Source organism: Sus scrofa, chromosome 17, assembly GCF_000003025.6.
Source record: "Sus scrofa isolate TJ Tabasco breed Duroc chromosome 17, Sscrofa11.1, whole genome shotgun sequence".
Lineage (NCBI taxonomy): Eukaryota > Metazoa > Chordata > Mammalia > Artiodactyla > Suidae > Sus > Sus scrofa.
The window spans coordinates 61,842,431-61,910,590 of NC_010459.5; the positions used below are offsets into that span (position 1 = coordinate 61,842,431).

The 68,160-nt window shown below is 63.3% G+C and overlaps 1 protein-coding gene and 2 non-coding genes across 6 annotated transcripts; 2 read left to right on the plus strand and 1 right to left on the minus strand.

Annotated features, from left to right (window-relative positions):
- Window positions 43,050-49,419, minus strand: LOC110257484 (translation initiation factor IF-2-like). 4 transcript variants are annotated; one of them, XM_021078222.1, is made up of 3 exons: window positions 47,183-49,419; window positions 46,348-46,403; window positions 43,050-44,095 (listed from the first exon to the last, which is right to left on the minus strand). In XM_021078222.1, the coding sequence occupies exon 1, from the start codon at window positions 48,534-48,536 to the stop codon at window positions 47,469-47,471; it is 1,068 nt and encodes a 355-aa protein (XP_020933881.1). In that variant the 5' UTR covers window positions 48,537-49,419; the 3' UTR covers window positions 43,050-44,095; window positions 46,348-46,403; window positions 47,183-47,468. The 4 variants fall into 4 exon arrangements, 2 of the variants coding, with proteins under 2 accessions (XP_020933881.1, XP_020933880.1); XM_021078221.1 differs by having other exon boundaries at window positions 43,051-44,069; XR_002340121.1 differs by having other exon boundaries at window positions 43,066-44,069; window positions 48,164-49,418.
- On the plus strand, window positions 51,606-51,713 carry MIR1 (microRNA 1). The gene has a single exon (NR_035375.1). It is a non-coding gene; the product is annotated as a microRNA 1 (primary transcript).
- Window positions 62,351-62,453, plus strand: MIR133A-1 (microRNA 133a-1). The gene has a single exon (NR_035374.1). It is a non-coding gene; the product is annotated as a microRNA 133a-1 (primary transcript).

Below are 68,160 nucleotides of genomic sequence, written 5' to 3' on the forward strand. Positions count from 1 at the left end.
ATGCACACGTGGGACCCCACCTGTGGGCGAGAAAGCCGATTGCCCTCCTTTCCCACTGAGTTGTCGTCTGGATGGCCCGTGGGACACTGGCGGAGGTGGCCTTGGCCCTAAAGCTTGTGAATGACCCCTCTCCCTCCTGCTGCCTCGGGTGGAAGGCCCACTTGGGGGGGGCAGAGTGAGCCAGAACCCCCCCACCCGGGGAAGAGTTCAGGTTGAATGTCAGATAAACCACAGTCGCGTTTCATGTTTGGGTGTCACATGCAACAGCCAGGACGTGCATGTACTAGGGGGGTGTTCGCGGCTCCCCCGACGCTCCCCTTTAACTGGGTGGCCCCCGCACTGCCGGTCCTGGGAGTTCAGGGTCCGTGTCTCTGAGGCCAGGAGGCGTGGGCCCTTGCCTACAGGGTGGAGGCTACTGCCTTCCTCGCTGGCCGGGGGTCGAGAGGGCTGCGCAGTCCATCCGCCCCCCGCGGCTGGGAGGTGCATGGGGGGCGGCCAGGGTGGTGCCTGCGCCCCCGTAAGTTACCTCCTCTGGACAGGGATCAAAGCAGCTCGGGCTCCCGGGCAGGACCAGCACCGAGTGATTGCTCTGTGCCCCGTTAGGGGGGCTTCCAACCCCAGACACCCCTGGGAGGCCAGTCCCGGGCCTGCATTTGGAGCACGGGTGGATGGGTCAGTGAGAAGCCCACCTGCTCTATTTTGCTAGTTTGCTGTTTGCAACTGCCTCTCTGAACGCGGTGTCCGGAACACCCCTTCTCGGCAAATGGGAGTGGGTTCGGGGCCATGGGGGGGCCTCCATCGGGAGCTGCCTCAGCCCCACCCTCACTGTCAGCCTCCGCACCCACCCACCCACCAGTGTCCCAGGGCAGTGTCGCTGGGGACACAGAGTGGCTGCGGGATGACCTCGGCCCCCACCAGCAACCCGCTGCTGGGGGTTTATTGTGGGAGGAGGGCATTTTCTCGCTTTTGAGTCCAGCCGCCGGCCTCGTCGGATGTTGGGGTGGCGCTGACACCCCATTTCTCTCCGTTCGCTGTCATTCTCAAAACGCTTTCCCTGCTTTCCCCTCTTCCCTCTCGGTCCTGGATGTGCACCCCCCCAGCCCCCCGGTTTCTCTCTGCTTCTGCCCTGCCCTCGCCCCCGCCCTTTCTCCACCGTCTTTCTGAGGATGCTGTGAGCCAGGTGTCTGTCGGGGCTGGGCAGCTCCTGGGTCCTTGGAGGAGGAGCCGGAGCCCCAGGCCTGCCCCCGGGCTCTTCCCGCCAGGCCCCGCGGGGTAGGGGGCCCAGGAGCCACCTCCCGCCCGCCTCTGTTGGCAGGACGGTGGGGTCTCCCGGCCAAGAGCAGGCGTTTATGGCATCCCAACTGTCTCTGCTCAGTGTACAGCCTTCGGGGAGTGTCAGCGCCATCGGCCCCACTCCTGCTGGCGGGAGGGGACGGAGATGAGAAGCCAGGGACCTCAAAGGGCTTCGAACGCGTCCGAGAGTCTGGACAGCAGAGGGCGATTGCTGGCTGGAACCATGTGTGCCTAATCTGTTCCTTTTTTTTTTTTTTTTTTTGCATTTCCCATATTTTCCACAGTGAACAGATAGATATAAATGCAACGGGAAATAAATAACATTTTATAGCGTTTGGCTAAAGCCACCCCAGTGGCGGCAGGAACACACATTTGGGGAGTGAGTGCGAGGGTGCCCTTGGGCCACGCGTGGGTCCAGCCTCTCTTTCTTGTTTTTGCAGAAAGACAGACCCGCTTTGCCTGCGCAGAGTGGGAGCTGTGGCGAGAAAAGAGTGCCAAGGTGCCCTGGGCCCTCACTCCAGCGCCCTTGCTTGGAGGCCGGCCCACGGGCTGCATTTCTGAGGGTCTGGGCTGTTCTCCCTGGGAGCAAGGGTGCAAAGGGCCGAGCTCATGTGTGCCCACCCACGGGCGCATGTGCCCACTTACCTGCACCTCGTGCAGTGCCCCCGGCCATGTCCGCAATCAGACAGATTCCCGGGTCCTTCACAGGCAGCGGGGAAGGCCCAGGTCCTGTGGGGAGGGCAGCGGGGCCCAGCCAGGAGCTGCTGCCCACAAGCACCCCAGGAACCTCGCCTGTGTGAGGCCGTGGTCGGGGCCCCTGCTGGGTGTCGCTTTGGAGGTGTCAGGCCCAAGCCCTGTCCCTTGTGCCCTTCACCTTGGGTCCTGCTCCTGGGAACGAGGGCGGTGGGGGGTGCGGGGCCCGGGCCCGCCTCCCCGCCAGCACTAGGCAGTGAGCAGCCGGGTCAGGGGTAGCGCTGGGTCCATCCTGGCTTATGGGGTCATGACCCCTTGTCAGGTCATGTCACTCCCCTGAGCTGTGCATGGGGGGAGGCGTTTGTGGGGAGGGTGGGATTGGAAGGGGGAGGTTTTCAGGGGAGGGAAAATACCCGCCAGGCACCCTGGCCGGCTCGAGGGAGCTGGGAAGTGACGCCACTGCTGGAAAAATCCCCAGGCTGGACGGCAAGGTGGGAGGGCCCCTCACTGCTATTTCTGTCCTGGCCACCAGCGCCCAGAGGGAGGCCTCGTGGTCAGGGGGTCCCCACAGCCCCTCAGGTGAGATGCTGTGCAGAGCTCACCTTGAGCTGCCTCAGTCGGGGGGGGGGTGGTCAGCAGGTCAGCGGGCACCCCTCCAGGCAGACCCCAGGGCGGCTGCCTGGCTCCAGCCCGACTCTAACCGTCCCAGGCTGCGCCTGCCTCCGAGCCCCCGCCCAGAGCGGGCCAGCCCCATTCCTCATGTGCAAAGAATTTCCCGAGCAGCTGCCGCCGCCGCAGCTGGAACCTTTCTGCCGCTGGATCGTGCCAGGGGAGATGTGGACGTGGGCTGGTGTCCCGGGTCCCGGGTCCCGGGTCCCAGGTCCCCCTGCCCGGGCTGGGCTTCCTTTGCAGAGAAGATAAGGGGCTGCGGGCATCTCCTGGGCTGGAGACCCCACCCAGGGTGCTGATAGGCAGAACCAGGGGCACCAGGACAGGGGGCAGCTCCCTCCCCCCGCCCCCTGCTTCCTTTGGCGCTGCAGAAAGGGGCCCCCTGGGGCCCAAGGCCCGCCTCCTCCTGAGCCTGGGGGTGTCTGCCGGGTGGGCCACTCTGCCAGCCCGGGGGCAAAGGGCTGGAGGCCACCCTCTTCTGGGGCTGTGTCGTCCAGTCAGAGCCCCCTGGAGCCGGGCTTGGCCAAAGAGGGGCATGTGTTTCCTCGCCTGACGCTCCCGCCCGGTTTGCAACAGGCCAGGCTCGGGAACCCCAGGGTGAGCCTGGTAGCCAGGGGCAGGCGCAGGAGACCAGCATAGTGCAGGAGCTCACGCCAGGGGTGGGGTGTGCAGAGGGGTCCAGGGAATCATGACGGGGGCTGAGGAGCAACCCCCCTGCGTCCCTGGCACCTCCATCCGGTCTGAGAAACGTTGAGATCAGAGGCTGCAAACAGGCAGTTGCACTCTCTTGCCCCATCATGCTTTGAAAATGGAAAAAGTTCTGGAAAGATCCTGCTGTGGCTTAGCGCGTTACAAACCCGACTGGTATCCACAGGGATGTGGGTTCAATCCCCGGCCTTGCTCAGTGAGTTAGGGATCTGGCCTTGCTGAGAGCTGTGGTGCAGGTCGCAGACACACCTTGGATCGGGCGTTGCTGTGGCTGTGGCGTAGGCCAGCAGCTGCAGCTCTGATTCGACCCCTAGCCTGGAAACTTCCATGTGACCCGGGTGCAGCCATAAACATAAATAAATAAATAAAAATGGGAAAAGTTTAAACAAAAATCCAGATATCTTTTCTCTTGAAAACAATGGTAGTTAGCTGTGGCACCACTGGGCACATATCCCCAGGTGAGAGTTCCACCTTCAGAAAAGGCGGGGGTGCTCAGCTGCCGCAGACCGCACCCCTCCCTCCTGTCTCACCCCTTCCCTGCACGGTCCCTTTGTGGCTGCCCCTGATGCAGACACTATTTCCTTGAAAGACCAGACCTTCCGCAGGGCTCGCAGGAAGGTCCCTTCACCTGGACTCTGGAGATCGATTTGAGCAGGACCCTCAGTGTCTTAACCCCTAGGAGGGGCTGGCCGGGGGGTGTTCGAAAGCTCTCAGAACACGGCAGGCTTGCCAGGGCGTAGTCACAGAGGCTCGCAGCCTGTCCCGGGCCCCACAGGTCCCTCTGTGCATACGGTTGGTGGGAGAGCACAAGCCCACGTGCCCCCTGTGTCTGTGCCACTGAAGCCACACATAAAGCCACACCCCATTGTAAGTGGCTCGATTAGCTGCAATTTTGGGTCTTTAAGTGTGTTCTCAACCAGCATATGCTAAAAGCATGGTCCCTCGCTTGGTGGGGAGGGGTCTCCATGGCTTTGCCCTCAAGAGGCGACCCTGAAGTTGGAAGGTTTCGGGGTGACCTGGAGGAACCCCAGGGCTAGCTGTGGCTCCTCTGTCCCGGGGACAGACCTCAGGGTCTCCCTGTCTGGGCCTTACACCGTTTGAATGAGGGAAAGACAAGGAGCAGACTTCCAAAGGCAAGACGATGGGGCTCCGTAGGCATTCCTTGTCTGGGTTAAGAGTGAGGATGGGGAGTTCCCGTCATGGCACAGCGGTTGACGAATCCGACCAGGAACTGTGAGGTTGTGGGTTCGACCCCTGGCCTTGCTCAGTGGGTGAAGGATCCGGTGTTGCCATGAGCTGTGGTGTAGGTCGCAGACGCGGCTCGGATCCCGCGTTGCTATGGCTGTGGTGTAGGCCAGTGGCTACAGCTCCGATTCGACCCCTAGCCTGGGAAACTCCATGTGTCGCAGGAGCGGCCCTAGAAAAGGCAAACAAACAAACAAACCCAAAAAATAAATAAATAAAAAAGAGTGAGGATGAAACAAAGTGAAATTGGCTTACAAAGACCATATTTGAGAGGACCTTTGAGCCTTTCCCACGCTGATGAGCACTGGGCTGGGGCTGGGAGAGGGGCATCCAGCCCTGTTCAAAGGCACTGGCCAGCAAGCCCTCTTTGGTGGTTCGTTTCACAGGACTGATAGTCCCCAAACACACATCAGCAATGCTGGACTAAGCAATATGACACGTACAACACGCCTGTTATGCATTTATCACGTGCATGTCTGTCACACCCTCGGGCTCTGCTCCCCCTGCAAGGAGGCACCATCACTTGTTTTTGACCCTTTTCTCTGTGGGTCTGCCAGGTAAAAAGGTGCTTGTTTACAGCTTATGGAGTAAGGAGCAGCCCCACAGAGGCCTTTCCTGGCCAAGGAGGTCAGGTCTCAGTGGGAGGGTGGAAGAAGGTGTCGGGGCGTCCCTGCTGCTGGCATCTTTTCTGTGCACAGGTGGAAGGATGTACCCAGCCTGCCAAGTTTGTCCAGCGAGCAACCTCCTTTGAGCTCACAGTCTGTTCACACTTTCCTCACTTGTGGGGCTGATAAGGCACGTAGCCAACAGCGGGCAGCGTTTGCTCCATTGATTCAAGGAGGTGAATATTTTTTATGCAGATAAGCCTATGAAGTCAGGGCTGGTGCCCTTGTGAGGACGAGGCTTAGCAAAGGCACTGCAGAGGCCGCGGAGTGAGGGGTGGGGTGGGTGTTTGCCCAGCCCTGCCGTGGCATTTTCCTCTGTTGGTTTTGCTCAGGTCTGATAAACGTGCCTGCTTTGGCCAGAGCCTTCTCGGGACTTATCCGGCTGAGTAATCTGGCCTTGGATGGGGAACACCTCCCTCCCCGCCCCATCCTGGCCCCTGTGGGCAGTTGCAGATGGAACTGGACGAGATGCAGTGAAATAACTTCTCCCTCCCGTCATCTTTCTCAAATTGGGGCCACGTGGTGGTAAGGAGGCTCCTCTGGGGAGGGTCATCCCGCCTGGGGGCAAGAGTCCTATCCACGTGGGTCCCTCAGCTCCCGGATCCCCCCTCACTGCAACCTCATTGCTGAATACACCCCTCTGTGTATCCCATCATTTCCAGGGGTCCCCAAGATCCAGACCCAGACCTGGAGTGATTTTGCTTCAGGGAAGGATCTGCCCACCTGGATGCACAGAAAAACAAGCCGGAAGAGTTTGTGGTGTTACAGAGAGGGAAACTGAGTCCAGAGAAATGAACCGGCCCGAACTGGCTCAAGGCACAAGGAGACATGGCCCTCTCCAGCCTCCTGATCCCAGGGCACCCCAGGGTTGGCGCCGGCTTGGCCTCCCTCCTGAGGACGGACCACTGCAGGTTGAGGCGTCTGCCCTGGAAGAAAGTGAAGCTCGACCTTTGACCTTTGGCTGGCACAGCTCTGCTTGACCCTGTGGGGCACGGGAGACATCTTTCCACCGTCCCCTTCCTGACTGTGGCCCTGAGTGCCTGACCCTATGGCCACGGACCAGTTAACAGGAGAGCCTGGGGACCCCAACCCACCAGTTTTTGAACACGTGTGTTGTGTCCACCTGGAGCGAGTCCAGCACTTCCTTCTTTTTGTTTGTCAGGGCATCCGTGAGCCTTAATCTCCTAAACTAAGAAGTGGGGTGATGAGCCCAGCCTCCTAGGGAGTTCAACCTGGGCTGGCTCATGGTTCACACTCACCGTGATCATCATCCCATCAACATCATCAAACGCAGACGGCTCCCTCTGTCCATCCAGGAAACATCCCTGCCAAGAGGCCCTACTGACACATTTTTTCAGCTGGAGGCCAATGCAGGGCTCATCAAGGAAAGACCAAGAGGCCTCCAGGTCAGTCTGACCCCGAGCCAGGGGTTTTTTCATCATAGAAGTGTGCCTAATAGAAGAGAGGACATTTGGGCAGGGTTTTGAGGTATGAGTAGGAGTTCACTGAGTGAAGTAAGCGGAAAGGGCTTTCAGTGCAGAGGGTTTTGAGGCACATGGAGAGTGAGTGTTATGAGCCAGTGGCTGGAATTGGAGTGGCTGATGATGGGAGGATGCCTGGGGATCACGTGTACCAGGTGGAAAGGAATCAGGGGTTTCTGTTTGTTTTTTGTTTTAGTTTTAAAAAAAGTTTTTTGGTCAAAACACAGCTCTCCATAGGATGTCCATTTGGCCTTTCTTAATGACAAAAGTAATTTATGTCCACAGTAACAGTTTCTGAAAGAAAACCAATGGTATTTCGCCGTCCCCCTCTGCACAGCCCTTCCTTCAAACCCCAGCATCTGCTCCCTGCCCCCACTGGCCCGCCCCTTTATGCAAACACATGCATCCCAGTCTGTGGAAAGGAGCTCATTTGATTTATTTTGGACAAATCTGTGTCTCCTGCCACTAGCTTAATTTTTTCCTGAACAATCCATGCGGCTCCCTCTACACAGCATGTATTTGTTTTTTTAATTTTCAAGTTATACACTTTATTTTTTTATTTTTTTCACGAATCGTTTATTTATTGATTTATTACTCAAATGGATTGATCACATCTGTAGTTGTATAATGATCATCGCAAGCTGATTTCACAGGATTTCCATCCCACAACCCAAGCACAACCCCCACGTCCCCAACTGTCTCCTCCGGAGACCATACGTTTTTCAGTGTCTGTGAGTCAGCATCTGTGCTGCAGAGAAGTTCAGTCCGTCCTATTTTCAGATTCCACATGTCAGGGGAAACATTTGATGTCGGTGTCTCATTGTACGGCTGACTTCACTTCACAGCACGGATTTCTGAGCCGCTATGCGGAGCTCTGCGGTGGGACAGGCGGTGGCAGGGCTGGGAGCTCCCACGCGTCCAGGTCGACGTCTCGGCCCACGCGGACTGTTGTGCGGGGTGCCTGCTGGCACGGCTGGGAAGCTTTATAAACCCCCAGAAGGGGGCTTGCTGGGGACAGTTCTGAGGACGTGTCCCTTCAGTCAGCGCTGCCAGGTCCCTTTGCAGAGGGGCCGAAGGACTTGGCGACCTTGCTCTTGAGGCCCGTGGCCTCCCGGCCCCAACCCAAGGTTTTCAGTGGACACTTAAGCCCCCCCTTACTCTCCCAGACGGGGAGGGAGCTGGACGCCCCCCTCCACTGCCCTGGAGCAGCCTGGCCACTTGGGGTTCACTTGGGCCTTTCTGGACCTCGAGCTCCGGGTCCCTCCCGCCCCGCTGAGCGCCCCTGGGTGGGAAGCCCTGGCCCAGCGGGCAGGCGGTTCTGGCCTCTGTGCCCGGGAGAGGGCGTCTCCCGGGCGCAGAGCGCCCTGACCTTTGGCAGCACCCCGACTGCCGCCTGGGGGGCAGAGGGCTGGCTGCAGCTGGGGTGCCCCAGCCAGGCAGGTGGCGCGTGGTATGGCCTGTAACCGGTGGTGACTCACGGCTCACCCAGCCATAAAGTCAGAGCCCTGGTCCTGATCTTATCCAACCCCCATCTCCCCGCCCCCCACCCCCTGCAGGGAGTGTGGAGAGCTGCCATAGTGGCAGGGCCCCTTGGGGACCACCCGTCCTGGGTGTACGGGTGGGGGGAGGGAGGGGGCGGGGCTGGAGCTTAGGGACAGACATCCAGCCCCTGGGCACCGCCCTGGAGGAAGCGGACTCCCTGCCCGGGCCCATCCCAGACCCCTCGTGCCTCATGGCGTGGACTCGCAGCCACAGTGACCCTCAAACCACACCCCCCCGTTTGCCTCGGCCCCCCACTGGCCCGCCCTGTGCCTCAGTTTCCCCATCTGCAAGGTGGGTTTGTGGGGGTCCCTTCCCCAGGCTGAAGGAGGCTGGGTGGTGGTGTGCTGTCATTGGATCACTATTTATGGGTTGCTTGTGTCTCCCCACAAGGACATGCCCTGGGAGACTCAGACCTAGGCTGGAGGGGGCTCTCCCAGACCAGGCAGGGGCCATGTGAGCCGCCCGTCCAGTGGAGCCCCCGCAGGACCCCTTCCCCTAGTGTGGCCGGGCCAGGTATTTGGTCTCTGGGTTCACAGAGTTGGCCTGGCCCCTGAGGGTGAGATGAGGGTACCAACCTGCCCACCTGCCTGCCCAGCCCACGGCCACCTGGGCAGGGGAGTCCCCTGCCAGCCACTCCAGCCTCCCAAGGGGCAGCTGCAGTGTGTCCCCCCTGCCCCCGCTCTGTTGCTCCCTCTCTCACTGCCTGTGTGTCACCCTAATCTCTGCCAGGCGTCTTCATGGCCCTGCCTCTGCCTTTTCTCTTCGCCCTTCTGGATGCACCCTCCTCCAGGAAGCCCCCCAGCAGAGTGCCTCTCCCTGCCCAGAACCCCATCCTGCTGGAGCTTGGTCCCCAGGGGCTGCCTCTGCTCTCACCCCTGCCAAGGGTACTGCTGAGGTTTGAGTGCAAATTCTCTCTCAGTGTGACCTTGACCTTGAGGCCAGAGCTCTGAGCCAGTTCCCTAACTTGGCCAATGTGAGTGTGGCAGCTAGAGGGCCTTACCAGAGCAGTGGGCTTCTGAGCTGGGCTTCGAAGGCTGAATAGGAGTTTTCTGGAGAAAGCAGAACTACAGCGGGAGGCTGGAGCCTGGAGGTGGAAAGGCCACCAGCCATGAGGACTCGGGCCACCTCTACTGATGACCCCACACTTGACCCTGTCATCCTTCCCTAGGACAGAGGTTTCTGGAGCCACGGAATCTGTTATTCCTGAAGGTGGACAGGCCTCCTCCTGGTGCTGAGGGTGGGGGCCTGGGCGCTAGCCCTGCCCCTGCAAGGGGCCGTTCCTGAAGCTCCCCCAGGCCTGGGGGTTGAGGGCTGGGCCAGGAGAATGCACCTGCCCACTGGTGAACAAGAGACCCTTGCAGGCGTGGGCCTTGCTCTGTGCCAGGTGCGGAGGCAGAACAGAGAGAGGACGGCAGACCCTCTCCTGCCCTCGTGGGCTTGCAGGAGGGACCGTGACCAGGAAACAGACAGAACTTGATGGTGGCTGAGGGTGCGGAGGTCACGTAGGAAACGGAACAGAGGGCGGGGTTACGTGAGATGGGCTGTCAGGGAGCCTCTCAGAGGAGGGGACCTTGGTGCTGAGAACCAGGGCCGGGAGGGCTGCCATGGGCAGAGCACCTGCAGAGGCCCCGGGGAAGCCACTCGGCCCTGCAGACCCCAGGAGGGAGGTGGCACCCCTGTGCCTGCGGGGCCCGGGCTCAGCTGATTTACTGCAGGCGCTGGAGGCTGGGGGTCCCACAGCAGCCGCTGATTATGGCAGTGTGGGGGCGGGGGGACAGGCAAGCTGCCAGGGGTGGCTTCTCTCTCCCAGGTGGGCCCAGCCAGCCCCTGTCACATCTTCCTGAGGGGGCGTTGAGACCTAGAGGGCCCAGAGCAGAGAGGACTGTGAAGTAAGAGGGTTCGAGCAGCAGGGGTGGTACTGAGCCCCTGCCCTTTGGCAGGACAGTTGTGGGGTGCCTGGCCTGGGGCTGCGGGGCCCAGTGGAGGGTCTGACTCCTTAAGAGGAGAAGCCTGAAGCCCACAGCCCCCTGGGGGGCGGGTAGAAGGACCACCTCTCACCAGGCTCCGCAGCCCCCTTCCGGCACCTGCTTCCTGAAGCCACGCCTTCCCCGCTGGGTTCTGGGGTCGCTGTGCCTTCGCCCATGCCGACAGGGTGCTGCTCAGAAGGCGGGATTAGACGCTGTGGGGCCACCCCGGACACATAGCGCCCCCAATGTGCGGCCCAGGTAGCTGCGGGTACCAGCTTCCCAGTGCAGACTCTTTGGGGGCAGGTGGGCTCCCGTTGGGATGGGCGTGTCAGTGTCCACTTTACAGACCAGGACACAGCAGGTCTCAGCGTGGAGGCCCTGGCCTTCGGGTGCGGACAAGGGGTCAGGGTGCGGCCTGGTTCTCCTCCTTCCAGCAGCCTTTGGCATAAAACCACCGGGCTAAATATAGCTGCGGAACTTCCCGGAACATATTATTCCAAGTGTCCAATAATTAATGCCCCACAGCGCACGGAGTCTGCCGAGAATGCCCAGCCCACCTGCCTGTCCCACCGGAGAGGGGCGGGAGGGTCACTGCCTGGCCACCAAGGGCTCAGGGGCAAGCCCCGCCCAGGAGCAGCCTGGGGGCATGTGGGGTGCCGATACCACCATCCTCAGCCCCCCGGGGTGGCCAGACCTTGGCCGAGGATGGCACCCTGTCCTCCAGAATCTTCGGTGACCCCTGCGGGGAGAGCAAGGAGACGAGTCAGGGTCCCAGGGAACCCTCTTGTGCTGCTGGGGAGACCTGCAGGTGCTGTTTCCTCCAGGAAGCCCTCCTTGCCTGCACTGGCCCCCGCAGACCCCTCCCCAGCCCTGGCCACTCTGGCAGAGGGCCGTTCCCATTTCTGAAGCAGAGCACGGACCACCAAATGCAGGCCCCACTCTGTGTCCCTTGCTGCCTGCCCTGGGAAGGCCCAGGTGGTGTGCCCATGACAGAAGTCATCCACGACAGAGGGACAGGAGCCTGGGAAGCGCCCAGGCAGCAGCCACCGGCAGCTTTCAGTGATGCTTCCTGTTCCAGGGGCCAGCCGGGCCCGGGAGTGTCCTCCAGGCCCCAGGATGGCCGTTATGGCTCCCAGTGCTCTTCTCCCCCAGGCCACCCGAGGTCTGGGGAGCGGGTCCTGAGTCCTGGCCCGGCCCCTCTCTCCTGCAGGAGGGCTTGTCCCTGGGGGTGTGGGGGCGATGCGGGTCAGCTCAGGGACTTCTGTACCCAGAGGCTGCGTGCCAGGCGCACCTGAAGGGCGCTCCTTGCCGAGGTTGGCGCCCGCCTCGGGGCGGGTCTTCCTCTGAAGGGGGCGGCGCCCTTGTTACACCTGCGCGGTTGGCGGGGGCGGGGCCGGGGGGGTTCCCTGACGGCGCGTCCCGGAGAGGGCCTGGCGGAGCAGGCCGACTCTCAGGTCCACGGTCAAGGAGACCTCCCGCCCGGTTCCTGCCGACGCCACAGGGGACCCCGCCGGGTCTTGGGTGGGAGGCCCCTTCCCTCGGCCCGGCCCGGGTCTTTCCGGGCTGGGCGTCCGCCTGGAGCCAAGGGATTGGCAGGAGGGCGGACGTGGGCGCCCCCTCGCGGCCGCGCGGGGCAGCGAGGTTGCGAGGAGGCTGGTCCCGGGACGGAGGGCCGCCAGCCTCTGTGCAAAGAGGAGACAGAACCGCCTCCGTGGCACCTGAGCCGCAGAGATGCCGTTTCTTTTTGCCGTGTGTTCAGAAAATGAACAGGCCCCGTGATCCTCATTCCTTGATGACACATTCAATCCAGGCAAACTGCCGCATGCCTAGACGAAACGTGCATTTACTTCACGGGACGTTTCCATGGGGAGGAGCCGTTGTGGGTGCAGTCACCTCGGTGCAGGGGGTGGGAGTGGGGAGGCTTGGGGGAGGCCGTGAGCTGCCCCGCCTGGCTCGCTCCCCTTGGGTAAAGGCCCTGCCATCCTGCTGACATCTGCTGCCACGGGAGGTTCAGGTGGGACCCCGCCCTCGCCCCCCAGGAAGGAAGAGCACTTTGGGGTTCACTTTGAGGTCATAGCTCAGCATCTGCTCCCCCAAAGCAGATCTGAATCCCCGCCACCGCTGAGGCAGCTGCAGGATGAGGCCCCTGGGACCAGTAGGGCAGCCACCCAGAGCCAGCTGCTGTTCCCGAGGTGGGTGTGGCCCAGGAAGGAAGGGCTCACAGGATTTAACCCTCAGGAGGGGGCCTGCCGAGAACGAAGACACCTAAAGTCACGTCACCAAAGCAGTTTGGTGTAAACTCAGGGGCTCGGAGTTCCCGCTGTGCTCCCCAGGCATCTGCGGTGTCTCTGGAGCGCTGGCACGCAAGTTACATCCCCGACCTGGCACAGTGGGTTCGGCATGCCACGGCTGCAGCGTCGGTCACAACTGCGGCTGGGATCTGATTCCTGGCCTGGGAACTCCACGTGCTGTGGGGCAGACACAAAAGAAAAACATCAGCGTCTTAACAGAACAGGAGAAGAAGGCCCGGCTGCTCCCCACAACCCACGGGCTTGCATTTCCGGGGACAGTGGGATTCCAGGAACACGGAAAATGTGGACCAACGTGCGGGGAGCTCCTGCTGGGCGCATCGCCGTCACCTCCTCCGTGTCACTGTCCCGAAACACCAGTCCGGGGGTCCGTCTTGGGGTTCCCTGAGGTCACGCTCGGGCTCCCGCTGCTCCTGCATGGGCAGAGGGTGGAGGGGACCTTGGCCCCCTCCCTGGAGGCTGAGGTGGCCCCCCCACCCCTGCAGATGTGATGCTTAAAATACTATTATATAGTCATGTACATGAATAAGTGAGATATGTATATATATTCTTTTATTTGGAAATAACTGCAGACTCACAGGAAGATGCGAGGATAGGACATGGATAGGACAGACGTGCCCCTTGCCCAGCCTCCTCCAGCCGTCACTCCCTCCCAGGCTATGGAGCAGAATCACGACCAGGAGACCGGCCCGGCGCGCGTGTGTGTCCACTTCACTGCCATTTATCACACGCAAGGCTTCGTGTCTCCACGCCCGGGATCCAGCTCTGTCCATGGCCACTGAGGACTCCTGGGTTCCATCCATTCATTCATTCATTCACTCCACAGCGTTTCCTGAGCTCCTGCAATGAGGAGTGCGAGGGGCAGATCTTGGGGACACCGTGATGGCCTGTTCAGGGGGCAGCCACAGCTCCGTGGGCAGGTGGACATTGGTGAGAGAATGACACACTGGGATGGGTCTCTGGGCTGGCAGAGGATAGCTGAGCAGCAGTGAGCCGGGAGAGGGGGAACAGCATTGGGGTGGAGGGAACAGCGTATGAGGGGCTCAGAGTGGCCCCTATGAGGCTCTGCGGAGGATGGGGTCCAGCAGTGAGGGAAGGGACCCCAGAGGAAGGTCACACTATGAGGGTCCCCTCAGGGTCCTCTTTGCCCCTTCGCCTGCCTGGCCCGAGCCTTCCTTCCAAGACACACGCGGGGGCCACTGGAGCAGGAATCACTTCTTTCAGCAAAGCGTTTCTGTGGAGTAAGTCAGCTTATCTTACGGCGAGACTCAGGGCAGAAGACGGCCTGGGAGCGTGGGCGGGAGCCCGGCGTGGGCTCGGCTCATCCAGGTCTACTGAGGGCTCTAACGCAGTGGGTGGGCGGTGGGGGGCTTGTCCGGGCTTTGGGGGAGGGGGAAGTGACAGGGACACTTTGCAGGGAGCAGCCCGCCTTTCGCCCATTGGTCTGGAAGCCCAGAGTCTCTCTGAAATGCACTTTATCTTCGTTCACGGCAGGGGGATGGCAGTTGTCAATGACCAGTCCCCTGGGACCCATGCGCGGGAGGGGAGGGGCGTCTGAGGAGGCTGGGGGGTGACAACGGAGGGGTCCAGGTCATGGAGGTGGAGGCAGAAGTGGATGTGGGGACGCAGGCTGACTGTCAGCAGGGACAGTCCTGCCATGCCCAGATTCCGCCCCCCCCCGTCAAGGCCAAGACACTGAGGGTGACCTCGTGGGCAGTGTCCCCACTTTACGAGGACATTCTTGAGAAAAATGAATTTAAGTATTTCCATTATTCTCATATTCATGTGATTTAAGGGTTTTTATGGGAGCAAACAACTTGTTTTATTCACGAAAATGTTGTCTGGGAGGCGGGGGCTCTGAGAGCAGGTCAGGTTCAGAGTTGGGTCCCAGCCGTGCCCCCCTGGATCCCAACCCAGGGCCACATCAGGGCTCTGGTGGGGGAGGCAGCCTGCGCCCCGGCGGCTGGTGAGATGCAGTTTCTCACGGGGACGTCACCACTAGGGGGCGCCCCGAGGCTGTGTCTCCCCGGGGGGTGTGAGGGGGTGCGAGCGTGGGTGTGCACACTTGTGTGTCCGTGTGCACCCGTGTGTTCACGCGTGTGCAGGAACGTCTGTCCAAGTGTGCGAGTGTGAGTGATGTGTGTCTCTGTGAACCTGTGTGTCCTGTGTGTGAGTGCAGGAGTGTCCTACAGCGTGTGCGAGTGGGGGTGCTTCTGAGCATGGAGAGGTGTCCCCCGAGTGAGTGTGTGTTTGAGCAGTGGTTTGTATGCGTGCACCACGGACTGGGAGCCCCGGCTCTGTTGTCACGTGGCATCGCGGCTTCCTCGGCTGTAAATCGGGGACTGTCCCCCGTCTGGGTGGGAACCAGCCTTGGGCATGGACCCAGCTGCTCATCCACGGGCTGCGGGCCCCTGACTGGAATCTTCTCTGACTCTGTGGCCCTGGCGCCCTCTGCACTCTTCCCAGGGCTTTGTGAGCAGCGACCTGGGCGGGCAGTGCGGCATCGGGGCCTTGGACCAGGCGCGGGCACCGGGCCTCAGAGGGCGCAGGCAGTGCCACCCCAGGCCCAGCCCTGCCGAGCCCCCTGAGGCGGAGCCTGGAGCTGGGTCTGGGGGCTGCGGGCTGCTCAGGGGTTGGGGCGAGTGTGGTTGGGGTGGCCACCTGCTGCCCGACCGTGCCCTGGCCTGGAGTGGGGGGGCCTGGGCGCAAGGGGTGGATTGGGGGCTGCAAGGCACTGGGGCCGCCTGAGCAGGAGGAGCCCAGCAGGGTCAGCTCTTCCAGCTGGGGTGCCTGGCTCTCCGCCACCGGCTTGTTTTGCTCCAGGGGGAGAGCAGGATCTGCCGGGGTGGGAGCCCCGCTCTCCTGGGGCCAAGCCAGGCTGTGGCCGGAGCCGCACTGCCCCTCCCGGCCGGCAGGGCCCTCGGCCGCTGGGCTCAGCTGCCCGTCGGCCCTGCTGTTGGGAAGACACCCGTGGGCGGGAAGGATCGTAATTTCCCACGGGCTGGCCCCCCGCCGGCGATCGCTCCAACCCCTTCCACAGCCTCGCCCTGGCGTGCCCACCTGGCTGGTTGTCAGGACCCCAGGGGGCTCTGTCCACAACCCCTTGACCTCCCAGAATGTGCTCAGAGCCGCACACTGGGGGGCTGGGGACATGTGGGGGAGGGGAAGCTGCCAAGTGTGGCGCTGTTGGCAGAGAAGGGCCCAGCTGAGGGCACCTGGCCCTCGGGGGGCACTGTCCCTGCTTTTCTGGACATGGCGCATGGGGTGACCCGGTGTGAGCCTTTGCCCTGTGCACAGGGAGGGTGGACCCTTGCCTCCTATGGTGGCCCTCATGGCACACAGTGGGTGCTCGATAAATGCTTCCTGTGTGGCTGTGTGACTGGGGTGGAGCTGGTCTGGGAGTGGGGGCTGTGGGGGTGGGGGCAGGTCCCTACAGGCATTGTGGCCATGTGGCCTCGTGTTAGGGGCCAGGGCACACGGCCAGGCTGCCGCTGCTGTGTGAAGTGGGGGGATCTCTGGGGTGGTGGCCTCAGGAGCCTCTGACCCCTCAGGGCCCGCCCCCAGCGTGCCAAACTTGAAGCCACCGGCAGATCCCGGGACAGACCGTGGGGTGGGGGGTGGGGGGCCCTGTCACTCTGTCTCAGAGAGTCTTCTTGGCCTTTCTTTTTTAGGGGCACACCCACGGCATATGAAGGTTCCCAGGCTAGGGGTCCGATTGGAGCTGCAGCTGCCGGCCTCCACCACAGCTCACAGCAACGCCAGATCCTTAACCCACTGATCAAGGCCAGGGATCGAACCTGCAACCTCGTGGTTTCTAGTTGGATTCGTTAACCACTGAGCCACAACAGGAATTCCGCGATGGGAATATTTTTCAGCTGAAAGTTTCACGCCCACCAGGCTCTCCAGGCTGTGCAGGGAGGTTTGCAGATACCCCCCCCCCCGTCCCCATCCAAATCCAGGATGCCGGCTGGGGTGGATGCCGAGCCCCAGCTGCCTCCCCCAGCTCCCGACACCCCAAGGGCCACCTGGCCTTGGTGGTGACCCCTCGCCAGACGTGGGAGAATCTCGACCTTGGCACCGGGGGCAGCTCCATGGGGCTCCACCAAGCTGGCTCCCACCCCAGGGCCCTGGCACCTGCTCTTCCCCCATCGGTCCTTCTTCCACCCACCCCAGGCGGCCGGGTGCTCCTCTAGCTGTCACCTCATCAGAGACCCCCGAGCTAGGGGCTGTGACCTCAGGGCGCCATGGGGGCAGCACGAGGGCTCAGCAGGCCCCTCTGTTGACCAGGGTGTCAGGCAGGGAACCAGATACAGGAGCCGCCAGGAGGGTTGACAGGCTGAGTGTCCTCTCCAGGGAGGGGACTCTGGGAAAGGGGCCTGAGGTCCCCTCTATCCTGGGGGGACTGGACATGCACCCACTCCCAGGGGCCCAGAGCACACCCTGGATGCTGGGTGGGGGCTGAGTGTCCGGGAAAGAGGTCCCTGGCCTCCCTTTATGTCCAAAGGGGCCCTTCCCCGGCTGCTTTCGTCACGTGAAGGGGGAGGGGACACCTGCCCTTCTCTCTGCAGCCCCAGGCGCCCTCCTGACCGCTGATGTCTCACCTGGAACCCAGAGAGGGGGCTGAGAGGTGGGGACATGGCTGCCCCATCAGACAGGCCTCCCCACTGAGCCGAAGTGTGGTGACAACATCCCCCAAGCCCCATCTCCAGGGCTTACCGGGGTGGCCCCAGGGCCAGTGCTGGGCTGCCCCGGGCGGGGCTGGCTCCGGGGAATCAGTGAAACTTGCTCTGGAGCCTCCAGGAGGCTGCTCATGGCAGGGGTCCCAGAGTCTCTAAGGCGGGTCTTGGCCTGAGTCCCCTGAACGTCCCCACTGAGCCCGTGGGGCCCTGAGAGCCCCTCGAGGAGACGCCTGGCCACAGGGCATGCTGGTGGCAGCTCCAGACATGCTGTGCCAAGCTGGACAAGAAGTTCTTGGTGCAGCGATTCTGAGGCCAAGCCCGCGTCCACATCCCCGGCCCCACACAGCCCGGCCTCGACTCGTGTCATCAGCAGCCTCCTGGAGGTGCAGGCACAGCCGGCCGAGGCTCACCTCTGTGCCGAGCTCTGCCCCGGCGGCCCTGGGATGCCTGCAGAAACGGGCTTACGTGGGCCTGCTGGTGACAGGGTCTCTGCCCCCACGCGCCCTGGCCAGGATTGGAGAGCAGACCTGGACTCACCCTGGGGCAGACGCAGGCCAAGGGGCCCGGACGCTGCCTGTCCTTCCACCTGGCCTGGCCTGGGGGCCACATGCAGGGTGGTCCCCACACCGGCTCGATTCTCTCTGGTTTGCCTGTGTCATGAGCCTTTGGCCTCAGGTGAGACATCCTGTTTGCAGAACACTGCCTGACAGTGGCTGATGCCAGGGTCTCCAAGCTCCCCGGATAGCAGCCCTGGGCGATGGGGCCGCAGAGGGGCCTGGAAGTGACCACTACCCTCCCTGCCCCAGCGGGCTCCTGGCACCCACGGATGCGTGGTCTCAGTGTTGGGTGGTCCGGCCCGAATCTTCCACCTGCCCTCATCCTCTGGCCTCCCGCCCAGGGACAGGTGAGCTGCCGCCTTTGTGATCAGAGCAGCGGCACTGGGTTTGAGCTCATGTCTGCGGCTGTGCTCTGTGGCCTGGCAGCCCACTGGCCTGTGCTCACTGCCCCAGCAGAGACCCTGGTGGCGGGGCAGCCAGCTTAGGGGGTGTCACCTGGGAGCCTCTGGTCCCAGAACGGCCAGGAGGGGCTGGGCTCGGCTTTGGACTCAGAGGTGAGATTGTACTGCAAGCAGGACAGGAAGGAACAAATCAGGGGAAATTACACAGCGTGTCTTTTTTTTTTTTTTTTCTTCCATTAATACTATTTTTTTTAGAGGAAATGTGGTTTGCCGGGAAATTTATGAGTGGTGATTTTTAAAATTGTCCTAGGAGCTATCCTTGCTGCGGAATGGAGCTGGAAGAACGGGCAGGGCCATGTATCTCCGTGGGCCCTGGGCAGCGTAGGGGGCATGGCCTTCCCCCCCTCCTGTCCCTGCCCCCATCCAGGCCTCAGTTTCCCCACCTGTTCAGTGGGAGCCGAGTAAGTGCAGAGGCCACTGACCCAGTGCCTGGAGGGGCCGGGCAAATCAGAGACAGGTGACCGACCCGGGGTGTGCGGGTGGCGGGGGGCTCCCCAGGAAACGCGGCCTCTCAGAGGTGACTGCCTCTCGTCGGGCCCGCTTCCAGAGGGGCCAGAAACCCAGGTCAACGGGCTAAATCTCTCGGATTGCTTAAATTGGCAACTAATTAAAATAACGTAGAATGGAGTTCCCGTTGTGGCGCAGTGGTTAACGAATCTGACTAGGAACCATGAGGTTGCGGGTTCGGTCCCTGCCCTTGCTCAGTGGGTTAATGGTCCGGCATTGCCGTGAGCTGTGGTATAGGTTGCAGACACGGCTCGGATCCCGCGTTGCTCTGGCTCTGGCATAGGCCGGTGGCTACAGCTCCGATTCGACCCCTAGCCTGGGAACCTCCATATGCCACGGGAGCGGCCCAAGAAATAGCAAAAAGCCAAAAAAAAAAAGAAAAGAAAAAGTAGACTGCAGCTTTTCGGTGGCGTCCACGTCATGTGGCGTTCCTGGGCCAGAGGTCAAGCCTGCGCCTCAGCAGCGACAGCACCAGACCCTTAACCTGCTGAGCCACCAGGGAACTCTGCGGTTTTTACATTTTTAATTAATTAATTGTTTTTTGTCTTTTTGTCTTTCTAGGGCTGCTTCCACGGCATTTGGAGGTTCCCAGGCTCAGGGTCTAATCAGAGCTACAGCTGTTGGCCTACACCACAGCCACAGCAATGCGTCTGCGACCTACACCGCAGCTCACGGCAACGCCAGATCCTTAACCCACTGATCGAGGCCGTGGAGCAAACCCGCAACCTCATGGTTCCTAGTTGGATTCGTTAAGCTGCTGAGCCACCAGGGAACTCTGTGGTTTTTTAAATGAGCAGCGTCCACGGGCCCGGTGTGACTGTCTTTACGGCAATGACCCACTGTCAACGCACCCTCACTCGGAAGGGCCCCAGTTGCTGCAGGGTCGCTGTTGCCCATCCAGGACCCCAGGCAGCCTCACGCCTGCTCAGGCTGCTCCGGGTTGGGACGGGCTTGGGACAGGGTCTCGACTTTCTTGTCTCTGATGACCTTGACCAGTGCAGGGGACTGGCCAGGTGTTTGGGAGAAGGTCCCTCCACTTGGGCTGGTCTGTGATTTTCTCGCGGTGAGACCAAATGATGGGCCTGTGGGGGGCCACAGACGCGGCGTGAGCTTCTCAGCCCATCACGTCCCTGCTGTCGACCCAGCGTGTCACCGTGGATGCCGACCTTGACCGCCCGGCTGAGGTCCCTGCGGTCGGGCGTCTCCCTTACGACGTCCCCCCCACCCCGACGGGATGGAGGCCACTCCGCACACCGAATCTTGGGGAAGGAGGGGGTGAGACCGAGCGGGGGGGTCCTGGCAACCCCCCCCACGCCAGCTTCAGGGGCCCCGGCTCAGTTTATTTGTATTTGTGTGTGTCATTTTCGTAAACTTGTCCAAAGAAGGCTCTGGAGCCGTGGAAGGTGGAGTCAGGGGTTGTTCCGGGCTGGGGTTCGATCCGCTTGCTGCGTGGGCCCAGCCCATGTCTGACTGTCTGTTGGATGCGCTGAGATCCGCTGGGGGGCGTGGGGACACCTGTGTGAAGGCCTCACGCGGATGCCCTGGTTCACAGCCAGTCGATGGAGACGCCCGCGTCCACATGGCATGAGAAGAGCGGGAGCAGGGGCGTGTGTGGCCCCAGAGGGATACAGGCAGAGCGCCGCAGGCCACGGGTGCCGCTTGTCCGAGGGAGAGGCCTTGTCTTCTGGGCTCTCAGCAGAGGTGGGGGGGAGGCCGCTGCTCCCTGCCCTCCTAACACTCGCTCTGCTGAAGCTCCCCTCAGAAACGGGGCACCCGTAACGGGGAGAGGACGGATGCTGGCGCTCACGCCCCAGTGCCCTCCCTGTGTCCTCGTCAGCCATCATCAGTCAGTCACCAACCCGTCCCCACGCTCCACCGCTGAGCCTGCTCGCGGCCTCCGCGTCCTTCCCGACACAGCCGCCCAGCAAGCTGCTGGGGGAGGTGGGTGTGGGAGCGGCAGGTGAGCCCTTCCTGTGGGAGAGCACTGAGGGGTCCTAACCCACCAGGGAGGAGAGGCCCGCCCTGACTCCCTGTACCGGCCCCTCAGCTCTCTGTGTCCCCGAGGGAGGTCTGGGGACGCCAAGCTGTGTCCTGCTGGCCTCGTGGGAGGCCTTGTGCGGCCTGGTAAGATGACAGAGGGCAGACTGCGACCAGAGCTGGCCCCGCGGGCGCAGGCTGGGTGGGCCTGGGTGGCGGGGCTCGCCTGGCCAGGGGCAGATGCTGGACACACGTCTCCCAGAGGCGGGTGACCGGTGAGCTGGTGCTGCGTGGTGGCCTCCAGGACCTGAGGCCCATAAAGCGGCACCAGCCCTCCCCGGGCCTCAAGTCCCAGCTGGCCGGGATCTGTGCCGCCGGCTCCCTCACCTTCTCTCCTAACTTCCAGCCTCGACTTTCCTTTCTCCTTTCGGGAGATGCCTCTCCCACATCCCGATGTGTCCAGTGGGAATTCCATTCTGCCTGGCATTCTTGCTGCTCTTTCTGGAAGGGCCCCGGCTTGTCTCTGATTTGCTCCGGCAGGGGGTGGGGGCTGGGGGCAGCGCAGGTGTTCTGGGGGTCGTACCAGCCCTGTGTTTCTCTGCTGCCCGCTCAGCAGACTTCCCGCCTTCACTCCGAGCCCGGGGCCCCTCCTTCCCCTGAGCCCCCCTTTCCTCTGCTTCCCAGGACACCTGTGGGGGGCAGCCCATTCCTACCAGGGTTTGGGGTATAGGCAGGGGACAGCCCCTCAGGCCGGCCAAGTGGCAACAGGTGACAGGGAAATGTCTGCTCTCTCTGCACCGTGGCCACACTGGCTGTCCCCAGGTCCACCCCAGCCCAGATGCTCTGCATGTCCCCCTGGTCCCCCCACGCTGCTCGGGGCTGCCCCACCTCCTGGCTCGAACCCCAGTGTCTTCTACCACAAGCCTCCTTAGGCTGCTCCTTTAGAAAGCGATGCTCTTGGTGGCCTGTCCCTTACGTAAGAGCCTGCAGTTGGCACCCCAGTCCCCTGTGTGCACATGTGCTGCGACTTTAAGGAGAAGCTGTGGGACAGGCGTGCACGGGTGTAGGCTGGCTGGCTCTCCCAGAGGGAGCGACCATGAGCACTGCCCCAGGGGGCGAAGAGCCAGCTGGCCCTGTGCCCTCCCCCGTGTGGTACCTGCTGCTGGCTCTGCCGTGGTGCCGGCGAAGGGCTCTGTGTCATGAGGCAGATCTGGTTTAAGGTCCGGTCAGCCCGCCTCTGTCCCCGCCACTGGCCAGCCGTGAGGCTAGTGGCCTCCCAGGATCTGGGCCTCGTCCGTCGGGTGACCTGGGCACATTTTCCCCGACAGGGCTGTGCCTCTTGTGAAATGAGGGGCTCCCCCACCCACCCCAGCGGCTCTGGGCTCTGTTCTTGGGTCTGCAGGTGGGCACAGGGCCATGAGGCCTGGTGATGCTGACCCAGCCGTCTGCCTGGCACGGGAGCCTGGCACTTTAATTATACTGCAGAGGGGCAGGCTGGCCCCCACACATGCCTGCCACCGGGGTGCTCGCCCTCTATCGTCCCCTCCCACGTCCCCTCTCCTTTCTCCCCTTTTCACCTGGTCCCGTGTTCCTCCCTCCAAACACAGCTCCCCGGCCCCCTCCACAGAAAATCCCAAGCCCTCGCCTCTCTCAGGGCCCTGCTCCCGGGTGAATGAGCCACCTCCTTTGGGGGGTGGCTGGCTGTGCCCCTCAGAGCCCAGAGGGTATGGGGGCGGCTTCCGGGTGCTCACAGGGGTCAGGGGCCCTCCCCTCCCCACGGCCCGCCGCCTTGGCTGTGAGCGCAGCCCAGCACGTCCCTTCCCCAGTGGCTTTAGACTTGGGACAGCCGAACGGGCACAGGTGCGGCCGGAGCTGCCGTACAGGGGCTGTGGCCGCCCTAGGGCTCCCGGAGGGCACCTGGAGGCGGCTGCAGCCATTCCTCGGGACAAGGGCACCAGCCACCTCAGGTCCCCAGGGCTCTGCAGTCTATCCCACAAGCAGCAGGGACAGGGCATTGGGGAGGGGGTGGGCGCTGCAGGAGCCTCTTGGCGGCTCCCAGGGTGGCCCTGCCCGGTGAGGTGTGTGGATATGACTTTATGGTCATGGTTTCTGGGGACAGGAGGGGGAGGCGGGGCCATATCTGGGTAGGGCCAGGATTTGGGAGGTGCGAAGGGTGTGGAAGCCAAGCCCCACCCCTGGGGAAGCCTGATGGCTCCCAGATGTGCCAGCCTCGGATCTGTATTCAATCAGCTTAGAGTGGAGCCAGTGGGGTGAGAGGTACAAGGCCATTGCTCTTTGCAGAAGGAGCCGACTGCAAACACAGTCAGGCCTCCGCCTGTCCAGCAAGGAGCCGGCAGAGACGCTGCCCCGCCCCCTGCAGGAGCCCCGCCCCCAGCTGCCCTCAGTCCCCACCACCGAGCCCAGGCTCCCAGCACCCAGGATGCGTGTGTGTGTGTGTGTGTGTGTGTGTGTGTCCCGGGCTGGGGCCCTCGGTCTCTTCTGCTGCCTCAGCCCAACCAGGCCTGAGTCAGGCTCCAGCGGGTCTGGGGAGCCTGATGGAGTTAGGGTGGGGGCAGGGGTGAGACCCGCAGAGCCAGAGCCCCTGCCTTTAGCCCCTCTGTTCTCCCTACCTCGCCTGCCTCCAGGGAGCCCCTTCTGGAGGGTGGGGGATTGTAGCAGTCATTTACACTTTAGTGAGACTTAGGTCAGCCTGCTCTGTCTTTCTGGAGATTTGCAGCGGCCACTGTTTGTGGTGTGCCTGTTGGGTTCAGGTGCTGGGCCGCCTGCTGGCCGTGCCGTGCCTCCCCAAGGCGGGCACCAGCCTCCCATCGTAAAGATGAGGCAACTGAGTACTCAGACGGAGAACTTGTCCACTTCCTGCCAGTGTGGTGGAAACACGGCTTGACCTGGGAGGGTCCGAGTCCACCTCTGAGGATGAATGACACAGGGGGAAGGCTAAACCCACTCCGCAGTTCCATAAAGCGTCCCACGTCCCCCACAACGGGAGCAAATGTTTCCAGATTTTGGGGGGCCTATAAACTGCCTCTGGGCCTCCAGGCCGGCCTGGGTGAGCTAGGGCTGCCAGCCTGACTCAGCTTCCTTGCAGTGCTGACCCAGGAAGGGACAGGCTGTCCCGGCTGCTGCCCCCCCAGCTCCGTCCCGACCCACCCGGGACCATCATCGCGGGTGGGCACTGGCGTTTCTTCCTTCCCATCACAGCATGTGGGGGGGGGGCCATGTAGGCCCAGAGGACGTGTGCAGGGGGTGCCCAGGAGCCTCCAGGGTGCGTCCTGTCCCATGGAGGGGGGCCCTCGCATGCCAGCCCCTCCCCCGCATCCGGCTACTCCCCCCACCCCCTGCACCTGTCCATTCCTGGCCTTTAAATAGCGGTGACTAGGCGCTCTGCTCTCCCGCCTCGGCCGGCCGGGGCCAGCACACACCACACAGACTTCCCAAAAAAGCTGCTCCTTCCCACTGCCCGCGGGCAGCCTGGCCGGCCCTGGGGCACGACAGGAAAGCAGCCAGAGGACACGCTGGGCTGGCCAGCTGAGAGCCAGGACGCCCGGGTTCCTGCCTGCTGTGATCTTGACAGCTGAGAGGCCGGCTGCGGGTGGTGGCTCCTGCAGCTGTGGGGTGGCCTGTCCGCCACGCCTGGGAAGGTGCCCTGGGCGGCCACCCCACACTTCCTGGGCCGGTGTGGCCTTCTCCCAGAGGCTCTGGCCATTTAAGCCCCTCCCAAAGGTTCTGGCTGGCGGTGTGGCCACTGAGCCCTGGCGGGCAGGTGTGCGGGGATCCCTCCCGCCCCAGGTGGGCTTGGCCCGGCCTGTCCGGTGGGACCGCTCTCCCTGCGGCTCCCTGCTTCTGCCTGAGCTGGAGCAGGCACTCACTCTCCGGCCAGGCACCTCCACGCTCTGGCCTGTGGTTATTTTTAACCTGCGTGTGTTTAAGTGCATTTCTTCAGGAAAACCACGCTCCCGATCAAGCCCTGCAGCCGCCGGCGTGGACGGCAACTCACGCACCAGCCGGGCCGCCGAGGTTGTAACTGGAACCCATCAGCTGACCGGGGCAGCACAAATCCGGCTGCTCTGACAGCTGTGTCCTGCTGGACTTATCTGGTTACGGACACCCGTTCCCACCCCGCTGTTGCTCCTTAATATAACTCTGAAATCATGCCTGGGGCCGCGGCCACGCCTGGGGCCGAGGGCCTGGCGCGGTGAGGGTGGCCCCAGAGGACCTGCCTCCTGGAGGGCGGAACCCGGGACTGGGTCTCAGCGGCCAGGGGCCGCCCTTGTTACTGCCCCGGGAGGCTGTGGGAGGGGTGCCGGCTGGAGCTGGGCCTGCTGGGGGCGGCGGTCCCCCTCCAGCCTTCTGAGCCCGTGGGTGACTCTGGAGCTTTCGTCAGAACCTCTGAGGGTCTCACGTAACTGGCTCTGCGGGCAAGGCAGACAGTTCCGTCTGGTTCCGGAGAGGCCGGTCCCCTGGCTGACATTGCTCTTTCTCACAGGCCCGGAGCCGCCCCACAAAGTGCAGAGGAAGGGACCCGGCCGTCGTGGGTGCTTCGGGTGTGGGGGCAACACGCCCACAGGCTCTGAGGGAGGCTGGTTCTGGGGACGGGGCGCGGGGGCCTCCGAGGGGTGAAAGGGAGCCTCCCTTGGCCTGCTAGATTTAAAGCAAAACAAAATATGCGTATATATTGTCTTTGAAAGAGTGGAAATAAAACCTTCTAAGAGCAGCAGTGGCCTCTGATAACAGCAGCCCAGCTCCGGGCCCCCATCCCCGCCAGCCCCGCCCCAGGCCTCTCCTGGCGTCCCCCCCGCTGCTGCCAGGCTCCTCCCATCCAGACGCGCCCTGCAGACGGCGCTTCCACTGCCCCCACCCAGGGTCCCTGGCGCTGCCCCCTCTCCCGAGCCCAGCTGCCTGGTCTGAAACTGGGGGCTGCAGACGGGCCCTCGCCAGGTGGTGCGCCTCCGAGGCAGGGACACCTGCAGGGTGGGCATGAAGTGCTTCAGGTGTGACCTGCCTTACCCCCGGCGGGCCACCTCGCGGCAGCTGTGGCCCAGGGTCACCGTCCCTGCTGTCTCCTCAGGGGCTCCGAGAGGTTCAGCCGCGCCCCCTGGAGGTGGCAAAGCTGGGACTCCACCGGCCTGCTGGCTCTCAGACTGCTGTTAGCTGCTGCCCTGGCCTTTGTTCAGGGGGCTGCCCTCCTCCAGGTGGCCCCACGGCCACAGGGTCCAGGTGCGCAGCTGAGGTGGGCCAGTGGCACCTGGCCGCCAGAAGCATCCTTTCCCCGAGGCCACCTCTCCTCCCAGTCAGGCCCGTGGTGTCAGCTCCGTTCAGAAGGGAGAGAAGTGGGACGAAATAAACCAGGGGGAATCCCGGGGGCGGGGGTGGTGAGCGGGGATCTTTGGGGGCCTCAGAAACACCCCCTCTGCGGAGGCCTGAAGGGCAGCGTGGAGGCGCCTGGGGCAGTGCAGCGTCAGGCTGGGCTGGGGGACTGAGCTGGTGGCTGAGCTGGTGGCTGAGCCGGGGGCTGAGCTGGGCTGAGCTGGGGACTGAGCTGGGGGCTGAGCTGGGCTGAGCTGGGGACTGAGCTGGAGGCTGAGCTGGAGGCTGAGCTGGGGGCTGGGCTGGGCTGGGCTGGGGGCTGCCGGGTGAGCGCACAGGAGTGGGCAATGGCCCAGCCGTCCTGAGGGCCCCTTCTTGGATCCCAGGGCTGGGGGTCTTGGAACCTGCGTGTTTTGTTTGTTTGTTTGTTTTTAAAGCATACTTTATATATCCTCTTGTATTATCTAAATATCAGTTTGACCCTTATTGTAAGAGTATAAATGTTTTAAGAGGATCTTTGTTGTTATTTATACAAAGTCGTGAACAGTACACTTAATTGATGAAGGCCTCTGGTTTAACTCCATGGTCTTACATGCTGTGTGGAAGATCCTAAACAAAACAAAACAAACAAAAATGGAGTTCCCAGCGCAGCACTGCAGGCTGAGCATCTGTGTCGTCTCTGCAGGAGCTCGGGTTTGATCCAGGCCCGGCTCAGTGGGTTAAGGATCTGGCATGGCTGCAGCTGCAGCTCAGACTTGATCCCTGGCCCGGGAACTTCCACATGCTGAGGGTGCAGCCAAAACAAAAAATCCAACAGAAGTACACAGCCTATTCCAAAGTGATTCTTTTTTTGCTCGTTAGGGCTGCACCCCATTATGGAGGTTCCCAGGCTAGGGGTCGAATCGGAGCTGCAGCGGCCTGCCTACACCACAGCCACAGCCACAGCCACAACCGCACAGGGTCTGAGCTGCATCTTCAACCTTCATCACAGCTCATGGCAACGCCAGATCCTTAACCCACTGGGGGAGGCCAAGGATCGAACCCGTAACCTCATGGTTCCTAGTCGGATCCGTTTCCGCAGGGCCACGATGGGAACTCCAAAAGCGATTCTTTTTTAAAGCCATGAGTTCCACCCAACAGCAAAATGAAGACAGCCTCCGCAGGCAGAGGCAGATGGGAGCAGAAGGCGGGGTTCAGGAGGATCTATGAGACAGTAAACCCCGCAGATGCAGGGCTCCTTATGCTGCGGGCCCAGCCATTTACTTCAGAGGCGCTGTGTACATGTCACATGTGGCATAAAAATTTTAGTGGGCATTAATTGAGCCAATGATACCATTACAGCCATAAACTGGGAGCTCCTCTCATCCCTGAGTTAGGTGTAAATCTGTAAATATTTATCTTATTGCTGCAAAGGGAAAAAATGCTCCAAACTAGTTCACTGATCCTAAATTTGCCCCGTCCTGAGCCAGGTCCCTCTGCTGACTCAGGCAGGGCCCTGGTGCCTTTGCCACGTGGGTCTGTGAGCCCCTGTGTGAAGCTCCCGGCAGGGAGCTGGAGTCCTGGATGACCTCGTCCCTCACAGGCCTTGTCCCCCACCCCGATGGCCAGACCATGGGGCCTGTCACGCCCCAGCCAGGCCCCCCTGACCACCTCCCAGGCCCTGGGCTGGGCCTGCAGCAGATGCCAAAGTCTGCAGAGGCTGGCGGGGCGTGAACAAGCGAGCCGGCTGGTGTGAGGCATCAGGGAGCAGTGGGGCTTGTGGAGAAAGGGGAGTGTCTGCCCACCTGGGGGGCCACGGTCCCTCGGTTCCTGCACAACAGTGCCCAGGTGTGTCGGGGGGGTCCTGGGTGTGCAGGGCTGCCGACCCGGGCAGGCCAGAGCAGGTGCCTCCACAGACTAGCTTCGGTTGCGGGCTCCTGGGGTGGGAGCCCATCAGACGGAACTTGCTTGCTGATGGGAGCATCCCACCCTGCGCAGGGCCGGGCACGGAGCAGGTGCAGAAGCGTGTTATTGACTGACGGAGCCCATCACAAATGAAGTGGGGAGGGGGTGCCGCGGCCCCTGCCGGCATCAAGTTCCAGGATGTTCCTGCCCTGGGGTGTAATTGTCTGGGGCACAGACGGGGCAGGGGCGGGCTGCCGTGTCCCTCTGTGTGCCCAGCCTGGCCTTGTGAGCATTCATCACGGGAGCCCGTCCCCAGTGTGCGGGGCGCCTGGTGGTCCCGGCAAAGACCACGTGTCCCCCAAATATTTGTAGAGCAAATGAAAGCAGGCATCGCCCGTCAGACGGGGAGCGGGCGCGGCCAGAGAACCCGGGGAGACGGGCTGGGCCTTGCGCTGCTTGCCAGGTCCTTCCAGGGACAGGTGGTTCTGCAGAAGAGTCTGAGGCCCTCAGTGGATCCCACGACTCTAGCTGGGGTTGGGGTTTTGCCCAGGGGTTCTCTAGTCCACCTCCGGGATGCAGGGCAAGACCGGCCCTGGGCCCCCCCGGGACTGGACAGCACCCCCACTTGAGGCCACTGGTCCATTTGCCGAGCCTCCCAGGCGTGTCAACCCCCACTGCAGGACAGGCCACCCTGTGGGACGAGGGTGCAGCCTGCCCCGTGCTGAGGCGGAGCAGGAGGTGGGGGTGTTTGTGGGGCCCCCTGGCAGCTCAGATGCTTTGGGGATCAAGGGTCCTAAGGCAGCTGTGCTGGCTGATCCTGGCGGGAGGGCCTGGCCGGCGCTGGGAGGCTCCCTAATCTTCCTGGGGTGTGGCCAGTCTGCGCCTGCAAGTCCCGAGAATCACTCCGGAGGGTGCGGCACCCCCCTGCCCCCGCAGCCAGTGTCCCTGAGGGCCCAGCATATCGGGCCACCTCTGGCCTAGAGCGGCCAGTGGAGCGCAGGCCTGGCTGGCCTGCATGCCTTTGTCTCCTGGGCACATTTTTAGTGGGCACCTTCCACTGGGGAGACAGTGGGGAATGCTGACCCTGGCTGGCCTCTGGGGCACGGTACAGGGAAGGAGGCCGCACAGGAGATGCGTGAGCAACGTTGCATGATAAGGCCCCAAGACACACCGGAGCAGGACTAGGTACTGATGGCTGCAGAGGGAGGAGGCAGCCTGGCTGGGGGAGCTCACAGAGTCTTCCTTGGGGGGCCACTTAACCCGGGGCCTGGGGGGCTCCCGAGGAGCGGGAGGGCCGCATTTAGCCCAGGCCTGGCGTCTCCCAAGCTGCTGCCCCCACTCTGGGTAGCATCTCTTCGGAGCCCCCCCGGAATGACCCTGGCTCTCCAGTCCTGCTGCCATCCCGGGCTCCCCTCCTCCACAGGCACCAGGCCCAGTGAAGTGGCTGTGACCCCAATTTCAGGGCAGTCTGCAGAAGAGCACACAGAGCCCAGACCCCGAAGCAGCCCTGTTGGTAGACAGATGTGTGTTTTGAAACTATTTTCTCCTGACTGTGGCTTGTCTTCTTTTGTTTTTCTCTCGCTCTCCCTCCTTTTTTATTTTTTTGCTTTTTAGGGCCACACCTGTGGCATCTGGAGGTTCCCAGGCTAGGGGTCCAATTAGAGCTACAGCTGCCGGCCTGCACCACAACCACAGCCACGCCAGATCTGAGCAGCATCTACAAACTACACCGTAGTTCACGGCAATGCTGGATCCTTAACCCCCTAAGCAAGGCCAGGGATCGAACCCGCATCTTCATGGAGACGGGTCGGGTTCGTTACCGCTGAGCCACGACGGGAGCTGCCTCATCTTTTCCTTCTCTTGGGCATCTTTGGCGGAGCAGAGCTGAAAGTTTCAACGAGGCTCAAGTCACCCTTCTGTTCTGTCATGGGCCGTGTTTTGGTTGGCGTCACATCTGAGCCACCATGACAACCAGTTCCCTTACTTGGAGACGGTTTTCCTTTAAGAGGCAGAAGGGTGAATGGTTTGCCGTCTTCCTGCTCCTGCTCTCTCCGTCAGATTTATTTTTTGGATGGGCTGCAGCGCTCTCTGCTAAATCACCAAGGGAAGCCAGTTACACAGCAAACTGGGCAGGAAATGCTGAGTAAAAATGACGTTTGCGTTTGGCAACTTCCAGCTAAAATTGTGGTGGGACGCGAGAAGCAATCTTCCTTGGGCAAGAGCGTGCCCTTTGCCCGATGTCACGGTGGCGGGCCCCCCCGGGTGCCCCGTGAGATCATGAAGTGGGAAGGGGTGCGTCAGCCTTTGCTGGGGTTGGGGCTGGGTCCCCTCATCTCTGGCGGGCACATCTATAAAGAAGGGGCCTCGGAGACGGGGGCTTCTTAAGACACAATCCGATGCTAGCAGGGAGCGTGCAGGCCAGGCCGGCTGGGGATGGGGCTGGGGACGGGGCTGAGGAAGGGGCCCGGGCTTGCCTCGGGCAGCCTGGGGGCTGCTGACCATGGGCAGGTCGGCCTCTGTGCATGTGAGAGGGGCCTCCTGCTCTACTTCCTGCCTGTCCTGTCCCCCGGTTTAGGGAACTGATCGGGCCAAACGTGAGTGGGCCGGGTGGGCAGGCGGGTGGCTGGAGTGTGGTTGTGCCCCGCTGGACGCTGCCCTAACCACGCCTCGCTGTGGTTGCTGAGCCTCCACCTGGTTTTCGTCTGCGACCAGCCTCCCAGAGGACAGTGTGACAGCTGTGTCCCTGCTGAATGTCTGCCAACCAGGTCACTTTGCCTGGGCCAAAGGTCACCGCTGGGCTGGATTAGGAAACACTGCCCCTGAGAACCGGCCAGCGAGGGACCTGCCCAGCGCTGGGGGTGGGGTGGGAGTGGGCTGTCCCGGGACGGGGGTGGTCTGCGGGCTTGGCCTCCTTGCCCGGTAGGCTGGTGAGAGGGTCAGGCAAGGGGGCCTGATTGCCACCATTGTCCAGCTTCAGCCGCCCTCACCACCTCTCTGCCCCCTCCCAGAGCCACGCAGTGGTGGCATTGGCCTGAGACCCTCTCCTTGGGGCCACCGACCGCTGGCCATGCCTGTGCCCACGCCCACCCTTGCCTCTCGGTGGCTCAGCTCACTGCCCACCAGCTCCCACCAGGCCAGCTGAACACAGCCCCCAGGTGGGGACAGGGACAGTCACCCAGGTCACAGGTTCTGTTTTATTTCTACAGAAGAATTGTGCCCAAAGTATGGAGAATTCCTGTGTGGCCCCTGTCCCCCCACCTGCCCGGGACCCCCACCATCCCGGCCCCCGGGGACACTTGTTATAACTGACGAGCCTGCGCTGCCACGGAGCCATCCTCCCTCGGAGTCGGGGTGAACCTCAAGGCTCCCTCATTTTTGGAGCGGGCATTGGGGTGGGGGCGCACCTGCAGCCTTTGGAAGTTTCCAGGCTAGGGGTGGAATCAGAGCTGCCGCTGCCGGCCTGCACCACAGCCACAGCCACGGCCGTGAGTGCTCTGAGCCACATCTGCCACCTACACCAAAGCCTGTGGCAGCACCGGTTCTTCAACCTACCGAGGGAGGCCAGGGATCAAACCCACATCCTCATGGATACTAGCCCAGTTCTTAACCCACGGAGCCACGATGGGAACTCCAGGGCTCGCTCTTGTGCTGTGCATTCCGTGGGCTTGGACAAGTGGCTGATGCCACGTAGCCACTGTCATAACCGCCTGCAGCGTGTTCTCGCTGCTCTAATGTCCCTGCGCTCTGCCGGCTCAGCTCCCCAGCCCCTCATCCCTTTCGTGTCTCCACGGTTCTGCCTTCTCCAGAACGTCGTAGAGCTGGAAGCGCCCCGTCTGTAGCCTCCTCTGATTGGCCTCTTTCACTTAGGTAAATGCATCTAAGTGTCCTCTGCGCCTTTCACGACTTGATCGCTCGTTTCAATTAGTGCTGAGAACAAGCCACTCTCTGGAGGGACCACCGTCCGTCTCTTCTGGAGGGCGTCCTGCTCGCGTCTGAGTTTTGGCCACTACGAGCATCGCCCTCGACTCGTCCTGTGCAGGCTTCTGTGTGCCAGGGGACTGTCTGTCACCGCAGCCCTCCCGGTCCTCGTGCTGTGGCGTGAATCGTGGCTCCTGAAAACCGTGCGCTGAATGCCTCCCCCCCAGGACCTCGGAACACAACTGCACTTGGAAACAGCGTTCTCGCGGGTGCAATTAGCTAAGGTGAGGCCACGGCCGAGAAGCGCGGCGCCGAATCCAACTCCATCGGTGTCCTTACGCAAAGGGGACCCTGGGACAGGGAGAACACGAAGATGAAGGCAGTGATCAGGGGGCGGCTTCTGCAAGCCAGGAGCCAAAGACGCCAGCACCCGGCAGAAGCCGGAGGCAGGCCTTGGACGGGGGCCCCCCGCACAAGGAACCAGCTCCTTCTGCCGTCGCCTCCGACTCCCGGCCTCGGGGACTGAGCTGGCCTTGGGGGGCTTTGCGGCAGTGGCCCCAGGACAGTCACACGCCCCGTGAGCACACGCATGTCCTGGGCTACGGGTCCCTGACCTCTGACGCCTGCGAGGTGGCACACGCCATCACTGTGGGCCCGCTCACCCCACTTCCAGGCTCCCCGCGGCCTGGCTCTGGTTGGGGTGGGACAGAGGAGTTTGTGCCCAGAGGCTGACACGAGTCCTTGCCAGTGGGTGAGGGCCGCAGGCAGCCCCCAAGGCCTGCAGCCCCAGGTCCCTGCGGAATCTGGCATCTGAGGCGGCTTTGCCAACCTCCTCCCACCGGCTGGTTTGCAGCTGACAAGGCAGCAGCAGTTTTTTCTGCCAGAAAAGCCGTGTTAGCTTCTCTTTCCTCCTTCGATTCTGCAGCCAGGTCTCTGAAACCCCGTTCGTCAAAGCAGCCGGCTGAGGCGGCATCACACGCGCCAGCAGAGAGGCCGCGGCCGGCCCTGGGATGACCTTGGCCGCAGGAAATGCCCTTTGGGTTGTCAAAGTTAGTTGTATCTGGGAGAAACGTCAGCCAGGCCTGATGTGTGTGAGACGTGCAGGCGGAGCTGCCCCTGCCAAGCTCGGTGCCAGGTCCGGGGGTGCTGGGCCCAGGATGGGTGTGGGGGTGCCCCCGCGTTCAGACCTGGCACCTCTGTGGGTCTCCGGCTCCAGGCCCTGGTTGGCTTGGGGAGTAGGGGCGGGTGGGGAGAGGAAGGAGCTTCTGGGTCACAGTGTCAAGGCCACAGGCCCAGAGGCGAGGGGCTGGGGCGGTGCTGGGAAGGCTTCACTCGGGGTCCCCCTGCCCCGCCCACCTCCCCTCCAGCTCCAGCTCCCCCCCCATGCTCTCCCCTCTTGAACCCCCGGGGGTCCCGCGCCCTTAGCATAAGGGTTAAAGCTCCCATCCAGGCCATGACCCCGTGACCTCTCCCCCCTCCTTTTCTCTCAGCCTCTGGGGAGCTCCAAATTGTTGTGCTCTTTGTACTTCGCAGACCCCGGACCGGACCCTGGGGTGGGCTCTGCCCAAGCCGGCCCTCAGCGCACTCGGAATCCCGTCGAATTTCCCAAGATTCTCGCCCTGATCTGTTAGGAGCGGCTGGTGTGGGGGGGCGGGGGCTGCCGTGCGCGTGTTTCTGCGCCGGAACCGCCCAGGCAGCCTGGTGTCCGCCTCCCCACACGTCCAGCCAGACATTCAGAACATGCGAGAATTTTGTTAGAGGTTTGCGTTCAAAGTAACGGCTGCGCTTAACCATGGCCCCCGGCCAGAGGCATCTCGGGCTCTGGCTCCCCCACCCCGCCGAGTCCTCCGTGGTCAGTATGTCATGTCACAGACTAGGAAGCAGACGTGCAGGCCGGACTTGCCCAGAACTGAGTCAGAACTTGGCTGCGCCAGGAGCACACGCTGGGCCTCAGAGCCGCTGCCCCTTCCTCCCACTGCCCCTTCCTCCCGCTGCCTCGGGATGTACCCAGGGGCCCGAGGGGCCTGGGCTCCCGGGAGGCGAGACCTCGCTCTGGGCTCTACACCAAGGGGGGCCCCCGCCAGGCCTGCCCCGCGTTGTGGACGGATCCAAGCCCCCGTGCCCTCTCCCCCCGGCCCCCAGCTTCCTGGAGGCGACCAGAGACGAGCTGCCTAAACAGTCAAGGATCCTGCTTACTGGCATCTGGGGCTATTTTCGGTTTCATCTTTCAGCCAGTCAATGTCCTATCTGCCTCGGGTCAATAGAGCTCAGGAAGCTGCTGGAGAGCCCACGTGGGGGCTCCGAGTGTGGGTGGTGGGGTACCTGGGGGTGAGCTGGGGGGACCTGGTGGGAGCCCCTCCGACCTTGTCGGGAACAAGCATGTGGCCCCCATGGCGCCCTCTGGACCTAAAACCGGAACCCCTCACGGGCTTGCCATGAAGATGCTGTGTGGTGGGTGCAAAGGGCACGTATACAACAGGCGCTCAGTGGGTGCCGAGCCTCCGCCTTCCGTCGCATCCGCCTTCGCCCACATCTGCCGACCTCCCCCGCATTTGCCAGCCTCCCCTGGGGCTCAGAGGGGAGCGTGGTCTGGGTGCCCTGGTGGCTCTGGGGCGGGGCCCCTGCCCCCCGCCGGGTCCCCCCGCTCTGCTGGGGGCACTTGGGCTTTTCCGAATCTTCCCCTTCCTGGTCTGGGAGACGCTCAGGGAGCAGAGGTGGGTGGAGAAGGCCCTCACCCCAAACTGGGACCTGCCCCAGGACAAGTCACGACACCCACACTCGCCCTACACTTGCGGGGGCCTGGGCTGCGAGCAGCCCCCTCTTGGGGACAGTGCCACTGTGGACCCTGGGGAGGGTGGGGGGCCACCCGCTGGCTGGGGCTCGGCCGCAGGCGAGGGGGTGGGAAGAACAGGGAAGGTTCTGGACCCTCCTGGGAGATGGAGAGGGTTCTGGAAATGAGGCCTCCACACCCCCCAGAGTCGGGTGGCCCAAGTTAAACAGCCTCTCCACCAATCCCACCTCCAGCCCCCCAGGCGGCAGGGGCTGGAAAACCAGGATGAACACGGCCGCCTTCTGAGTGTGAATTCTGCATCTTGTCTTTGGCCCCAAGACGCCCTGTGGCTGGTGCCCACCTACCGCAGGGCTGGAGAGACAGGTGCAAGGCCACCTATAAGCCTTGAGAGAGTGGCACCCTCCCGACAGCCCAGTGGCCACTCTCTTTGGAGAGGAAGCCCCCCCCCCCCACCAGGACACCAGGAGGCGCCCGAAGACATGGGTGGAGGCTGAGGGGCCTAAAAGATGCAAATGCCAGCTGGTGGAGCAGAGTGGAGGTGAGCCCACCAGCCTCTGGGCCTGGAGAGGGGCTCGGCCTGAGCTGCTACGGAAACAGGCTTTGCAGCCTGCGGACCACAGCTCTGTCCTTCTGTCCCGGGGGGAACCTGGGGGCCCAGCCGGCCGTGGCCTCCTCCGTTCCTGGGCAGTGCTGTTGGCGTAAGGAGCTTCAGGCAATGAGGCCTGGCCTCTAAGCCGCTGCTTACATGGTCACTCGGATCGGCCTTGGGAGGCAGATATATTTTTAAGGGGATTTCTGACATGTTTATTGGAGGGGCTAATTAAAAAGCCTGACCCGATCTCGGGGGAGGGCGGGGGCAGGGCGGCAGCGGGGGTGCCACACGCAATCACTGCTCTGGGAAGCACGAGCTGCGAATGGGAGTCACCAGAGAGGGGCCACTGCCTGGGGAAGTGGGTCTCTGGGGGTGGTGTGTGAATCCCGGGCTCCCATGGCAGCCCGGCAGCCCCTCAGTCCCGGCCAGACTGTCACTGCAGGAAGGACCCACCTCCTCAGCCGGCCTCCAGCAGGCTCCTCATCTTTGTCTCCCACCCAGAGAGGGGTCCTGCAGGGGCTGGTGGGGCCAGGACGGGCAGGGGTCTGGGGATGACTCTGCAGGGGAGCCGGGCTGGTGTTCCACCATTGACCGTGCCCCACCAGCCCTGCTGTGGGCCCGCGAAGGTTTACGGAGCACCTGCTATGTGCCACCCTGGATGGCCGGGGTCAGAGGCACAGCCTGCAGGCGGCTTCCCATCGCCGCAGAGCCAGGACCACCCGCGCGTCTCCCAGCCCCCACCCCACCCCCGCCCCTGCGCCAGAAAGGGGCCCTTGGGGCTGGAGGCAGCCTGGCACAGCCACCGGGTCTTACTAATTAATGAAAACACAGACAAGGGACCAGAACAGAGGCCGGCGTGGAGGTGGAGGGGTCAGTGGTGGACGGAAGGAAATTTATATTTTTTGGCAACCGCCTGCCTCTGCAATGACACAATCAGAAGGTTTTTACTGACTGGGCAATAAAATAGCTCATAACCGTGAACGCAGGGTGCTTCAGCAGAGCCGGCTGCGGGCTTCGCAGCCTTGGCGAAGGTCACTCCTGGGGCTGGGAGAGGCTGCCTCGGGGGTGGGGGCCCCTGGGGGCGGAGCCCCCCACAGGCGGACCCGGGGTGGGGGGCTGTTGGTCCCGGGCCGAGTGCTCTGCAGAGACCCCCGACCCCCCGCCTTGCTGCATAAGAGCCCGAGCCGCCCCCGCCCCCCCAGACTGCAGGGCCCCCTCCGTGCTGCCCTCACCTCACCCCAGGGCTGTGGGGATGCTGCCCATCAGGCAATGACCCCAGCACAGCGCTGGCTAGTTAGTCGACCGTCTTGGAAACGCAGGTGAGGTTAGCTCAGCGCAGGGGACGGGGTGTCGTGCGGGAAGGTGATGGGGTGATGAAAGATCTGGGGGAGGAGGGGCCGTGGGCCGGGAGACCTGAGGGCAGCAGGTCGGAGGAAGGGAGGGTGTAAGGGCACCCCACGCCACCCCGCCTGGGACCACCCGCAGCTGCGATCCCCAGCTTTGCTGCCCGGGCAGGACCCTCGCTGCCGCCTGGGGCAGGAGGCAGGAGGTTTCAACTCTTGCACAACCACTGCAACCGTGAGCCTTCAGTTTAGCCAAGCCTGGACATACGGCCCATGCGCTGCCACCCGGGGTGTCACCACCCCCTTGGCACTCTCGGCATCCTTCTCAACACAGCCCAGCCGCCACACAGAGAGGAGGGGCCGAGGACGGACGCCAGCTGCCCCGATAGGGTTGAGATGTCAGAGATGTGACCTGAGGTTTTATAGTTCGAGATTCAGTTTTGTGTTAGTTTTTGTGCTGCGGGCCACATGCCCACCAGTTACTCCCTCACAGGTCCCATGGCTCCGAAGAGCCGCGCGGCGGGGCTGGCTCCTAGGCTCAGGGCCTCCAGGGGCAGAATCAGCGCACCTGGGGCTGAGGGCTCTTCCAGGCTCGTCGGGCTTGTGGGCAGAATCCATGCCTGCGTCCCGTGTGGTGTGTGGCTGGGGCTGGTGGCTGCCTGCAGATCCTCGCCCCGTTGTCCCCATGGACAGGCCACAGCCTGGCTGTTGGTTCCGTCTCTGAGGCCAGCAGGACAGTGTCCGATGCTTTTCCTTTTCGAGGTCTCATGTGGAGCTCCTTTGCGGGTCAGCAGGTTAAGGATCTGGCCTTGTCACTGAAGTGGCCTGGGTGGTTGTGTGGCACAAGTTCGATCCTTGGCCTGGGAACTTCCACATGCTGTGGGTGCCCCCCCCAAATTAAAATAAAAACGAAGCCCTCACCTGATTAGGCCTGGCCCACCCAGTAAAATATTCTTTTTGGTTAATTTGCAGTCGATGGATGAAGACCCTGGTCCTGGGAGGGATTCCCCGTCACATTCACTGGTCCTGCCCATGTGAGGGGCGGGGATGGTGGGGCAGGAGGTCTGCTTCCCACAGGTTTGTTTTTCCAAGGAAGTTGGGGACCCTGAGCCCTTGTTTCCCGGGGAGGGCTGGCCAGTGAAATGAGACCCTGGGCCAAGGGGACAGAGAGGCCCTAAAGGCCACCCTGGGGACCTCTCGGGCTCTGCTTCCCCGAGACTCCGGATTTCCTGCCCAAGTTCTTGGAAGTGTTTCTAGGGGAAGCTTAACCTGCAGCCGACAAGGCCTCGGGACTCGCCGTCACAGCGCTGACTCTTAGAGCTACGTGAGGACTCGGGTTCAAGAACTGATCAGGTCACATAATAAATTCAAGGAGTCTCTCCAAGGTTTCGGGAACCTGAATCTGACTTCCTCCAGCGTCTCCCCACGTGGCAAAGCCCTTCGGCAGGACAGGACGGAGCGGGGTCCCCTTTGTTAAGCGGGACGGCTCCCTTCAGGGCCCACAGGTCTCAGCGTCCACAGACACCTGTCAGAGGGTCCTTGTCAAGAAAGCAAGACTCCTCCAGGGACCCGAGTGCGGCCGCCTGCCCGCCCGGCCTGGGAGCTCCTGCTGCTGCAGACGCTTAGAAACTGTGCCAGGACAGAGGCCAGCGGGGTGCTCCCGGCGAGGGGGGCAGCCACGGCCAGATGTGGGGGCGGGGGCTTGGGCCCGACACGCGGGAGCAGAGAGGGAGCCGGGCCTGGGGGGGATCCACACGGAGCGTCCTCTGGTGGGGGGTCTCGTCCAGCCGGAGCCCAAGCACTGTCTCTAGGCTGCACCCCCGAGGACCACCAAGACGAGGTCGTCAAGCAAGAGCTGGGGAGCCCTGCCGCTGGGGTGCGGGCTCTGAGGGGCAGGAGGGAGCTGGGTCTGGGGGGGGGGACTGCCAAAGGGCAGGCAAGGAAGGCCTGTCACTGTCAGCATAGAGCCGCCAGCCAGGCTCAGAGACACACTGGTTATTGGGGTGCTGGGTTAGACTAGATCTGAGTATCTGGGGGTCCTGGGGGGCTTGGCTGGACCCCTTTTCCCATGAGGCCGTGGGTGAGTGGGACAGACCACTCCAGCCCCATGAGAAAGTCACTGAAACAAACACGGGGTGGGGGGGTCCATGTTTGCTCATGAAAAGGGGAATCACTGAGGGAACGGTCCCCCTGGGATGGGGGTGCTCCACCAGAGAAGGGGCAGAGGCACACCAGTGGGCACCCCTGGGCGTCTCCCCCTGGAGGGCTTTGGGGGGAGCCTGGCTGCCCAGCCCTGTGATGGTACCCACGACCCCCCCCGCCCCGTGGCTCCCCCGGACCCCTGGTGGGGTGGGGGAGGCTGCCCCAGCGCCCCCTGGGATGGGAGGACAGTGGGGGGCTCGGCTCTTCCAGAGCTGGTGCTCTGTGTCCTGGTCTGCGACTTCAAGCTGTCCCTCCAGAAGCCGTCCTGAAGTGACAGCGAGGGGACCCCGGAGAAGCTTGTGGAAACGAAGATTCCTGGTGGCACCCCCGGCCCCTGCTCTGGAGTGGGGGCGGGAACCTGCGTAGAGACGCCCTCGCCCGTGTCTCCGGGGCCGCTGCCGGGAACCCTGTTCTGAACCCAGCTGGACCCACACCAGCCAGTTGCCTCCACCAGCGTCCCTTGACTGTCACTAGTGGCCGAGCTGGAGCTGGGGGCGGCCTTGGTCCACCGGGCCCCGGACTTCTCACTGGGGCAGAGCCAGATGTGGGGCGTGTCGTCTGTGATCAGCCCCCGTGGACGTGTCTGATGCGGCCCCTGAGGGGGCAGGACGGCCAAGCCGCCGCCGTGCTAGGACGGGCCAGTGGAGAGGGAGGGACACTCCTGGGCGGGGCCTGCAGCCCCTCGGTGTCTGCGGTGTCAAGAGTGGCCGTTCCCTCCGCTGACGCTCTGCTGGGGGCCGGCTGTCGGGGACGGTGGCAGTCACGTGGGTGCTGGCTCATCCTGGGCCTGGCACCTGCTGGGCTTCAACACCCTGACAGTGGGGTCAGCATCGCGGCTGTGTCACCTCCACCATCACCTCCAGGCGTCCCTGAGGTGGAGCGCCGCCTTTGAGAAGGGCCGGCAGCTCTGGAGTAGGGACCCCCCCCCCCGCCGTCACTGGAAGAATTGAAGCAAAGCACCCAGTTCCTGGGGGCAGGACAGCCACGTGGGTGGCATCCGGGTCAGTCCCAGAGCCATCCGCACACTCATGGCAGGTCAACCCCGGGCAAGACGGGCTGTAACAGCCTGGCAGAGCAGGCGGGCCTCGGCCTCAGTGGCGGGGCGGGCGGAGTGCAGGGAGGCTGGTCCGCAGGGCCAGCTCCCCGCGGAGGCATGAGCGTCCCCCGCAGGCGCGGCGGGGCCACCTGCCCTGCCGCCCTCATGGAGGACACGCCCTGGCACGGTGCATCCGGGTATGCCGTGACATTTATAAACGTTACATGTGGGAAATGAAAAAAAAAACCTGTCCCAAAGTAAGCAGGACCCCAGAGAGCACCTGCACAGGCCTTGAGAAGCGGCCGGTGGGTGTCTGTGACACCCCGTCGACCATAGGCTTCGGTGAGGCGGCTGCATGTGGGCAGCTGTTGGGTCCCTGAGGGCACAGGCGTTGCTGTGCCCTGCTTTTTGTTAAAGAGCTTTATAACAATCCCAAGAGTTACAGGGTAGCGGGGAGGGAACTGGCTAATTGTGGCTGAGGTCCGGGCTGGGCCCTGGGGGCAGGAGGAGAGGTGGGCCCCCCGTGGAGGGCCTTAGCCGAGGTCATACGACCTTGTGGGATGAACAAGGGGCATCAGGGAGGTTCTCAGAAATCGGGCCTTTGGGGAGGTCGTGGGAGGTCTGCGCGCCTGCGCTGGACGATGGCCCGGGCCCCAGGCGTCCACAGGGCCACTTGAGCTGGGCGGCCCCAGACCCCTACGGTCCAGCTCAAAGACCGGAAGTTCTCTGAGCCGCAGGGGGCGCAGGGCTGAGAGCAGGTGCCCCACAGCCATCACCCCTGCCTTTGCCAGAGTGGGTGGGAAGGGGGGTGCCAGGGGGTATCCAGGCGTCGGAACAAGGGGTTCGCTTTGCCAAGTGTGCTCTGCACAAGCTCTCTGGAGCCCTCGCGCAGGTAAAGGGACGCCCACCCACCTGGGGACATTCTGGCCCCACTTCTAACGACATCAAGGGGACGTGTTTGGGGACTGGGTGGGTTTGTAGGTCAACGGCCTAAAGTTCCCGCACCCCGTAAGTCCAAGGCTGGTCTCCTGTCACACGGAGGCGGAGGACGGGGGGTATGCAGGGGAGTGTGAACTTCAGTAAGAAGGGGCTCCCCTAAGAGCCAGGCCAAGCGACCTGTTGGCTCCGCTCTGTGTCCGCACCTGCTGAAGTGCCGGCAGAGCTGGGCGCTGGCTGGAAACCAGCACGCTGCCCCCCTCCCGGGGTCCCCCCCCAACCAAGGCCATGTTCCCACTCTGAGCAGATCAGGCCCCTGCCAGGCCTCCCTCTGCCCCCAGATGTGACTGGGACACCCCACGGTGACCATGGCAGGACGGGGAGCCTCCAGGAAGGGCAGGCGGCCCATGGGAGGCAGGGCCACCGCTGCCCAGGGGCCCCGCTCTGCTGAGTGCCAGGACCTGCCGTGGGGCTGTGATCCCCACGGTTGCACAGCTGGTTCTGAGGGCTGGTCTCTGGAGGAGCCAGGGAAACTTGCTGCTGTGATGAGCTGTGACATTTAAGGCAGGATTTCTTAAAATGCAGCCAGAAATGGCCCCAGAACCCCCATCCCACACCCCCCCCCCACTTCCCCCTCCTCAGCCCCTCCCGCCCCATCTCCAGCTTCCTGTGCTCAGGGCCTCGCTTCTCCCTGGAGATAGGAATCTGCCTCTCAACCCGGAAAAGGGCGATTGGACTCCGGAGGGGAGAGGGGACACGGCCAGCCCCTCCCTCGCCTCCCGGCCCCTCACTCCTGCAGGAATCTGGAGCCAGCCTTGTCCTCAGGGCTAAGGAGGGGGCAGCATGGAGGAGGGGGCGGGGCATGGGGCGGGGCTCAGAGCAACCCAGCCCAGGGGGTCTGTCCTGGGTGGGGGAAGGGGAGGGGATTCTGCAGGTGGAGAAGCCCCCTGTTGCCCCACCACACACATTAGGTGCAGGGACAAGAGAGGGAGGTGGAGGAAGAGGGAGGGGGTGACCTCTGGGCTCGGAGCTCAGCCCCGACCCCAGCACCCCTCTCAGCAGTGCCCCTAGCCCTGGGGGCTCCTTTCCCCCCTTGGAGCTCTGGGCAGGTCCAAGGCTACCCAGCTGACCCAAAGCTTGCATTCACCCTCTCAGGGCTCCAGGTGGTACCATGGGGCCAGGTCCCCGAAGCATCCCATCTCTGTGTCGGTAAAGCTGTCACCCTCGGGATGGGATGGCTCTGGAAACAAATTGCTCTCTGCTGACATCATGGCAGTGAAATATAACTTTCTTTACGAGCTGTCAGGGAGGTTTCCCCACTGCCATTACGGTAATGTGTGCACATTTGTTTTGCTGCGTGTGTGTGTGTGTGTGTGAGCCTGGGTGCTCAGGTGCACCTGAGGGTTTTGGGCACAGAGGCCTGGCAGCAGGTGACCTCCCGGGCACAGTACCAGGGCTGGGGGGGGGGTCCCAGTCCTCCTGCCTCGTCCCAGGGGCATTTCACACCAGGCTCTGCTCCGTGGGCCTGCCCGCCACGGACAGCCTCTTCCGTGCCACCCCACCACACCACGTGCCTGTGCGCTGGGGTAGGGCAGTGGGGGTGCGGGCTGAGCAAAGCCGGGGTGGGGGGCGTCAGCTGAGGCTGGGCTGCTGGGGCTCCAAGTGCACACTGGAGCCACACTGTCGTGTGTGGGTTCAGTACCCGACTAGTAGCCATGAGGATGTGGGTGCGATCCCTGGCCTCACTCAGTGGGTTAAGGATCCAGCGTTGCTGTGAGCTGTGGTGTAGGTTGCAGACGCGGCTCGGATCCTGAGTTGCTGTGGCTGTGGTGCAGGCCGGCGGCTCCAGCTCTGATTAGACCTCTAGCCTGGGAACCTCCATATGCCGTGGGTGTGGCCCTAAAAAGACCAAAAAGAAAGAAAGACAGAAAGACTCTGAGAAGTCCGCAGATATGGACTCCACCAGCTGAGTGCTGAGCCCCCAGGGGTGTTGCTTTAGGGGTTCCTCTGCGCCTCCAGCTTTGTGGTCCCCCATCCGGATGGGAGAGACGCTGCATTCACAGGTTCTAGGGATCAGGATGAGGCCCCCTCGGCAGCAAGGTTCTGTCCACCCCGCAGGGAATATTCCAGCAGCAGTGGAATGTTCTTTACAGACCCCCAAAACCTGGGACTCTGGTTCTCGAATGGCCATCCTTAGCCAAGAGCCTCAGCAGCCGTCTCCACCCCCCCCCCCCCCCGGCCCCAGTGGAGCTGGAAGTCAGGGTGCTGGGCGAGGTGAAATTGGGGTCCCCTCTCCACCACTCAGGTCCCCAAGAGAGTGGGAGCTCACAGCCTGGGCACCTGTGCCTGGGTCTGGGTGGCCCTGTGTCTGGGCGGTGGGGGTCGGTGGGGAGAAGACGTAGTTTTCGTCTTTTCTGGTTGTTTTTTACTTGAGGTGAAATTCACCTAACATAAAGTTAGCTGTTTTATTTTATTTTTTGGCTGGACACACAGCATGTGGAAGTTGCCAGGTCTGGCATCAAACCGGGGCCACAGCAGCGACCTGAGCCACGGCAGAGACAATGCCAGATCCTTAACCTGCCGAGCCAACGGGATCTCCAAAATCAACTGTTTTCACGTGAATGCTTCCGCAGCATTTAGCAAGCCCCCTTCTGGTTCCAGAAGGTTTTCCTTCCCCGAAAGGGTTCCCATCCAGTGGTCAGCCCCCGACCCCACCCCACCCCCGGCAACCGCTGCTCCATCTGTGTGGCCCCGCCTGCCTCGGGAGCGGGTGGCATGGGACACACAGCACGCGGCCTTCCACGTCCGTGTCATCACTCAGCACCAGGCCTCCTAGGTTCGCCCCTGGTGTGGCCGGTGTGGATGAAGCCCTTCGGGACGGGTCTGTCCCCATCGGCAGCCGGCTCGCCCTTTCCCCCTCTGGCTGGCTCGGGTCCTTGTCTGAGCTGCGGCCCGAGCGAGGAGTGACTTGCCGGGTGTGACGGCTGAACGTTCCCAGGAGCTGCCAGGGCACCTTCCACCGTGGCTGCGCCCCCTGATGTGCCCTTACCAGCAGCACCTGAGCTTCCGGTTTCACCACCTCCTCACCAACACTGTTCTCCCCCTGGGGCTCTTGTTTGTACAGCCGTCCCGGGGGTGCGAGGAAGCGTCCCGCCGCGGTCACCTCCCTGGGGACCAGGACGGGGAGCCTCTTCCGTGGACTCCGGACACACTGGACGCAGACTCTGTTCGGGTGCTCCACGCCCATTTCGAGGGTCCGCTGGGCTCATCTTAGCAGAGACGGTGCTGGCTGTGGTCGGAAAGCACAAGTGAAACCTCGAAAGAAAACGTATGGCGTTCTCGCCGTGGAGCAGCGGAAACAACCCGACTCGTGGCCACAGGGACGAGGGTTCGATCCCTGGCCTCGTTCAGTGGGTTAAGGATCCGGCGTTGCCGTGAGCCGTGGTGTAGGCCGGTGGCCACAGTTCCGATTGGACCCCTAGCCTGGGAACCTCCATATGACACGGGTGTGACCCTAAAAAGATAAAAAATAAAATTTAAAAATAAATAAAATGTCAGAGCTCCCACTGTGGTGCAGTGGGTTAAGGATACAGCATTGTCTCGGCTGAGATGTGGGTTCAGTCCCCGGCCTGGGAATGTCCGTGTGCCTCGGGTGTGGCTGAAAAAGGGAAAAAAAAAAAACAAATAAAATGTAAGGTTTATTTTGTTTTGCTTAAAGAGCAAAGTAAGCGGCAGCAGGGCCTCATCAGAGGGGACAGGGCTGACCAGGGATGGATGCTCCCGTGGCTCTGGACGCCTCCTGCGGAGCAGGTGCCCAGGCAGGGCAAGGCGCCTCCCCTCTGACTGTGCGCCCCCCCCCAGGGCACCGTCCCCGCCTTGCCTTCCAGCCTCTCCCCACCCCTGTGCTGAACACACACTCCCCCCGCCCCAACACGTGCTGCCCAGGGGTTGAGGGTGCCATCAGCCCCTCCACTGAGTCATCCATCCACCCCTCCATTCAGGAGCTTCTCTGGTGAGTGGCACCCAGGCTGAGGCTGTGGGCACACTCGGCCTCCTCACCACCCAGGACCACCTGCCTCAGATGAGGAAGCAGAGGCTCAGAGGTTAGGGGGGGTCTCCCCCCTGGGCACCCCCCCAGGGTCCCAGTGGGGCCCGGGGGCTCTGCATCCCCCCTTCGCAGGCTGGCAGAGGGGGTGGGAGGTGTGAGGGCTGCCTGCCCCGCCCCCGCCCCCAGGGACAGAGCTTCAGGAAATGCTCTCAGGCAGAAGCCACTGCTCCCGGGGGCGCTCAGGCCCCATTACTGTCCTCGAGCTTCCAGGAAATCACTGCTCTCCAGCGCAGCCGCTCCGCCGCCCCCCCTCGGCTCAGGGGTGAGGGGCAGAGGTCCTGCGGCCCAGAAACTGCCCTGCCTCCAGCTACCCGATTCCGGGGGCTCATTTCTGGGAACTGCTCCCCCAGGCCAATCTGGGGACCCCCATGGGCTTTGCAGCAGGCTCTGAGCAGGGAGCCCACCCCCACCCCCAAGGCCACTCAGGCTCCTCCTGCTGAGGAGGGTGGGGCGTTTTCCAAGCCCTGGGGGCAGAGGCCCCTCCCACCAGGTGAAGGCCCCGCCCACCCTCTCCTCCCCGCCTCCTCCCCCTCTGCCGGAAAAGCACCCTGAGGGCGGCTCACCAGGAGCCCCCTCTTTCTCTGGAACCACCTCAGCAGATCTGGTGACCAAACTCTCGTGGACCAGCTGGCTGGAGCCTGTGGGCCTGTCCCCGCTGGACCTGCCTCACGGGGGCTCCTGGTGGAGCCCCCAGCTCCCTGCCCCCTGCAGCGTTCCCACACCTCTGCCTGGTAGGCCATGCTCTGGCCACCCTCCGGCCACCCTCCCTGAAGCCCTCTGCCCTCCTGGTGCCCTCTGCCCACGTGCTCTCCCAAGGCAGCGCCTCTGCTCCCTGACCTCAGACCTACAAGGGCCTCCGTCCCCCAAGCTGCTCCCACTCTGTGCCCCACTGGGAGCCCCACATCCTGCTCCCTTCCCCAGCCGCTCTCCCACTGCCCTACACAGTAGCCACCGCTCACACGGGGTCCCTGCCCCTAAAATTAATTAAATTACAGCAAATGGAAGATGCACGTCTGCAGCCACACCAGCCCCCCTCTGGGGTCTCAGCAGCCACAGGCAGAGCTGAGTGGCCCCGGGGGTGAGCACCGGCCTTGGGGGAATGTTCCACGGAAACGCCCCTGCTGGTGAATGAGGGAGGGAGGCAGGCAGGCCTTCGGGCTCTCTGGCCGCTGCTTTATCCATCCTTGCGTGGGACACGCCACCGTGTCACCTGCCACCTTCCTGAGGACACTGAGGAGGAGGGCCTGAGGAGGGCCGTGGCCGCCTTCCACGCCTCCCAGTGAGGCGGTCACGGCAGGTGACCCTGGGTCTGTCTCCCCCGCCCCAGGGAGAGGGCTCTGGAGGGCAGCAGGGCCCAGGCAGCCGTCCAGCTCTCCCCAGGCTGTGTGACCTTGGGCAAGTCAGCTCCCTGTCTGAGCCCCGCTCCTCCCCGGTAAGGAGGGGATTAGAGGCTACCTACCTCTTAGGGCTGCTTTGAAGACCAAGAGCCAATCCACAGAGAAGCTTCTAGAACACCTGCAGGTGGTGCGGGTAAATGAACAGAGTGCTCTGTCCTCTGGCTTTGTCCTCAGGGCCTTGGGGACCTGGGGACCGGCCGCCACAGCAGCCCTTGCCCAGGGAGGAGAGTTCTGTGCCCACCTGGTCTGTAAGCCCGGCTGCTCCTCACCCCTCCCCCACCACCTGGAGCATCACCACAGGGCAGCCTCAGGGACAGGCAGTCCCACCTGGGTCCCTGCTGCCCTGGGAGGAGGTGGGCGGGCTGGGGGAGCAGGGATTGGGAGGCGTGTGCAGGGCCTCTCCCACTGTGGGCTGCAGGGCGGCTGGCATGCACCTGCAGCTTGAAATCTCCCTGGGCTCCCACCTCCCTCAGCTGGGCCTGTGGGCCTGGGAGCAGGGCCTGCCCGTAGGGCCTCCCCTGGCCCCCCACTCCTCTCCTGGCACTGTGCTTGTCCCACAGCACCCTCCCCTCACGGTGCCCCCCACTCCCACCCCAGGCCATCCCTGACCTGCTCTGGGCTACCCTGCAGGGGCGTGGCTGGACCCCAGGGTCATCCACAAAGAATGTCCCCACCACACCCGGGTCCCAAGGCCAGGCCCCTGGGCCCTGGGGCCTGGCCTGGCTCTTTTGGGGTGATGGCAGAGGGGAGCCTGCTCTGAGTGTCCCTGGAGGGGCCGGGCCTGCTGGGGGCAGGAAGAAGGAGGCTGTGAGGTGGCTTTGCGGGGCAGCAGGGCCTGCGGGCTGGTTGGGAGCAGGGCTGCTGACTGTCCCTCCCCGCCCCGCATGAACCCTGCACCTGGCCTTTGGGAAAGCAGTCGCCCCAGGTTGCTGCAGTCCCTTGTCCTGGTCCCGGGGGACCCCAGAGAGGCCAGGAGACCTGCCCAGCTTGCACGTGGTGGGGGACAGTCCCCTCTGTGTCCCAGCCCTGCAAGGTTGGTCTCGCAGGCTGCGCCTGGCACACGCAGCTACGTCTCGCAGGTAGGAGCCCAGGACAGGGCGCCCCTCTCAGGCTCGCCCTGGCGCAGGACTGGCTGGAGTGTGGCAAGCACACCGCGGGGCCCGCTGTCCAAGGTGACCTGTCATCATTTCGGGGCTGGCTTGGGAGCTTCTGGAAGCGCGGTGGCTCCCTCACCACCCGATTGGGGCCCTGATTCTGGGAAAAGGGGCAAGGCTGAGCCCGCTGGAGGCTGAGGATGGGGAGGAGGCGGCAGGCCTGCTTCCTGCCTGTGTTCTGGGAGCCACCCGGGTCTCCCCGGGGCACCCCCGCCAGCGGGCTGTGTGGCCCAAGAGGTTGTTGCCCGCTGCCGCCAGGCGCCTCTGTACTGGGCTGGGCTAAAAATAGCCGGGGGCCGGCGGGGCAGGAACAGCCGGTGGGAGGCCCGTGGGGAGGGGCTGGGAGGGGCAGCGGCCAGGGACAGCCGCCCGGGCCCAGGACCGGCCGTCAATGGCGCTGGCGCTCCCACCCTGTTCCCGGTGGCCGGCCAGCCGCGGCCCAGCTGACAGGCTATTTTTTCCCCTGCTTGACTAAATATGGTCAAGGAGCACAGCCCGAGGGGGCCACTTGGCCGGGCGCGTGTTTGGGATGCTTGGCCGCGTATATAAGGACAGCAAAGGTGAGGCTCCCGATCCGAGGGGCCGCGCCCGCTCCGGCCCCTCGGGTCGGCCCTCCCCTCCCCCTCTCCTCCCCCTCCCCCCGCCGGTGCGGGGCTCGCGGGCGGCCGGCCGGTGGCCTGTGTGAGCCTGCACCCGGCGGGAGCGTCCCTTTTGTTCACCTGACCTCCGCCTTGGGCGACCCCGGCCGGGGCGCAGGAGCGACCTGCAGACACAGCCCGGCAGGCCGGGCTCAAGGTGTGCGGGCTGAAAGGTCGCTCTTCTGAACTCTGTAGAGCCTGCCACCCGGGCCTCCCTCTCCCTCCCTCTCCCTCTCTCTCTCCCTCTCTCTCTCTCTCTCCCTCTCTCTCTCTCTCTCCTCCTCTCTCCCTCCTCTCCAAGATCCCCTCCCTGCTAAGTCTTTGCTGCTGCAGGAGGGCTGGGGGAAGGGCAAGGGTGCGGAGCGGGGGTGCCTGGTGTCTCCTTTCTTCCTGCTTCCCCTCCCCCCCGCCCCCCAAGTGCGGACGCATCGGGAGCTCCGGCCTCCCCCACCCCTGCATTCGCGATTGGCTCGGGGAGAAGGTGGATCGCGCTGCCGCGGCTGCAGCATCTCCCTGGGAGCCGCACGGGGCGCATCGTATCCGGGAGCCGCGACCCTGCGCCCGCGGCCGCTGTCACCAGCCCGGCTGGAGGGGCTCCGCGGTGAGTCCCGCTCAGCCCGCCCGGGCAACCCCCGCAAACTTGCTGGCTGTCGCGGTGGGGGTGTGCCCGCGGCGCGGTGGGAGCCGTGGTGCCGGCGCCGCGTGGCTCCAGCCGGGGGTGCTTTGGAGTTTTCTCTTGGCTCGTGGCATCGTCCGCATTTGGAAAACTGCAGAGCCAGCAGCCAGCAGGGCCGGGAGGGCGCGTCCAACTGGGATGCGCGAACTTTGACATGCGGGCATTTTGCAGAGAAGCGGCGCCTCCAGACGCCCCGGTGCACAGGGGTCCAGGGGCGGGGGTGGGGCCGCGAGGGCTGGGGAGAGGGCGTGCTTAAGCTGCAACAAAGCGCAGCGCCGATGGGAATGTGGTGAAACTTACCTTGGAACTTGCGGCATTAACCGTGGAGGCGCTGGGGACAGGGTCCCGGAGCAGGGGCCGCGGCGAGGCTGCCCAGGTGGGGACTCTGGACTTTTGCTGCTCTCACAGCCCAGGTCAGGGTAGGGAGGGTCCTGGTGCTGGGCGTGCACAGCAGGGGCGCAAGTGGGCGGAGACTGGGGGCTCCTGGGGGAGCAGCCGGGTGGTCTCTGAGCGCCACCACCACAGGCAAAGAGCCCTGGACTTGGCGCAGGGCCCGGCACTGGCTCACTGCCCCCAGTAGGGTCTCCTTGGTGGTGGCTGGATGCTCCTTTTTATCAAGATAGGAAACTTTTGGAGAAGTGGCTGCGGTTCGTTTTTTGAGTGGATGGATATGCTCGTGGGGGCTCTGGCTGGACCTGGGGTGACTCTCCTGCCCTTCGGGACAGCCAGATTTCCCCTGGACACCACCCAGAGGAATGCCTGGGGGTGGGGGCGGGGGAGGGGGGGTCCTCAGGCCCGAGCCTTGGCCACGCCCCCCAGCCTCATTTATCAGAAGGCAGCGGGAAACTTAGGCTTCTGACTCCAATTAGCATGCAGGTTCCCTTGAGGGCACGCCCTCCACCCTCTGGGGGGTGCGAAGAGAAGTGGGGGGCCGGGGCAGCTGTCTCAGTTGCCCTTTTTTATCCTTGGTTCCACGAAAATGACAAGTGGCAGCAGCCGCACAGAAATGGGACATTGCTCCTGCGCATCTTTCTGCCTGGTGGCTCTTTCCTTTTCGGGGGGGGTGCCCCTTGGAGCCCCTACCGCGTGTCATCACCCACCTCGTGTAAACTCCAGCCTTGAGGTGCCTGGTGCAGCTGCTAAGCCTAGGGGCTTGAGAAATTGCTCAGATGCTTCTGCACAGGGCAGGCTCTGCAGTCACCGCCCTGCCCCGACTGGCAAAGGACGCCCCCTCTGGGCACATCCACGCAGGGTTGGCTGGGCTGCCCCAGGAGGGGGGACAGGCAGGGTCACTCCAGGCCTCGTCGCAACGGAGGGAGGGTCCAAAGTCTGCTCGGGCCCAGGGCCTTGTGCTCAGGCCAGGGTCAGCACCCTGCCACATAGGACCCGGGCCCCGTGGGCAGACCCCCTGTGTCGGCACCTGGCCTGGGCCCCCACCCCCAGCGAGTGTCCAGCTCCCAGGGCCACCCCCTTCCAGGCCCTCCTCCTCCCCTATGGGCCTCACCTGGGCCATGGCCAGGCCTCTGTCCCACGCTGCTCCTGACACCCCGTGGGTTCCTGTCCCCTCCCAGCCACAGCTCAGGCTGGAGTGGCTCCACTGCCTGGGGTCCTGGCCCCAAGGGCCGTGAGTGTTCTCAGACTCCCTGGTTCTCAAACTCCTGGCTTTGGGGTGGCTGTGGCCGGTGATGGGCAAGGGGGGCCTTAATGTCTCCATCGCAGAGAAATTCTGAAACAGTGGGAAAAATATCGATACAACAAACTGTTCCAAAGTGCTTAGTGTGCGGCTTGCTAAGTTTACTTAAACCCTGTTTAACGGGTTCATTAGAAGCGGTGAGCACCGGGGAAATTCATTAACAGGAAGGCGGCCCCTGCGTTTGGCTGTAAATTGGTATTGATCAGGCTCGGCGGAGGTTGGGTGCACGCCACAAAGAGCCAGGTGAGGACCAGCGCCCTGGGTGCCCCTGGGAGCCGCTGCTGGCGCAAGCGTCGCTTCAGGTGGTGATGCACCAGGAGTGGAGGGTGGGGGGAGAAGGGCGAAGTGATGGGTTGGGGGAGGGAGGAGGAGGCGGCCAGAAGGGGGAAGCCGAGCCGGCATCAGTCCATCACCGGGCTGGGTGTCTGCTCTGTGGCCAGGCCGAGGCGCCGAGGGAGCTGGCCACAGCCTGGGCCACCTCCCAGCAGCTCCCAACCGCCCTCCGGGGACGGAGGGTCCACCTGCCACTGCCCTTCTCACACACATCTTCCAAGACGGGACGCGAGCCCGGCCCTGGGGGGTGCTGGCTCTTGGGAGGCCGGATCATCGCCTGGGACCGGCCCTGGAAGGCGCCCCGCTGTCCAGGTAAGGCCTGTCTGCCTCTGGGTCGTCTGCGCCTACGGAGAGGGGAGCCGGGCTCCCTGCTGGTCTGGCCACCTGCTCCCTGGCGGGGTCCGCACTGGCTGCCGTCTCTTCCCTGACACCCCCTGTGCACTTGGCCAGCACGGGGTGGGGGGCACCCAGGTGTAGAGGGCGCGTTCTGGCGGAGCCTCGGGCCCTGTCCCTGGCAGGCAATGGCACGTCCCTCTGGGGGCGAGGAAGGAGGTGGCCGCCTGGGTCCTTTCTTGTGTCACTGATGCAAAACTAACCCAGCGTGGGGGGGTCAGAGGGGTTCCTGGGACTTTCTGGAGTGCGCTGCCTGCTGTGTGGTGGGGGGCTCCGAGGTCAGAGGGACAGGGGGCCGAGGACCCCAGGCGACGGTCAGAGCTGCGGGGGTGGGGGGCGCGCTCTGAGCACAAGGAGGGCTCCCGGGTGGATCCGTGGAAAAGCCGGGCCTCTGTGCAGGCTTCTTGGGGCCCCTCCCCGAGCCACGACTGGGCCGGTTGACGTACCTGCTTGGGGGACATACTTCTTTATGTGCCCATATGGACCTGCTAAGCTATGGAATGTAAAGAAGTATGTATTTCAGGCTGGGAACTCTCACCGGAAGAAGGGGCAGCGGGCCCGCGGGGCCGCCCGGGGGACAGACAGACAGGCAGCGGTGGCGGGCAGGCCTGGGTGGCAGGCTGCCTGGGCGTCAGTGGACGGCTTGTCCTCTGCCGGTATTGTTCTGTCACTTTGCCTGTGTCAGCAGGTGGAAGCCTCATCAGACATTAAATATTCAACGTGCTGACTGCGGCAGAGGGAAGGCAGCCTGTGGCAGGCATGGGGTCCGCTGGGGGGCGTGCAGGGGCTGGGGTGCGGGGCCTCAGCAGGGGGACAGGGCCGTGTGGTTCTGGGCTGTCACTTGTTGCCACCCGCGAAAGGGACGTTTGCTGGCAGAGAATGCTCAGAGGCAAAGCAGTCTGTGGCCCAAAGGACGGGCCAGTGCGAGGGAGGGAGGGAGGGAGGGGACGTGTGCGGCCACGTGGGAGGGGCGCTTGGAGGCACAGGCACTCAGTCTTTGCTCTCAGGCTGTGGCAGGGGCAGAGGCAGGAGAGCGGTGGCTCAGCCTCCTGTGGGGTCCCTGCTCCCTCCTCTGAAATACCCCGGCCCAGCATCTGGAGGACACCTCAGGTGCCCGTGGTGCTTAAGAAGCCAATGGGGGAGTTCCCCCTGTGGCTCAGTGGGTTAAGAACCTGACTAGTAACCATGAAGATGTGGGTTCGATCCCGGGCCTCTCTCAGTGGGCTAAGGATCCAGCGTTGCCTCAAGCTTTGGTGTAGGTTTGCAGATGAGGCTTGGATCTGGCGTGGCTGTGGCTGTGGTGCAGGCCGGCGGCTACAGCTCCAATTTGACCCCTAGCCCGGGAACCTCCATATGCTGCAGATGCAGCCGTTAAAAAAAACGAAGAAAAAAAAAAGAAACCAAAGGGCCAGAGCTGGGTGGCCCAAGCCCTTCCTAGGGTCTGTGTGGCCCCCAGCCTCCCACACCCCCACCCCAAGCCCCGCACAGCTCTCCTGCCTTCAGCGACTTCAGCTGAAAGCACTTTGTTCTGTAAAGGACGTCAGGCCAGCGTGGTGCAGACAAGGTCCCATCCCTCCTGCCCTGCCACCAGCCAGTCCCAGTCAGGATGCTGCTGGGCTGATGGCCAGTGGGTCCCTCGGCTGGACCGTGACCGCCCAGGTGACGGGGGCCGATGCTGTCTCTGGTCTTTGAAGTCCGGCTCCGCAGTGCGGGGCCGTCTCCCGCCAGCAAAGGGCAGAAGGCTCTGGGACCGCCGACGGGGCTGGGCTGCTGTGGCAGGGTGCTGTCCCCCCAGTTTCTGGCTCCGGAGTACAGGCATCTGCAGCCAGGGAGGCAGCTCCCTGACCCGGACACGGCCTCCATGGCCCTCAGGGCTGTTTTTCCAGAGTGGGTGTCTTCTCTGCCTCTCCTGCCATCCCTGGCATTGCTGCCCGGCCCGCGGCAGATGCCCCGGCCCCTCCTGCACCCTGACCTTTGGCAGAAATTTGGCCCTTGGGTGGGGGTTGGGACAGGGGGGTGGGCAGGCCTCCTCCTCCAAATACTAGAAAGGCCTGGGGGCAGCCAGGTTCCCTGACTCCAAGTGGCCCACGGACCAGGAGACGTGGGCAGTTCCCAGCTCTCACGCAGCCCCCAGCTCCTGGGGGCCAGGAGGGCTTGGGGATCTGGGGTCCCTCCCGGTTTTCGAGTCTCCCCACCTCTGGTCCCTCCGGCAGCCACAACAGGGAAGCAAGACTGTCCTTGGGCACCACTTTCCTCCGGCCACTGGGCCCAGAGGGGTCAGTGCCCAGCATGGCCGGGAAGGTCGTTTCTGCCCTGATGATTCCAGCTCCGGCCACAGGGAGGAAAGCAGCCGGGCGCGGCCGGCCGCAGACACAGCTCCCTTCCCCTCGCTCCGTCCGCTGCGCATTAAGCCTTGATTGCAGGATGTGGTGTTTAGGCAAAAGCACTGGTGCTTTGGAATTAGGTTTGACTGAGCAGAAGAACTAGAGAGTTTGCAGGGAGAGCGCGGCGGCCTCTTAGCTTGAGTGACCTCAGCCAAGTTAAAAAGGGGACCACTTGGAAGCTGCCCGTGGAAGCCAGAGCCCCTTCTCCGGCGTGTGCCCCCGCCCAGGGGTCTTGCTGTCTTCCAGCGACGCCGGCCAGGTTGGGACTTTCTGTTCTCAAAGCTCCAACTCTTGGTTTTCCAGGGCAGGAGCTGAGGAGGGAACCCCCCCCCAAAAAAAAGGATGGTGTTTTTCTCAGTGGGATCTTTGGGCCTTTCAGTGGGGGGGGGGGTGCAGCCTGGACGGGCGTCTGTGCTCTGCCCAGAGGGGCTTTTTGCTGGACACTACAGCACCCCAGACACGCTGCCACGGGGGCGCTGGGCCCCCAGCAGAGGGAAAGGAGCCTGGGGGTGCCAGGCGGGGTGAAAGTGGGACAGCCTCTCGCTCAGGGGCTTGCTCGCCAGCCTGGGGACCTGGGTTCGGGGAGGTTCCTGGGTTCAGGGAGGCTCCTGGGTTTCCTGGAAACAGCCCAGGAATTCGTCAGGCCCCGGTTCCCCCGGGTGGAAGCAGGTGGGTCCGAGAATTGTGGAGCTGATCAAGCCAGGGCCAGATTAGTTAGCATTTTCTATCTATGGCTCACAAACTCCAGCCATGCTCCAAATGAAACCTCCACACTGGAGGAGATCAGCTGGGAGTCGGGTGAGAGTCCGGAGGGGGGGCAGCCCCGTCGTGCTGCGTGGACGTGCTGGTGTGTGTTATGTGCAGTGGGCAAGGCGTCTCTCTCTGTCCTGGCACCAGGGGTCCACAGACATCGCGACCCGGCTTCCAAAGAGGGGCCCTGTGGTGCTGGGGTGATGGTTTGTCAGGTTCAGGAGGCTTTCAAAACGGGGCGGGGGGTGTGCTCTGGTGAGAGCGGCTGCGTGGGGCGGAGGCGTTAGCAAGCTCTTTTAAAACTGTCCGCCCCACGTGAAAAATGCACCGAAGAACGAACTGCCGGTGAGATGATTAGACTGACCTGCAGGACGGATGCTCTAGCTGCTGCAGCCCCAGTCAATCAAAGGGAACACTGCTTGAATTGCAAATTTCCCCCCAAAATGCCCTAAATGAAAAATGAGGGAACGGGAGGAATTTTAGGGCCAGAGCCAGGCGGGAGGAGGGGGCCTGAAGCATTGGCCAGGCGCGAGGTGGGGGGAGTGGGCGGTGCCAGTGAGCCAGTGGGCGGGGCCAGAGGCGGGGCCAGCCCGTTGCAGGAATGCAGCCACCTTCGGTAAAGGGTAACCACAGTCCCGCACTTTGTGCTGACTCAGCCTCGCTGGGCTGCCTGCACGTCCGATTGCAGGGGGCCTCCAGCCTCGCTGCAGCTCTGCTCCCTGCCTTTGACGTGCTCCGCTCCCTGGGGTGGCCGGGCCTGGAGCCCCGGAGGCTTTCTTAGGGACTCCAGCCTTGGCTGCTGTCCTGCCCTCTGCCCACCAGCAGAGGCTTGCGCTGGTTGCTCCAGCCTGGATCCCGCTCTGTGCCTCTCAGCTGGCCCTGCAAAAGGCCCAGGACCCGGCCAGGCAAAGCGTGGGCTGCCCTGGGTCGTGTTCCTGGCTGCCCAGTGGGGCCTGCCTTTAGCGCTCAGCCAGCACTGACCCTGGGAAGGCCCTGGGGCGCCAGCAGGGAGAGGCTGGGGGCGGAGCAGTGCGGGCTGCTGCAGTGCAGAGACGCAGCTGCAGCGGCATGCAGGGCGCGCCTCTCAAGGGCAGGGACAAGAGGGCCACCCCGACAGCCCCGCGGCTGCCCCTTGGGGGGAGTGACTGGGGGCGGCCGACCTTGCAAAGGTGTCAGCTCCCTGGACCAGCCACCGGGGTCTCCAGGGGCCCCTCAGTTTCAGGCCCTGCTGCTTCCCGGGCTAAGGAGGTGGTCTGACTGGTTGCATGTGATAGTGAGGGCAGGGATGCTGGGCAGAGAGGCGCCTTCCAGGCGCCAGCGTCCAGCCCGGGTGGAGAACAAAGGCCACCTGCTACACAGGTGCTGGGCAGGAAGGCTTTTCTCCATCCGGGGCGCCGCCCAAAGGACCAGCTGGTTGAGTCTGGGGTCCCCTAGGGGTCAAACCAATAGCTCGGGGAGGGAGCCAGTGAGGACAGCTGGGGCCAGAGGCGGGTGTGTGTGTGTGCGCGCACGCGCGTGCGCCAGTGTGTGAAGAACAGTGTGAGACGGATCGGACAGTCGCCCAGAGTATTTTTAACAGCAGGGAGGGGACGGGGCAGCTGTCCCCAGAACCTGTCACGGGTGCCCAGGGGGGACTCAGGAGGTTGAAGGACACCCAGGACAGACACGCCGTCCTGGGCGCCGTCCCCCTGGCAGGCCTGCGCACCGTTGGTCATGCCCACATATGGCGACTGGACTGCGTGTCCCTCCAGCCGCCCGGCCGCTGCGGCCGGTATAAATAGCCACATTCTCAGCTGTCCTGTTGGAGAGGCTGAACTCCGGTGACTCTGGGCGTGGGAGGCCCAGGGCAGCCCCTCGCGCCCGCCCACCCCAAGTGCCCGAGGTCACAGCTGTAGTGACGATGACAGGACAGGCGGTGAGGCTCTGCGCACTGCCCCTGCCGTGTTCTGTTGCCCCCTTTGTGGGCATCAAATCCACCAGGGCCTGGTGGGGCCTTTGCCCACCAAAGGGCTCAGCAGGGCCAGGACCCCAGTCTGGGCTGGGGCTTTGTGGGGGTGCGGGCAGGGCCATCTGCCTGGTCCCAGGTGCACGAGCTCAGTCCTCCAGGTGGAGGCTGGTGCTGGGGTCTCCTGAGTCCCTGCTCCTGTGGTCCCTCCTCATCTGTCCCTGGCCATTCCCGCCTGTGCTGGACGTGGCGACATGCCCCGGAGGCCTCACGGCCCGTCAGTCCCCTTCCCAGGGGATTTTGCTTTCCCACCATCCTTAGCCCAGGAAGTGAATCTCTAACAGTGGAATTTCAAACCAACCCACCTCAAGGCCAGTGGAGCAGATGGCCTTGAGTGAGGGAAAATAGGGCCTGCTGAGTCCCCCTCGAGCATAGATGCAAGTCCTGTGGCCTGGACTGCTCTTCCCATCCTGGAGGCCTCCCCGAGCTGGGAGGTGCAGAGAACGTGGGCAGGGTTTGGGGGCAGATACGTGCGGGCTCTTTGCACGTGGGGTTCGGGCCTTCCGCGGCATCCCCGGCTGGCGGGTGGCCGCTCCGGACCTCCCACTAGTTTATCGGGGACAGTGGCATGGCAATCCCTGGGCCCTGAACCCTCGGTGCCAGATCCATCTCTGCAGAGGTGCGATGTAGTGGGGCTCCCAGGAGGGGACAAGTGGCTTTCCTCTCCTGTCTGGATACATCGCGTTAATTCGCTCCGAAGCTGCCCCCCATCCCCCGCCCCCGACCTCAGGGCTCGCCCAGCTGGTCCTCAGCCACGAAGCTCTTTCTTCAAATTATACTGGCTTTACCCCCCGCTCCATCTTTGAGATGATAAGACACAAAAATCTATCTTGCCATTTTTGCAAAGAACAGCAAAACAATCACGTGTCCCCTGGCCCCCGCCTCCCCATTGCCCTGTCCCCTGCTCTTTGGGTCTATTTGAGGCGAAATTTATCTCTGGAAGGGGCCCATCAATTTGCTCTGCTCTTTTGTTGACAAGTTTATTAAAAACCCGGGCAACTCTGTATTAAACTTTTATCAGTGTTGAGAAATAATACATTTTTTTGAATAGACAGAAAAGTTATGGAGCTGGGCTGAGTGCGTTTCGTTCGGCGTCTGGCTGGGTCAGCGCTGGCGATAGTGAGAAACAGGGCTGTTTTTTTGGGGGGTGGGTCTCCCCCAGGACACCCCTGTGCGGGCCTCGCAGCCTGAGCAGGACCCCTGGAAGGGCTCCTTCTGCGCAGCCCCGGCCAGGCCGCTCACACCTCCAAGACTAACCGTAATTCTTTGCTATTGATTTTAATAATTAACCAAAATCCGGAATTAAAAATTAATTTATTGGTGAATCTGAGTGTTGATAGGTAATGTTGCCGCCAAAGAAATATTAGATTTTTAATGTTGAAAATGTAAAAAACCCCTAGTAAAAAAACCCCACACGGATCCAGGTATCCCTCCTGGGTCAGGAGGGGAGGGAACCTGGCAGGGAGGGCTGCCCCCAGGTGTGGGAGTGGGGGGAAGGGGGGCTGAGTCTCCCCCCATCTCTGTGATGACCCGGTGGAGGCGCAGCTTGGTCCCCGCCCTGTGGCCTCTGAGCACAGCATCTGGGGCTGCAGGTGGGCCTGGGCTGTTGCTTATCTTTGAGCAGACGTTGGGGCCACATCGCTAAGGCCACTGGCCACGGTGCCCGCTGTCCTGGGGCCAGTGACACCATGCCCTGGGGGCCGTCCTGGGGGGTTTCTGCTCGAGGTGGACGCTGTTCTCTGAGGTCCTGAGTGAGGGCTGTGGGGCAGCATGGGTGAGAGGCTGCCTGGCCACCCTCGAGGGCAAGTGGCCAGGGGTTCCCCGCTGAGCTGTGACAGTGGTGACAGGGCACGGAGGGATGGTGACTGGGTTTGCACGGGGTTGGCAGTCCCCTGCAGGGAAGCTGGGGCTCGGGGCAGCCAAGGAGGCCCCCCGAGTGCTCCCAGCACGGTGTGTACGCCTCCAGGGCCCAAGGTCACCCTCTGCTCTGCTGAAGGTCCATCTGGGGACAGCCCGGGGTGCAGGGGTGGCAGGGGGTGACGTTTACTGGTGAGGTCGTGCCGAGTTTGGCACTTGCACGTGGAGTCTGCCTTCTGGGTCTGAGGCCTTAGGAAATGCAGGAGGGCTTCCTGGATGAGGTGGCGGCCCCTGCTCAGGGGCATCGTCAGCAGCACCACCGCCCTCTGGCCCCCGTGTTGGCGTGTCACCACCCCGCGGGGGAAGGCGCGGCCCAGAGCCTCCTGCGGGCGGCGAGTCTCGGGGAACACACGGTCCTTGCTCCAGCATTTGGTCCGCGTCACTGTTTGCTCCAATGTAACTAATTGGACCCATATTGCCTTTTCATAGCGTCTAATTCTCTATCGATTGGAACGGGGCCGCTGGTGCTTTCGGCAGCGATTACCCGCCTCTCGTATCCGTGGCTGCTTAAAAATGCTGAGTGTACGTCCTGGTGTGGGATGATCCCACCAGCAGATGTTTTAAAACCTATTTAATTGTTTGGTTCATAAAATGCAGAAACTGTGTTCGCCGCAGCCTCGCTCTTTCACACCCTGTACAGGGCGAAGCAGAGGGGCAGGGCTGCCGCCGGAGCTCACGGCCAAGTCACCAGGACTCGGCTGTCTCTGCCAGGCCCTGCCCTGGGCAAGCCTGCTTTCTGGGGGAGATGGGGGAGGGGGTGAGCAGTGGGTATGGGTCGCCGTGGGTGCAGAATCTGCTCAGGGTTGCAAGTCACCAACGCGCTGGGCAGTGGCTGCCCCCCTTTCGAGTCACCAGAGTGCTCGAAAGTGGGGGTGGCTCCCCCGCTTTCTTTGGAGGCCTCGGGCCTGAGCCCTGGTGCTTCCTCCTGGCCCTGGGGTCCGAGGCCCTGGAGCAGGCGGGCCCAGTGCGCGGTGGGGGACTGTGGGCTCCAAGGTCAGGGGAGGTGAGAGCTGGGCCTGAGAAGGAGGAGCGGGGCCTCCTGGGGGGCAGACCGTGGGCCACCTGGTCTCTGAGCCACAGGCTTATTCAGGAGCTTGGCTCTTGGGGGACATCAGTATCTTGGCCTTCCTCTCTTTTCTCTTTTGAGGGCCGCACTGCAGCATGTGGAGGTTCCCAGGCTAGGGGTCAAATCAGAGCTGTAGCCACTGGCCTCCACCACAGCCAGAGCAACGCCAGATCTGAGCCGCGTCTGTGATCTACACCACAGCTCTCGGCGACACCAGATCCTTAACCCACTGAGCAAGGCCAGGGATCAAACCGGCATTCTCATGGATTCTAACATCTAGCCAGGTTCTTAACCCACTGAGCCACGGCGGGAACTCCTTGGCCTTTATCTGATTGACAAGATAAAGCACTGCTGGGAAGTTGGGGTCCCTGATGGTAGATGAGGCCCCAGGAAGCAGGGTGGAAGCACCTGCCAAAGTGAGCTGAAATGACCAACAGGGCGAACATCAGAGACACCCCGGCCAGCGCCCCTCACGTGGATCCCACTGTGGACCTGACCGTGTGCCCTTCAAGTCCTCGGTCCAGCGGGGTGACCACTCACTCAGCGGAGAACTGCTAGAACGTTCCCTGACAAGGGCGTGGCTGCGAGGGGAGCCTGGACCAAGCCCGGGGCCTGGCGTCGTGCCTTCTCCTGCTTTGGGTTTCCAAAGGGCCCGGAGCGGGGACCCAGCAGGCCGGAGGTGGCCCGGAACGGGCGAGGGGCGCGTGGGGACAGCCCCAGGCAGGAGAGGGATGGTGTGATGCGGAGGCAAAGGCCCACCTTCGCTTTGGGGGTTCGGGGAAATCCCTCAAGACGCGGCCCCTGCAGAGAAATCTGAGCGGATGGGCGGTGGGGACGCACGGGCGCGGGTCGGGGGTGCGGCCAGGTTCAGGCCCCGCTGGGCTCTCGCCTGAGGCTGGGCTGGGAATGGCACATCCCAGGGCGATGGTGACGGCACAGCCGCCAGGCACCTGCCGCGGTCCCCTGCCGGGTCCCCGCATGGTGTCAGGGCTCGGGGCCCCAGTGTGGCAATTCTGTCAGATCTTCCACTTCATTAGGCATATCGACATGGGTGACAAATGCTGCCCGGTGGCTTGGTCTGCATGGTGCCTTCACGGGGGGGGGCGGGGGGGCTGCTCCGGGGCCCCTCGAGTCTGCCCCCGCCCTCGGTGCTCCTGGAGTCAAAGGAAGAGAAGCATCCGCAGAGCTGGGGTCCAGCAGCCCCCTGCCTCCAGGGCTGGTCTTGGGCCGAGAGGCTGACAGGACCCGGCACCCACCCCTGGGCTCCCCACGAGTTTTGGGGAGGGGTTCCTGAGGAGAAGGCCAGGGCCACGCACAGAGGGGTCCCTGTGGCGGAGCGCAGCTCGGCTCTGAGGTCACTGAGGCAGCAGGGACAGCGGGGGAAGGCGGTGGCCGGCGTGGGGGGGGCCGAGGCCTGGGAGCAGGGGGCTGTGTGGCCACCGCTGCCCAAGCCCCTGTGGTTACAGCACCAGGATGCAGGGACAGAGAGGGGCCCCCAGGGGCGGGACAGCAGGCGGAGCAGGGCTGGGGCCAGCGCAGTGCAGTCACCTCTCCCTGGCCAGGCCGGCCTGTGCTCAGAGGCGAGTCCACACATGATGTCACGTCCCTGGCGGGGCCAAAGTTGCCAGTCCCCCTCGTCATCCCTTCTGGTGACTGGGTGTTGGCAGGAAAACTCATTTTCTAAAAAGAAATTTGCTCCCTCTGAGTCACCAGGGGTCATGAGGCCAATGTGGCCTGGGCCGGCCGTGCTGTCCTCCCACTGACCAGGGGCTGCCCCCGGGAGCCGGGCACCTCACCCCATGAGTGTCCTCTGTGTGTCCCCCCATCTTGCTTCACCTCCCACAGCCACACAGGTGACTTCCCGGGATGTCGGGCCCAGCCTGCTCAGAGCCACCGCAGCGTGCGAGCCCATATCCACCCAGCAGCCGGGCTGGGCTGGGCTTAGGCCACTGCAAGTGGGGCTCGCGGTCAGCTGGGGCCGAGGCAGGACTCGGGGGCCTGTCCTGCCTCAGCTCCAGCTGAGGATGTGGGCTGAGCAGGGGTGGGGGATAAGGGCCCAAAGCCTCAGGGTCCTGGCCCCCCGGGATGTATGCCCAGGTCCCGATGGTCGTGGCACTGCCGCGGGGCTGGGACTGGAGGTGGTGCCATGGGCTCTGGAGGAAGGGCGGGGCTGCTGAGGAATCGGTGAGCGAACGCAGAGGGAGGGAGGGGTGGGTGCAGGGATGTCAGGGCGGGACCAGGGCCCTCAGTGCCCCCCGCCCCCCAGCACCTGGGGTCCTGCGGGTGAGTCCCAGTGGGCGAGCAGAAGGGGCGAGAGTGCGGCTGTGAGCATGTGAGTGTGTGTGCTTTCTGAGTGTGAGTGGATGTTGTGTGAAGATGAGTTTGTGTGTCTATGGCTGGCTGGTGTGTCTGTGTGTTTAAGTCTGGGCATGTCTGTGTCTGGCAGTGCATTTCTGGATGTTTCTGGTGTGTGTGTGTCTGGGTGTGTGTATATCTGTGTGTGTCTGGGATGTGTCTGTGTTTCTGGCGGGTGTGTGTCTGTATCTGCGTGTTTCCAGCGGGTGTGCGTCTGTGTCTGCGTGTTTCTGGCGGGTGTGTGTCTGTGTCTGCGTGTTTCCGGCGGGTGTGTGTCTGGGTCTGCGTGTTTCCGGCGGGTGTGTGTCTGGGTCTGCGTGTTTCCGGCGGGTGTGTGTCTGGGTCTGCGTGTTTCTGGCGGGTGTGTGTCAGTGTCTGCGTGTTTCTGGCGGGTGTGCGTCTGTGTCTGCGTGTTTCCGGCGGGTGTGCGTCTGTGTCTGCGTGTTTCCGGCGGGTGTGTGTCTGTGTCTGCGTGTTTCCGGCGGGTGTGTGTCTTCCTGGGCATAGATGTGACTCTCCCACCGCCGCCCTCGCCCTTCCCTCTGTCTCCCGCCCCGACCTGGCACAGCGTGGGGGCCCCTCAGCCGGGGGTGCTCAGGGAAGGGTGGGGGTGCAGAGCCTGGGCGCCGGTGTGCCCCCACCTCGTCCAGACGTCGCACGGAAGCTGCCTTCGTCGTCGAGGTCACTGTTGCCCGCGGATCCGGGACCCAAATGCTTTGCTAAAGCTGGTAAAATGGAACCAAATCAACTGTTGAATGGATTTGGTCCCCTTCAACCAGCTGTAGCTGCGCATTGACAGCGCCGTCGGCTGGAGGACACGGCGGCCACGCGGCGGCCACGCGGGGCCCAGCACGGCCGGGCAGCCCCAAGGAAGCCAAGCCCCCGCCCCGGGAACCAGGACGGCCCCTCCTGGAGGGGGGGGTTCCTCAGAGGGGCCTTCCTTTGGGGGGGGAGGTGGCCGCCCCGCCCCCGCTCCTTGGCAGTTGACCGTGAAAATAAATGTTGGTTCTCACAGCAGAGCGTTGCTTGAGAGAGTGTCAGGGGCCTGGGGTCTGGCGCCCACATCCTGCCTGTTCAGACAGGGTGGAACCCACCCGGCCCACCTCTGCCCCCTCAAAGCCCCCTCTGCCCAGGAGGCTGTCGCGGTGCTGGGCGTGGGTGACCTGAGGACGGGGAGGGTGGTGGCGGGGGGAGGGCCACTGAGTTCCTGGGCCTGCGTGTCCTGGCATCGCGTTGGCCACCCCGGGCCCTGGGATGGCCGGCTGGTGGGTCGCCAGGCTCCTGATGGTGGCTCCAGGGTAGACAGAGAAGCGGGGCCTGGACCCACACCGGGGAGCCCGCTTCAGAACCCCTGACACACACTGCAGAGCCGGGCGCCTGGCCTCCTGCCTCACTCCTGCCCGAGGCAGCTCTCAGTCCTGTGTGGAATGCCGCACCCGCGGAGGACGCGGGGCACCAACCCCCCTGCAAGAAAGGCAAACCCTGGCCCTGCCATCTGCCACCCCCACCCCCACCCCCACACGCAGAGCTGGCTACCGCCCCCGAAGCTGATCAATCAGCTTTGCGATTGATTAGCTACAGGTCACATCCATCTCCGTGGTGGCCGGAGCTGTCAGCAGTCCAGCCGGGGAGGATTGTCCCTGGGGGAGGCTTTGCGCAAACAGGGCGCCCAGGCCAGGGGCCAGTTCTGTCCAGGCGCCCACTCAGGGAGCCCCAGCCTGGCAGAGGCCCTTTGCATATGAGCCGTGGTTCGAGTGAGGCTGTGGCCTTGGCACCTGGTGCCCCCTCGGGCCCAGCCTGACCTTCCTACCCGGCCACGCCCCATGCTGCCCACCTGCCATGGTCACCTGTGGTTCTAATTCTGACCCACGTTGACCTAGCCAGCTGGGATGGCACTGCAGCCGAAAGCCACTGCCACAGAGGGTCCCCACCCAGCAGGCAGGGCCCCAGAGCAGCTGAGGGTCACCCCAGGGTCCAGCCCAGCTTCTGCCCCAGATGGCTGGGCTCCTGGCTCAGCTGCCCTATAAACATAAATGCCAAGCCATCAGCCCTGGGGTGGGGAGGGGCGCTGGTTCCCTGCCCACCCGCCCAGGCTGCCTGTGGTCAGGTCTGCAGGAAGCACTGCACTGGCACAGGTCAGCTTCTGCTATGTTCACCATCAGTGACCCCATGAGTGCTGTGGATTTAGCAGCTGAAAACACGCACAAGCCCCCACCGCGCCAGCAGAGGTGGCCAGGGGCTGACAGCCAGCCCCCCGCAGCCTTGGTCAGCAAGGGAATACACGGGTGCGCTGAGGGCATCAGAATTTGAATTCTGTGTCATTTTTACAGGTTGCAAGATATTTACAAATCGTGAGCCTTTACAGGTCAAAAGATATTCTTTTGATTTGTACCCCCCTTGATCTTTAAAAACGGAGGAGCCACACTCGGCTTTAGGCTGTAGAGACGCTGCGGCCAGGATCCCGCCCGGCATGTTGGCTGGATGACAGCAGCACACGCATGCCCGACACTGCGTCACTTGCCCGCTGGCCCCCAGCCCGGCCCCCTGCCTCCCTCTGGCCCCCAGTGTCCGAGCCTTTGGGGACAATCCCCCCTCTGCTCTGCTCCGCCCTGTGCCGTATCCACCTGTGCCCTGCGCCCAGGCCTTGCTGACCACGGCTTCACTCTGAAGGTGGAGGCACAGGGGACCCCTGGCAGCTCCAGGGGCATCTCCAACCAGGGGCGCCTGAGGGAGGGGGAGGGAAGGTGGGGGAGGGGGGACCAGCAGAGGCCCGGGCGGCTACTTACTGGCCAGGCCCGGGTCCTGTGGCCCAGGGGGCAGTAGGAAGCCACCCACCAGACTCACCCAGGCTCCCCAGAGAAAAGCCAGGGGAGCTGTTACCAACAGGGGCAGGGTGTGGGTGAGGGCCGCGGGCACGGGGCTGGGCTGGCCGAGGGGGTGGTCACTTCCGCAGCAAGGCCGTCCCGGCGGTGGTGGGTGGCTGTCGAGCTGCTTCGCTGTGCTTTGGCCTTTATTTCTAAAAATAAGCAAGAGCAGAAGTATCAGAACGCGCATGTCAGCAACAAGGAGCAAACGTTTTGTTAACTTGATAGAGCTGAGACCTGGGTGGGCCTTGCCGGGTCTGCCGAGGGGCTCATTTGAGTGGATTTTAGTTCATTTTCCAGGACCGTGTTGGGTCCACAGTGAGAGAGACCCGCAGGAGGCCATAGACCGGCACAGCTCCCCAGGGGGTCGAGCATCTGAAGACACAGGGCGTCTCCTGGGGAGGGGGTGGGGGGCTCTGACCGGCGCCCGAGCGGGTGGGCTTTCTCAGGCTGGTGAGCGAGGCCCATCAGCAGGTTCCGGGGAGACGGGTGGGCCATGTGTTCCCGGTCAAGGTCAGAGTGAATAGCAAATGACACGATCCCAGGGCGTTCCCCGCCACGCAAAGCCAGACAGCAGCACTCAGCTCTTCCGCCAGAAGGGGCCTTTCAGGGAGCAGGGCCAGACCCTCCAGAAACTTCCAGAGGAAGACTTTCCGTGTCTTCCAGCACCAACTGGGGGCACAGTGGCGGATGGGATGATTTGCCTCTTTGAAGTGTAAGCCTGACGTGGCTGCAGAGACGCGCCGACGACGTAGAGTCTGCTCCTCTCGGTTTTGCTAAGCGCCCCTGTCGTGCATAGAAAGACGCATCAGTAGCCACAAGCCGCTCTCCCCGCATGAGCTGAGCTGCGGCTTCCGCAGACGGCCTTTCCCCGGGCGGGTTTTTCTTCTTCCCCATCCTGCTGGTGCAGGGGGCTGGCCCCGGTGGGGTGGGCTGCAGCAGCTCCCAGGGAGATGCCGCCTGCCCAGCCCTTCTGGCGTCTCTCTGCTAGGGGTTCTGTGCCCCCCTCCCCCAACACTTGGAAGATGCCTGCAGAGCAGCTCTGGGGGCTCCGAACTGCTTCTGGGGTATCTGGGGTTGCCCTTGCCTTTGGACAAGGTTTTCCGGGAGGTTAGACAGAAGCTCCATTTCCAAGGCAATGGTTCCAACCTGGTGGTCCCCCTGGAAGGGCCCCCACTTCCCCCTGAGGGCAGCAGAGGGGTGGGGACCACGCTCCCCCAGGCCCTGGTTGATCAGGAGAAGGGGCAAGGCAGAGGGAACACAGCAAGAAGGCATGTTGAGGGCGCGGCTGCACACTTCACTCCATCGGGGAAGGAGGGGGCTCTGACCAGCACAGGGGAGAAGGGGCTCCCGGGGAGTGGGGGGCAACACCAGGTTGGGCCCAGACCCGCCTTTGCCCCTCATTCCTGGACACACCAAAAACACACAGGTGGGCTGAGGTCCTTGGCAATGGTGGAAGGGCCAGAGGGCAGGTCAGCTGGCGTCTGCTGAGAAAAACACCTGACCTTTGTCACAAAGCTGAAGGGCACTGGGCCCCTGGCTCAGCCTTTGTCAGAGAAGCTTCTGCGTTCACGGGGCCGCCCAGGCAGCAGAGCCCAGCAGCCCTGTGGAGAGGTCATTCCTGCAAACAAGAAAAAGGGACATGGCTCCAAGGCCTGGGCTCCTCCTGTTGTCACTTGTTTACGCCACCATGCGCCTTGGATGACAGGGGCCACCCCGTCGGGAATCAGCCTGAGAGCCAGGGCGAGCTTGTGGGGCAGGCCTGCCTCCCCCACCAGGTAGCTGTAGGCTGGACCCCCATCCACGTGGCCAGCATCGCTCGGGAGATAAGAGCCCTGGAGGGGAGGCGGGGCCAGCAGAGCAGGGGCGGGGCCAAGTTCAGGAGCGGCGTCTTACATGAACCCACATGCAGACTGGCCTCTTCCCCAAAGGACAGTGCTGTGAGCCCAGGGGGGCCCACTGTGAGGCCCCGAGGGAGGCCGTGGGCTGCCCTGACACTGCCTGGGCTTGTGAAGGTCTCGGCTAAGTCCTGGGCTGGGACCCTGGGGGAGGTCCCCAGACCTGTTCTCTAACCCCGGGCTGCCTGCATTCCTCCTTCCAGGGTGGGGGTTGAGGAACCAAAGCTGCAGTGCCCAGGGTTGACGGCCCACGGGCGGCACACTGCCGCCCGCACACCTGCTCTGCTCACACAGTCTGGCAGGCAGGGGACCTGGGGACAGAGGGATTTGAGGAGCGCCTTGGGGTGTAGAACATTCACGTTCCCCTGGGACCTAAGTCCGCGGGGCCGGGTCTCTCCTCCTGGGATGGTGTCGTGGTCTCCCGCCCCTCCTTCCAGGTCAGCAGAGGCCCCCCCTCCCAAAGACCCTCCCCCGAACCTTCATCCATCCCAAGTGGGTGCCCCCGCAGCACAGACCTCCTGCCGCTCTCTGTGAAGGTCATGCCAGCTCTCAACTTGGCACAGCTTCCAATCAATCCCGTCATAATAGCACAATAACAAAAATAGCAGCTTCGTCGGCACCTCACCCACGCTGTCCTCCCAAATGGCAGGTCCCCACCCAACCCTGCTTAAGGAGAGACCACGCAGTGGCCTGAGGACGGCTTGGGGTCAGAAGTCCGGGATGGGCCCGTGCTCCGTGGAGGGACCCTGGGCAGTAATTTGCCTTCTGTGCCTGAGCAAAACCTGCCCAGGGAGGCCAGCCACGTCAGGCCAGGAGATGCGGGCACAGCGCTTTCTTAAACGGTAGACAAACGCGGCTGCATTCATGCCTTTTCAGGACCTGCCGCTGGACAGTTCCACGCAGCTGCCCTCACTGCCGGGCCCTCAGGAGAGCGAGCCCAGCTCCGTGGGTGAACCCTGGGGAGGGGGCCTGGCAGGAGCCTGCTGCACTCCCCTCTGGTGCCCCAAGCCCCGGGGGGTTAAGCATCTGTCAAAGGAGAGGAGGCCGGCTCTGTCCGCAACTGGAAGAGGGGGAGGGCCATTAATCTGGTCTCAGCAAGTGAATTAAAATGCTTGCTTGCTAATGGTTCTGGCCGCAACTTGGAACAAGGCTGTTAACACAGAGACTCGATATATTTGGGGACTCCCTGGTCTGAAAACAGGCCTGCCTCCACCGACGGAGTGCCAGCGTGTGCATTATTCATGTGGCACTGTATTAATTGTATTGATATATTAATAATTAATAATGACATGCTAATAACCACTGCCGTGGCTGGTCTGTGCTGCTCCCTTAGCGATGGCCACTCTGCACAGCTCCAAGGGGCCAAAGGGCAGCCGGGAGCAGTGGGAACAGTGCCCCACCCTTCAGAAAAAGCTGCACCACATGGCATGGTGACACGGGGGCCCTCCAGGTGTGCCCAGGATGGAATCCAAGAGCATAGCTGGGCGTGTCCCTGAGCTGACTGCACAGGTGTCCCCGATGGCCAGGCAGCCGGGGCCGGTGGGTGCGTGAGCTCCAGGCCAGCCTGGGTTCCAGTCCCAGTTCCTCTCCTCATGGTCCCCAGGCCCTGGTAGGGGTCCTCAGCCCTCCGAGGCGCTGTTTTGCCACCTATAGAACGGACACGCCATTGGGTCACCTTGCGGAGGCTTCAGATCTGGCGGGAGTGCGGCATTTGGCAAAAGCAGGTGCTTGGATCAGCTTTGTCATCCC

Excerpts from the sequence above, each read along its gene's own strand:
- LOC110257484 (XM_021078222.1), bottom strand. The coding sequence starts at position 48,536 with ATGCAGGGGTGGGGGAGGCCGGAGCTCCCGATGCGTCCGCACTTGGGG.